The sequence below is a fragment of the Henckelia pumila genome, chromosome 1 (genome assembly GCF_033568475.1).
Source record: "Henckelia pumila isolate YLH828 chromosome 1, ASM3356847v2, whole genome shotgun sequence".
Lineage (NCBI taxonomy): Eukaryota > Viridiplantae > Streptophyta > Magnoliopsida > Lamiales > Gesneriaceae > Henckelia > Henckelia pumila.
In genome coordinates, this window is record NC_133120.1 from 173,360,702 (window position 1) to 173,432,790 (window position 72,089).

The 72,089-nt window shown below is 37.8% G+C and overlaps 2 protein-coding genes across 3 annotated transcripts; one reads left to right on the plus strand and one right to left on the minus strand.

Moving 5' to 3' along the window:
* Window positions 1-34,104: 34,104 nt before the first annotated feature.
* LOC140874486 (formin-like protein 5) lies at window positions 34,105-37,227 on the plus strand. The gene is made up of 6 exons (XM_073277777.1): window positions 34,105-34,347; window positions 34,452-34,908; window positions 35,038-35,656; window positions 35,737-35,939; window positions 36,024-36,259; window positions 36,547-37,227. The coding sequence occupies exons 1-6, from the start codon at window positions 34,189-34,191 to the stop codon at window positions 37,225-37,227; spliced, it is 2,355 nt and encodes a 784-aa protein (XP_073133878.1). The 5' UTR covers window positions 34,105-34,188.
* A 330-nt stretch (window positions 37,228-37,557) lies between these two features.
* LOC140887333 (calcium/calmodulin-regulated receptor-like kinase 1) lies at window positions 37,558-43,063 on the minus strand. 2 transcript variants are annotated; one of them, XM_073294520.1, is made up of 8 exons: window positions 42,418-43,063; window positions 41,834-42,201; window positions 41,279-41,432; window positions 40,603-40,729; window positions 39,036-39,121; window positions 38,856-38,927; window positions 38,540-38,743; window positions 37,558-38,146 (listed from the first exon to the last, which is right to left on the minus strand). In XM_073294520.1, exons 2-8 carry the CDS (start codon window positions 42,145-42,147, stop codon window positions 37,811-37,813), a joined length of 1,293 nt encoding a protein of 430 aa, XP_073150621.1. In that variant the 5' UTR covers window positions 42,148-42,201; window positions 42,418-43,063; the 3' UTR covers window positions 37,558-37,810. The 2 variants fall into 2 exon arrangements, with proteins under 2 accessions (XP_073150621.1, XP_073150629.1); XM_073294528.1 differs by lacking the exons at window positions 41,834-42,201; window positions 42,418-43,063 and adding an exon at window positions 41,571-41,795.
* Window positions 43,064-72,089: the final 29,026 nt, after the last annotated feature.

The window sequence follows — 72,089 nt, forward strand, 5'->3', positions numbered from 1 at the left end:
TATGGGCTCTATTGCTTGGAATCCCGACTTAGGATATAAGGTAAGCAAAATTGTGAGTTGTGCAGTAACATAAAGATATATGAATTTGTAGGGTGTAGAACTTATCAGTCCGGTAGGATGACGTATTTTAGTTGATAAATTTAGATCGACGGTAAATTTGAGGAGTGATAAAATCTCATTGAGGATAAGACCACTTGTGTAACGCTCCACTATATCAAGACGGGTCTTTTCAGCGTGCTTATGTCCTCACTCACACGCACCCTAGAAAACTTTCTAGGGGGTCACCCATCCTATAATTGCCCCAAGTCATGCGCGCTTAACTTCCGAAAAGAAGATGCACCTTCTTGATATGAATAGTACATATGAAATCTTTTAAGCCCTCCTCAACCATGTAGTCTCATACCTACACAGTCTCAGAATCCCTCTCATTTCGGCATGGGATCGGTTCATTCATGTCTCCCTCCGCTTAGAAGCCTACCAGGAGCCGCTTATTGTCCGTGCAACCTCTTGGCACCGGCGATCACTCCCTGCCTCTTCAGCCCCGGGCGTCACATGCCCACCAGCTTCCGCTTGGTTCGTCCCCGAACCATACCGTACTAAGAGAGGTCAGCTCTGATACCATTTGTAACGCCCCACTGTATCAAGAAGGGTCTTTTCAGCGTGCTTATGTCCTCACTCACACGCACCCTGGAAAACTTCCCAGGGGTCACCCATCCTATAATTGTCTCAAGTCAAGCACACTTAACTTTGGAGTTCTTATGTGATGAGCTTCCGAAAAGAAGATGCACCTTCTTGATATGAATAGTACATATGAAATCTTTTAAGCCCTCCTCAACCATGTAGTCTCATACCTACACAGTCTCAGAATCCCTTTCATTCCGGCACAGGATCGGTTCATTCATGTCTTCCTCCGCCTAGAAGCCTACCAGGAGCCGCTCATTGTCCGTGCAACCTCTTGGCACCGGCGATCACTCCCTGCCTCTTCAGCCCGGGCCGTCACAACTTGAGAACATGTGAGAATTGTAAATTTTATATTGAAATAAGAGTTAGTCAGATCATTGATGGTACAGATATCAATATGCATCAGAGTGCGCAGCGAAAGCTAATTTGGGCCAACTCATATAGGTGCAAAGTTAAAAAATTTAGTGTTGATCTGGTCTAAGGTATTCGAACCTAGTTAGTAACTCTTGAATTTCGAGTACGAAATTTCATTTAAGGGGGAAAGGAATTGTAGTACCTAAAACCCAATCTCCTAAATCGCATGCATTAAATTTAATAAATATTAGGGTTATTATTTTTAAGTTTAATTGATTAAATTCTTTATGTGAATTATGTGTTAATAAAATATTTTTATTATTTATTCAAATAATTTTTATTGTACTAACTATTTAATTAATGTTTTTCATTGTTTAAATTTATGTGTCTAAATGATTTTATTGTTCAATTTAAATTTTTTTAATATTTTAAAGATTTAGGCTTGCATATTTAAATGATTTTAATTTTAATTTTTTAGTTTATTCTTTTAAATGATTTTAATTATTTAGTTTATTCTCTTAAATGATTTTAATTGTCTAGTTTATTCTTTTAAATGATTTTAACTGTTTAGCTTATTTGTTTAAATATTTTCGAGTGTCCAACTTATTTATTTTAAATAGTCTAAGTTTAGAGGTTAGTTATTTTAAGTTATTTTTTTAACTATTTTAAGTGTCTAGCTTATTTGTTTAAATCCTTTTTAATTGTTCAAATCATTTTAATGTTTTTTTTATTTTCTCTTGAGTATTTATTTAAAATGCTTTTAAACGTTAGTTTAGTTTGTTTAAAATTATTTTAATCGCTCTGCTTGTTATTTAAATATTTTACTCGTTGCCGTGACATCAGAATATTTAAAGTGTTTAATTCTTGGATTTTCAAGCTTGTGTTTTATTTAGTGCAATTAAATTCATAGTCCTAAGTTGCTAAGTTTGAATAGCAGTTTTTAAAAGTGTGTTTCACTTTTCCCACTACACTCACATACTCACATATATATATGCTTGCATCTATACATACTCACCTACAGACTCAACTTTATCCTTAAACTTAAATTAAACCCTAGCCCCAAGTTACACTCTCATTCCTCACGCTCAAACACACACACACACACACACACACACACAATTCCTCTCCATTATCTCCAAGACTTCGGCATCTTCATTTTCTCTAGCTTCCCGCCGTCGTTCGCCTGCAGCAAATCCGGCCAGCCACCATCTCTGACGTAGCTCACCCCTAGCTCAAGCTGTTCGTGCTGCTCTGCAACTCTTTTGGGCTCGGTTTCAGCTTCCTCTTGAGCTCCTCTTAATTTGTTCGGTTTTTCTCTAAATAAGCAAGAATATGGTTTCATTTGGCAACAAGTAGATTATTATGTCATGTGGTTGTCATGTTTTTATGCATTTTGAATTTTTCTGAAATGTTAGGTGTATATTTCAAAAATTTCAGATTTGAATTAGTCATGTTTATGCTCATGTTGATCTATTGTGATATTTTGTTGTTGGAAATGAGTTGAGTTAGAAGTTTTGGTTGATGTCTACATTTTTCCCTATAATTCGAAAATTCAGATTTGTTGTGCTTGTGTTGGTTCGAATTTTTCTGTTTTATGGATGGTGATTAGGAGCTACCATGGTTGAGAATGTAGTTCACATGATAGTGCTTAGGATGTGTTGAAGATATCTAGCAAGTTGGAGATGAAGGGCCATCGAATTTGAGTCATGTTGGGTTCGGTTTTGAGGGCAGGGCAGGGACTGATTTTTTTTCGAGCTAAGCTAGGCTTGTAAGGGGGTCGGTTTATGGGTTTGAGTGATTCTAAGAAGTGGTCTTGGTCTTGGTTTATAGGTTGTCTACATGGGTTTCCATGGCTAAAGGTCTTGTAAAGAAGGAGAGATAGTATTAGTGTGAGCATAATTTTGGTTATGATTGGGGCTGCCCGGAAACTAATTTTTAAAACAGGGTTAAACTCGTGTTTTGGTTAAGGGCTCGGGTTTGGAAATATTTTAGGATGTTAGAAATATATCGGTTTAAGCGGAAATGAATTTGGTTAAGTGTTGGTCGAGTTCTAGGCTATTCATTGGATATGTGCAGAATTTTGGATTGAATGAGGGACTGTCCGGAAATAAATTTTCATAAAATTATTGGATAGGAATTATAACCCGAGTATGACTTCTTTATTTAGTTATAAGTGTGTGGGATTCGTGGTTTAAAGCGGAACTCTTTTTGAATAAGAACTGAGTGAGTTGTTAGCTTTACGGGTGTACCGCTCAAATTGTCCTAAGCGCAAGTTTATGGTTTAGGTCCCTATCCTTGGTTTGCTCCCTACATCACCATCCCGGTCATACATATTTGAGTCTTTTGCATGATTATCGAGTAAAATTTACAAGTGAATTACATCTATATATGCATGCTAAGTTTCTAAATCAAGGCAAGAAAGTATGAAAGAAAATATTTTACGAACGAAGTGAGATGATTGTGACTATATTTATTATGGATTTGGACGAGTTGGGAGACATTCTGACCTCCCTTAACAAACCAATGGGTTTGGACGAGTTGGGAGAAATCCTGATTTCCCTTACCATGTATGGGTTTGGACGAGTTGGGAGAAATCCTAATTTCCCTTACCAAGTATGGGTTTGGACGAGTTGAGAGAAATCCTGGCTTTCCTTACCAAGTATGGGCAAGACGAGTTGGGGGTTATCCTGACTTTCATGCGGCATAGTGCACTATAGCCATGATCATGATCGAAAGTACAGAATCAAAATTCAAGGATTTAAGTTCACAATTACAGTTCAAAATTTATATGACTATGTTTCAGTACAGTTTATTCAGTTACATTCATTATGTTGGACTTAGCCATGCATATGTTATATTTAAGTTCTACCTTTTGGGAATTCTATTTTGTTTAAAGACAGGGCAAAAAGTATTATTCAGTTCAGTTTATTCAGTTCAGTTTATTCAGTTTCAGTTATGCATGAGGTTCAAATTAAGTTTAAGAAAGTTCAAAGTTTAAAATTATGAGTTATGTGTGAGTTCATTGCATGCAGTAAGTCTCATTCTCTTTTATCATTCAACTTGTCTGTGTAAGTTTCAAAGTATTATAAGTATAGTATTTTAAGTATTTCCTCATGTATTTTAAACCCTTGTTACTTAACCATATTTTTGTTGGGCCCCCTAGGCTCACTACATCTATTTGGTGCAGGTTAAGTTATCTTTGAGATCGAGGGGCAAGACTATCGAATGGACTGTGATGCAGGCACGGCACATCCCTTCGACCTATGCTAGTCTTCCGCAAAAAGTTTACTTTAATGCTTTATAGTATTTCATTCTTTTGTTGATTGGATTAATGACGTAAGGATTTATCGATTTTATTTGGGCATGTAATTATCAAATTATATGATTTATTGACGTTTAGAATGTCGAATCTTTTTTCTAGTTCTCGATCATTTATCGGTCTAATTTATTCAGTATTGTTGGTTGTATTTTTAGTTGCTGTCTATGACAGGCGGGTTTAAATATAAATAGATAGGTCATGCCGAAAATTTTCATAAAATCCGCATTTTATTTAATTATTATTTAATGTAAAGTTAGGGTCGTTTCAATATTCTTGTTTATTACCATGATTACACGAACATGGATGACTCGCATGTTGATCAAATAGCCAAGGACCCGTTGAAAATGCCAAGAGGACCAACGTGACTACAGCGTTCCCGCGCGACGAACTTTTACACACACTCGTTGTGTTTGTGTGTGTTTGGGAATTTGAATATTTTTGTGATATATTTTTCTATTTTGAGTCTTTTAAACCTACAAGAAAACTTTTAGGAGATATCTTTGATATCTTTAGTTTTATTTTTGCGATATCTTTTATTATTTTGGAATATAATATAAATACTATACATTCATTATTTTTGATATACAATTGAGATTTTGATTATTCAAACCATAAAATTCTCTCTAGAATTTTGTTGAAGCGTTTGCTTTGCCTCAAATCAAACTTATCAAAGTGTCAAAACTTTGTGGTGTTTGTCGATCGATTTTCACATGGGTTGTCAAAGACAGGTTCCTTTGAAGGTCAAACTGAATTATTGGTTGTTTCTATCGTGATTGTTTGTTGCTAGTTTCAAGTAAATTAGAGGTAAATAATCCAAAATTAGTTACTTGTTTCAAGATCGGGCATCTTCTTTGATTTCTTTTTTTTTTATCAAATTGAGGTTGCGATTCAATATAATCGTGTTTGCCTTCCATACAATGAGAATTCATATCATTTGGTATCAAAGCCAAAGTTTTGAATCAAGTAAATATCATATCTTTTCGTTCTTTGTGTTCTTTGTGTTCTTCTCTCTTCATATTTCGTTCTTTATTTGAGTCTATTCTGTTTCAAATTTCCAAGTCGTTTCTGTGTCAATATTGTTGCCCAAGTTTTTGTGTCTTGTGGTACAAGTTATCTCGAAAAATGTCAAAAAAAAACAGACAAAATTCGGTCAAAAAGGAAAAAAAATTGAGAGGACCGAAAGCTTAAAAAAAATAGAAGAAGCAAGATAAATTGTGGTCAATTATTTTGTTCTTGTTGATCCTTGGGTGCAAGTCAAAAATTCGAGTGTCCATAAATTTCTTCTTCTTGTTTTTGTCAATCTTCGAGAGTCAATTTCAAGTGTCTACAATTTGTGAACTTGAGAGTTTGATTCACTTCTATACAAAGCAAAAAATCCTACATAAATTTGAGTGAAAAAAAAGGAGTTGTTGAGTGAACTCTTTTGGAGTGACTAGTGAGAATTTGTGTGAGGTAATTTTTATTACTAACAATTTTTTTTGCAGGTACAATGAGTTCTACAAGCCAAAATTTTTCTCAAGGTCAAATGGATGAATTGACCAAAATGATGATGGCGGCTTTGGGGCCAATACATGAGAATTTGGATAGTCTTGAGTTTAGTGGAGGTGGTAGTAAGAATAAAAATAAAATATTTGTAGAAGAGTATGATGGTGGTGAGGATGAATAGAGTTTGGGTGAAAATTGGAGTATAAATAGGATGGCACGTGAGGGTGAAAGAAATAGAAGGGGAGCGGTGAGAGGAAGATACATTGAAGGGGGGGTCGAGTGGATGGAAATATTAGTGGGATTAAGATGAAGATTCCTTCATTCCATGAGAAATCTGATCTGGAGGCTTATTTGGAGTGGGAGATGAGAGTAGAATTTGTATTTGATTGCCACAATTACAATGATTTGAAAAAAATAAAAATTGGCGGTAGTTGAGTTTGTGGATTACGCTCTTATTTGGTGGGATCAACTTGTTATTTCTAGGAGGGGGAAACGAGAGAGGACTATTGAGACATGGAATGAGATGAAACAAATTATGCGGAAGAGATTTGTGCCAAATTACTACTATCGTGACATGTTTAGGCGGCTACAAAATTTGAAGCAAGGTTCGAAGAGTGTCGAGGATTAATTCAAGGAGTTGGAGGTCACCATGATTCGAGCTAACATTGTGGAGGATCGTGAAGCAACTATGGCTCGTTTCTTATGTAGTTTGAATAGGGAGATTCAAGACCAAGTGGATCTTGGACATTGCATGGATCTTGAGGAGATGGTGCAAATTTCCATGAAAGTAGAGCAACAACTCAAAAGGAAAGGCATGGGTCGAAATCCTATGGCTAGAGGTTCTTCCAATTCTTGGCATCCAAACGTTGTAAAACGAAAGGATGTCAAGCCACTGTCCAAGCCAAAAATTGACACCAAGCAAGAGACCCCAAAGCAATGAGTGCAAGGTAAATCTGAAACTCCTAATAATAGTTCTAGAGATATCAAATGCTTTAGATGTCAAGGTGTTGGTCATATTGCTAGTCAATGTCCTAATAAAGAGATTATGATTGTGAATGCTTGTGGTGAGTTTGAGTCGGAGAGGAGGAGGAAAATTATGATGATATGCCTGCGTTGGAGGATCCCGATGAAGAGGGATATGATGCGGTTGTTGGAGAGTTGTTGGTGACTAGAAGAATTTTGAATGTGCAACAAAAGGAGGAGGAAGAAAATCAAAGAGAAAATTTATTCCATACTAGATGTTTTGTGAATAATAAAATGTGTAATGTTATTATTGATGGTGGTAGTTGCACTAATGTAGCGAGTTATGAGCTTCTGGAGAAGTTGAGTTTTCCTGCTATAAAGCATCCTCAATCTTATAAATTGCAGTGGTTCAATGATAGTTCTGAGGTGAGGGTAGCCAAGAAAGTTGTGGTACCGTTTTCTATTGGGAAGTATGTGGATGAAGTGTTGCGTGACGTGGTGCCTATGCAAGCTTTTCATACCTTGTTGGGTAGGCCATGGCAATTTGATAGGAGGGTGGTACATGATGACTTTAAAAATTGTTATTCATTTACTTTGAAAAGGGAGCCTATTGTATTGTTACCTATGACTCCAAAGCAAGTGTTGGAGAATCTTTTGAAAAAGAAAAAGAGAGGAGAGGCCAAAAATAAGAGTGAACAAAAAAATGAGATGACCTTAGAAAAAAGAATGAAATAAAAAAGAAGAATAAAAATTGAAAGAAAAGAGGCCGATAAAAAAATATGTATGGCCCAAGAGAGTGAGTTGCGAGAGATTTTGCATACACATACTCCACTTGTGTTGATTTTCTATAGGGGTTTACTCCTTAACTGTAAGGCCCAAAAATATTAAGTTCTTAATGACGGGATTTAAGAGTTAAATTCGAATAAGAGTGAAAAGATGAATTTAAGAATTTATGGAAATTAGAGATTTCAATTTCGGGTCAAAAATATTTAATTTGAGAATTTTTCGGATTTTAAGATTTTACTATCCGGAATTCTTAAATTAAAATATTAAAATATTTGAATTGATATTTATGGAATTTAAGATGTAAATTCCAAGATTATAAATATCAAGGATTTAATTTGAAGATGAAATCCGAGCAAGGGCCAATTTGCAAATAGTGAGAAATTCAAGGACTAAAATACGATAAGGTCCGAAATGATTTAATTTTAATTCGAGAATATTTAATTTGAGAATATTTAGAGTTTAGAATTAAATTTTATTATTCTTAAATTATTTAGGATTGAAATTGAATTAAATCGCTTGTTCGGGGACTGAATTGCAATTCTGCCAAAGTTCAGGGACTAAAATGCAAATAAATCTATATATATCTACTTTTACACGTGGAAATCAGATTATTTCAGCCAAAATTCAGAAAGTGGCCGAGAGAGATGAGAAAAAGGGTTCCAATGCCATTTTCGATTCTTTCAACTCCGATAAAAATCGATCCGCACGGTAGAATTTTTGATTAAGAATATATTTGCGATCACAGCTCCGAGTGCTAAGTTTTGACGTAAGTTTTAAAAAGTTCTACCATGTTTGAATTTTATGATGTTGTTAGAATTAAGATTTGATTGTATAAACATGTTCTAGCATATACGACGATAGCATATCTAAGACGGATCGGGAAATGATCGTCGTTTGCACATGTTTCCGATTTTTGAAAGATTTTTCAGAAATCTGATTTTTAGGGGCTGATGTTCACGTTTTATGCTGCTGGAATTGGTGATGATATTTGATTGATATGATTGTATTATTGATGTTAATGCCTTTGAGATTTTCTAATTCGAACCGTTACGCCGTCGGTTTTGATTTTAACCGAACAATCAAGTCTTATAGTTGTTTCAGAATTTATGAGATTGTAGTGATATTGGGAGCTGATATTGAATTGAAAATCAATGAATTTCAGATTTGAATGAAAAATATCGAATTCGAATCGACGAACTCGAGAAGTTAGCCTTTGAACCGAGAAAGACTGAAGAAGGTGTGAAGCTAGTTTGCCTTGAATGATTGTACTGATTTGAGCAGATTGTGATGGAAGTTCTTTGATGTTATTTGTCCAGAATTGGAGCTTCTCAGATTCAGAAGGAAAGGTATGAATAGACATTAATAAGATGGGCAGAATAACTCGAGATTGTTTCTGATTATCTAGTTGCCTAAAATCACATACATGCATGTTTAATATATATATTATTGTTTACGTTTGCATAAATGGGATAGATTATTCAAGATAGATATCTTCTTGAATTCCCATAATATTTATGTAAATGTTTACTTGTCTTCTTTGATTTATATTATGTTCTGTATTGAACATGTTTTACGTATTCTATGTGATGCTTACAGATATGTCGGTATCCTTGAGTGATTATATGATCATATGATTATATGATTGATGTGTTCAAGATGTTGTTTTAGCTTATGTATGATTTTATGCATCCAGATTATGTTGCATTCATCTTGAACTCCAGCCTGAAAAGCACAGAGGGTTGAAAGGCCTAGAGTGCAGATGACGTTTGGAGAACTGTAGTTGAGTGGCATGGAATGTAGATTTACTTCCAGAGTCAGATGACTCATGGCACGGAATATAGATTTATTTCCAGAGCTAGATGACTCACTATAGTTGCACCAAAGTCAGGGGAATTGAGATATTTAACACCACCTCGAGTGGGAGAGTCGGTGGTCGGTTAAAGATTTTATTTCCCCGGGATCCCAAAACTACGATTTATTGATATCAGATTTGATAGCATATTCCTTGACACATGCATTGCATTTATGCATTAACCTAGAGATTTATATGGTTTAGAATATGCGTTTATAAATGCTAGCATGTTAGTATTTGACATTCAAGATTTGAATGAGTTTATATGCTTAAATGATGTATATGCATGTTATTCATACTGAGATTTATTCTCACCAGAGTTATCCGGTTGTTGCTTTGTTTGTATGTGTGCATTGCATCAAGTTGGGGCATAAGCAAGTCAGACTTGGCTTGGATAGCACGAGATTGAAAGATTAGAAGTGGAGACTCGGGTTTTTAAGCAGATGGCATGTATTTTATGATTTGGTAATCATGTTAGAACAACAAGCACTTTTGTATATGTTGTTGTTGAGTATTGTCTACAGATATGTATATTGATGTTTAAATGCATGTCAATTATGTAGAATCATGTTGGAAAGCTTATATGATTGATTATATTATTTTTTTCAACATTGATAGCTTAAAAAGACTGAATTTTATGCGCAGGGCACGGACCCCGTGCATGCCATGGGCAAGGGTCCGGATGGACTCTGTCCCAAATATGTTTTGAGAAAAGGAGGCACGGACCCCGTGTAAGCCTCCGTGTAAGGGTCCGTGTGTCCTCTGTTCCGCAACTCCTTTTGATTTCAATTTTTGCAAAGGCACGGACCCTTGTCCAAAAGCTGCACGGACCCCGTGCAATGGTCCGTGCAAGGGTCCGAACCAAGGTCCGTGTGTGAGCAGAATTTTTTTAAAAAAAAAATTCAGTCTTTGATTTTATTCGTTCAAGTGTGATTCCTTTATGATTAAATGTTAATTTGCCCCTTAAGATAATATTAGCACCCGAGGTCCCCACAACAGGTGGTATCAGAGAATAAAGTCTTGGACTATGATAGAAGTTGAGCGGGGTAGATTGAGTCGCATGCATTTATAGTATTGCATGAGTATGTTTTACTTGCTGTACATAATTGTATGCGACTATGATCGCTTGAGTGAACACTGCTTGATTTACTGAGATGCGAATTACATCCTTATATGCTGATATGTATGCCTGATTTCTTGAATTCATTAGAATAAATGAATTCGTTGCTAGCATGTTCTATTTGAAAAGCATGAGAATTTGCAAGCATGTGTTTTATTCAGAAGCATGAGATTATATGTATGTTATACTTAAATTGTATTTTATAATCTCTGCCATATATATATTGCTTCTGTTATTGAATAAGACAGATTGTACAGATAGCATGAGAACCGCAGACAAAACAGAACAGTATTGAGGTACGTTTTTGAGCCGATCGATATGATGATTGCACTGAGGAGTATGTTAGTTGAACAACTCCAAAGCTATTAATCACCAACTCAGAAAGATACAGAATATGCTATATCTAGAAAGCGGTTGATCTGAAGAGCTGAATCAGTTGTTCAAGAGAACAATATTCAGATGAACATAGAATCAGCTTGATTGATATCAACTCCAGGACTTAGCAAGAAGTTGGTGAAGTTTCCAGAAAAAGTATTGAAATGTTTGGCAGGTAAGTAAACAGAATTGTTTCTTTCCGTATATGATAAAGAAGATAGAAAAAGCAGACTTTGCAGCATAGAAGCATAACAACTTTTATGAGTTGATTTCAATCCAGTAATAGAATAACGAAATCATGAACCGGTAGTACGAGGCAGAGTTGAATTTTTATTCACGCCTCTGTAATTGTGAAAACCTATTATCATCACCTTTACTATAACTTTCATAGCAGTATAGCTATGAAGCAAGAGATAGTGACAATAGCAGCAAAGATTGATTCAGTCTAAATGCCAGCAGATGAATAAATATAAGCATAGCTCCTGTGAGACCTCGATTCTAAACCACTAATCTCGGATTAAACAACAAGTAAGCGAACAAGAATCCAAGAGTAAAACAATTCAAAAGTTTTTTTTTTTTTTTTTTAAAACGCCCGCGCCCGCGCGAGGAACCAAGCTCGCGCGCGCGCGGGCAAATGATCCCGAGACCAACCAAAGGCTCGCGCCCGCGCGAGGTACCAAGCTCGCGCGCGCGCGGGCAAACCATTCAGAGGCCCAACGGAGGCCTCGCGCGCGCGCGAGGAACGCCTCGCCCGCGCGCGGAAGGCCTGGGCAGAAGTGCTCAGGCTGCAGAAAAAAAGAAAGGATTCCGCGCTTGGTCCGACATGCCTTCAAATACATATGCAATAACAGAGTGTAGGGAAACATGCCATAACAAGTCATGCTTTCAGAAGGCATAAAAACAACCAGAAGTCTAAATCGATACAACAACAACATACTTCGATTTCAGATTACAATCCGAATACAAACTAATTCGAATAACAAAACATATCAAGTTCGAGTTCTAACATGCTTCAATCTTAACTAGATAAACATGCTAATTCGACTTCTAAACCGAGTCTCACTCCTACTACTTGCCCTCGAAGCTAACCATGCCTCTTCTGACTTGTTCCTGCCCCACCTGTTGCCAAGTACACATACAAAACAAAGCAACAGCCGGATAACCGGTGAGAATGATAATCCCAGTAAAAGCAACATATCAAGTAATGAATATACAACATGCTATCAAACCACATATTCAAGTCGAAGTTAATGATATGCATGTCTTTAAAACCAGGATATCGATTCTGATAAACACGGGAGTATTGCTCTGCTTTTGGGATCCCGAGGATGAGATCACGTAACGACTCACCGACTCTCCCAATCGAGGTGGTGCCACGTATCCCACTCCTCTAGACTTTGAGCAACCATAATGAGTATGCTAGCACTAGGCGAAATACTACAACCTAGGCCACTCAATCATAGTTCCCAAACGTCTAACAAAAAGGGCGGTTCTGCCCGCTGAAATCAAAGTAGGCTCAAGATGAATGCATAACAGAAACATAAACATAAGCCACATAACAAAACTCAATCAATCAACAATTACAAGTTCCACGTACTAGAACAAGTATCAATGCAATATGTGATTTAAAGAGGGAAACTCGAGAACCAACAGTCCCGAGTATGCTATCCCGCTACGATGACTGCTTTTACCTTTCAATGCAGTAGTTCCAACTCCAGGAAAGCTACAACAAAAGATTGTATCAACAACTATACAATCTAAACAACAACTACGGATCAAGGTAAATCTCATTACCGATCTTCGTCCAACTCTGAAACGATCAATCAGCTGCTAACTCAGGGCTTGACAACTCCAAACGAATCTGTTCAGATAAAAGAGATCGATCAACAACAAAGACCAACTTACAAGCCAAGTTCAACAACTCAAAAACGGTTCGAAACCCTCAAAACTCAAACCGACGGCATAACGGCTATAAACTGAACAAACCGGCAACGCAGACAGCAGTTCAATACTGATATCAACTCAATTCAATGCTAAAACCACAACAACAAGACAAACCCAACAAATCTCAAAACCCACATTTTCGAATAATACTTCCAAAAATCATAACAATTCCGAACGTCGCTCTAATTCAAAACCGACAGATAATAAACGATCAGAACTCTGTAGAGAACAACATACTCGAATCTAGAACGATTCTAACAACATCCAAAAACTAGAATGTATCCGATCGTAGAAGAACTTACAATATAACAGAGCTCTCACTGCAGTGATCGATAATCTGCCTTCAGAATTAATTTCTAACGGACGGATCGACCGGAAACCGAGATTGGAAGAGCTTGGAAACGTTTTCCCCAAGCTTCAATGGAGTTCACGGTTGAGAGGAAGAGAAGGAGCTCCTTTGAGAGTCAAAATAAGTGTAGATAATATATAAAATTCCATATTTGCATTTTAGTCCCTGAAATTTCCAAAATTTGCAAAAAGGACCCTGATCAAAATCAAACCGGCTCGAGAACTCTGTAATCTCTGATTAACTCAAATAAACTCATTTAAGATAAAAACGGGGCATTACAATTCTCCCCCACTAAGAAGAGATTTCGTCCTCGAAATCAACGAGAACCACAACTCATAAGATAGAATAAAGAACTAAAGACAGTAAGAAGAACTCACGTCATCCGAACAACTCTGGAAAACGTTGTCTCATGTCAGATTCTGTCTCCCAAGTCGCTTCCTCGACTCCGTGACGGCTCCACTGCACTTTCACCAACGGAATCAACTTGGTCATGAGTTGCTTTTCTTTCCGATCAAGGATCTGAATCGGTCGCTCAAAATAGCTCAGGGTCTCGTCTAACTCGGCTTCGTCAGGCTGAAGGATATGAGAAATATCTGGTTGATACTTTCGCAGCATAGAGACGTGAAAAACGTCGTGAATACCAGATAAAGACGGAGGAAGTGCAAGTCTGTAGGCAAGATCGCCTATCTTCTCGAGAATCTCGTACGGACCGATGAATCTCGGAGATAACTTTCCTCTCTTACCGAATCTGACGGTGCCTCTGAACGGAGAAATCTTAAGGAATACACGGTCTCCCTGCTCAAAACTCAGAGGTCGACGTCTGACATTCGCATACTTCGCCTGTCTATCTTGAGCTGACTTCATTCTGGTCTGAATGATCTTAACCTGCTCTGCCATATCTCTAAGCATCTCCGGTCCTAAATCTGGTGACTCGGACAATTCATCCCAAAACAACGGAGATCGGCACTTTCTACCATACAAAGCCTCAAAAGGCGCCATACCGATACTCGCTTGGAAGCTGTTGTTGTAAGAAAACTCGACAAGAGGCAAAGAATCCTGCCAACTAGTGCCAAAGTCTAGCACTACCGCTCGCAGCATATCCTCCAACGTCTGGATAGTCCGCTCTGACTGTCCATCTGTCTGAGGATGATAAGCTGTACTCAGATGTAATCGAGTACCAAGTGCCCCCTGAAGACTGTGCCAGAAGTGAGAAGTGAATCTAGGATCTATGTCTGAAACGATCGACTTCGGCACACCATGCAATCTCACAACATTGCTAACATACAACTCAGTCATCTGATCATGACGATACGTCATCCTGTACGGAATAAAACACGCAGACTTCGTCAATCGGTCGATCACTACCCAAATAGCTTCGCATCCTCGAACGGATCGTGGTAGCTTCGTGACAAAATCCATAGAAATGTGATCCCATTTCCATTCAGGAACAGATAGGCTGTGCAAAAGACCACCAGGTCGCTTCCGCTCTGCTTTCACTTGCTGACAATTCAAACACCGAGATACAAATCTCACAACATCGTCCTTCATTCTCTTCCACCAGAACTGACTCTTCAGATCGTTGTACATCTTAAGACCTCCAGGATGAACGCTAAACCGACTGCAATGAGCCTCTCGGAGAATACGCTGTCTCAACTCCGAAATATCAGGCACAACAATACGGTTATTCACAAACAAAACGTCATCTCTAACCTGGAATTCTGACTGATGCCCAGTTCTGACTTTCTCTATCGAAACCTGAATGCTCGGCTCAGACTTCTGTGCTTCTCTGATTGCAACAAACAACTCCGGCTCGGCTTGAATAGCAAACACTCTGATAGTCTCCCTATCTGTTTCAAACTCTAAACCAGAAGTGCAACAATCATCGACCAACTGAGAAACACCGATAGTTGAAAGAGATAGAGAACAAAGCTTTCGGCTCAAGGCATCTGCAACTGCATTCGACTTCCCTGGATAATACTTGATCTCACAGTCGAAATCCTTCAACAGATCTAACCATCTTCTCTGTCTCATATTCAGCTCTGCCTGTGAAAACAAGTACTTAAGACTCTTATGATCAGAAAAGATCTCGAAAGACTCATCATAAAGATAGTGACGCCAGATCTTCAAAGCAAATACAATTGCTGCAAGTTCAAGATCATGAACAGGATAACGAGTCTCGTGCGGTTTCAGCTGCCTCGATGCATACGCTATCACATGCTTATGCTGCATAAGAACACAACCCAAACCTCGGTTAGAAGCATCACAATACACTGCGAAACCTCCAGTACCTTTCGGAATAGAAAGAATTGGAGCACTGGTCAGTCTCCTCTTCAGATCAACAAAGCTAGCCTCACAATCTGAAGTCCAGACAAAAGGCGCATTCTTCTGAGTCAGCTGGGTAATAGGCTTGGCAATAGACGAGAAACCCTCGATGAAACGACGGTAATAACCAGCTAAACCCATGAAGCTTCGGATCTCAGGTACTGATGTCGGTCTAGGCCAATTCATAACCGCTTCGATTTTGCTGGGATCGACAGAAATCCCATCTTCAGAAATAATATGACCGAGAAAGACAACTCGATCTAACCAGAATTCGCATTTCGATAGCTTGGCAAACAACTGCTCAACTCGTAAAATCTGCAAGACGATTCTCAAGTGCTCTGCATGGTCAGTACGGTTCTTCGAGTAGATAAGAATATCATCGATGAAGATAATGACGAACTCATCTAAATAACGCTGAAAGATACGGTTCATCAAACCCATAAAAACAGCTGGAGCGTTAGTCAAACCGAATGGCATGACTATAAACTCAAAGTGACCATACCTCGTTCTGAATGCGGTCTTAGGAACATCTTCCTCTCGCACTCTCAGCTGATGGTAGTCTGACCTCAGATCAATCTTAGAGTAGACAGAAGAACCCTGCAGTTGATCGAACAAGTCATCTATTCGGGGTAAAGGATACCTGTTCTTAACTGTAGCCTGATTCAATTGGCGGTAGTCGATACAGAGCCGCATAGAACCATCCTTCTTCCGAACGAATAGAACAGGAGCACCCCAAGGCGATACACTAGGTCTGATGTATCCCTTGGCAATCAAATCCTCAAGCTGCTCCTTCAACTCTCTCAATTCAACAAGTGCCATACGATAAGGAGCTTTTGAAATAGGTTGAGTACCTGGCACTAAGTCAATGCTGAATTCAACCTCTCGAATGGGTGGCAATCCAGGAACATCTTCCGGAAACACATCAGCAAAATCTCTAACCACTGGTAAGTCAACCAAAGCTGGGCTAGATTTCAGTACATCAACCGCATAAACCAAAAATCCTTCTGCACCTCTCTGTAACAAACGAGTCATAGATAACACTGAAATCAAAGGAATTCTAGATCGAGAACCCTTACCAAAGAATTTCCACTCGTCTGCCATTTCAGGTCTGAACCTGACAACTTTCAGAAAACAATCAACTGTTGCCCTGTACTTGGTCAAAGCATCTATACCGACAATACAATCAAAATCTGACAACCCAAGCACAATACAGTCGAATTCTAACCAATTCCCCTCGAAACAAAATTCACAGTTCCTGACTAGTCGGACAGAAACAATTCCTCCACCCAAAGGTGAAGTAACAGCTACTACTGTAGGCAACAATTCAGTTGGCAAAGCATGCAATAACACATATTTCTCAGAGATAAAGGAATGGGAAGCACCGGTATCTATCAAGACATGAGCAGAATGACCGAAAATCGAACAGTTACCTGCTATGACATCGTCAGGTGCTGCCTGAGCCTGATCCACTGTCAATGCAAAGACTCGTGCTTGCTGTCTCGGAGGCTGATTTGCACTAGAGCTACCTCCCTGTCTGTTCTGCTGTTGTTGGGATTGGAAAGAGTGCACTGCAGACGACTGCCTCTCCGGCTGAGCTGCAGGTCTAGACGAACTCCCACTCTGAGCTCTATCTCTATTACGTTGAGGGCACACTTTAGAGAAGTGTCCCGGTTGCTGACATGTGTTACAATTGCCGAATACTCCCACACACTGATCCGGTGAGTGTCTTCCTCCACACTTGCTGCAGTACAAGGATGATGACCCAGAACTCGGTCCTGAACCGAATTGCTTCGAACCACTGGAACTGGACGAACTGTTCCCCTGTCTCTTGAACTGTTTACCTCTTGCCTTGTACTGGTCCTTTCTGTTTCCCCCACTGTTTCCACCTTCATACCTCTGCTGTTGGTTCTGATGTTGAGGTGGCTGATTCTGGTACTGAGATGGTTGGTTCTGATACTGCCTCTGCTGCTGAGGTGCCCCCTGATTACCTCTTTGCCTCCACAAGCCTGCTTCTGCTCCCTTTGCGTAATTCATGGCATCCGCAAAGTTGCTAGGCCTGTTGGTGTTAACCAACGTGAAGACATCGGGGTTCAACCCGTTGATGAACTGATCTGCCTTAGCTTCTTCATCTCCGGCAATTAGCGGTGCAAAACGCAACAGACTATCGAACTTAGCCACGTACTCTTCAATGTTCAGATTCCCTTGCCTCAGATTTGCAAACTCTGCTCCCTTATCCTTACGATACGAGATAGGGAAAAACCGCTTATAAAACTCAGATTTAAAAAGAGTCCAAGTAACCTCTGTACCTCTACTCTCAAATGCTTTCTTTGTCATGATCCACCAGCTCTTAGCACCACCACGCAGCTGATGAATTACTAACCTGATTCGGCGGTCATCTGTGTAGTTAATGGAATCAAACAACTGATCCATATCATCCAACCAACTCTCACAGTCAACTGGATTTTCTGAACCCATCAACAATGGCGGATTGAACGACTGAAACCTCTTCAGCAAGGTTTCCATAGGAGTTGCTGAAGCATCCAACTGATCAACCTCAGTGCTAGCTTGTTCAGTCGCAGGGATAACTGGTGGTGTGTTTCTGTTTATCACTCGACGAGGACCCATCTGATAATCAAAGGTTAGCACACGAGATATCTCAATCGCTACCATCAGTGCCCTTACAACCGCTTGGAATACCGAATACCAGTCGAGAACAGAAACAGTTATATCTCAAGTAGATCATGCTTTATTAATTTAAATCACACAACCATGTAATTCAAATAATGCTCAAACAATAAAGCATGCTCGCATGGAATTAAGTACACAAGTAAATAATTCAAACACATGCGAGGAGTCATTACACACAGACTCGATCTACCCCGCTCACTCTAGTTCGACCAAGAATCTTAACGCTCTGATACCACTTAATGTGAGACCTCGATTCTAAACCACTAATCTCGGATTAAACAACAAGTAAGCGAACAAGAATCCAAGAGTAAAACAATTCAAAAGTTTTTTTTTTTTTTTTTTTAAACGCCCGCGCCCGCGCGAGGAACCAAGCTCGCGCGCGCGCGGGCAAACGATCCCGAGACCAACCAAAGGCTCGCGCCCGCGCGAGGTACCAAGCTCGCGCGCGCGCGGGCAAACCATTCAGAGGCCCAACGGAGGCCTCGCGCGCGCGCGAGGAACGCCTCGCCCGCGCGCGGAAGGCCTGGGCAGAAGTGCTCAGGCTGCAGAAAAAAAGAAAGGATTCCGCGCTTGGTCCGACATGCCTTCAAATACATATGCAATAACAGAGTGTAGGGAAACATGCCATAACAAGTCATGCTTTCAGAAGGCATAAAAACAACCAGAAGTCTAAATCGATACAACAACAACATACTTCGATTTCAGATTACAATCCGAATACAAACTAATTCGAATAACAAAACATATCAAGTTCGAGTTCTAACATGCTTCAATCTTAACTAGATAAACATGCTAATTCGACTTCTAAACCGAGTCTCACTCCTACTACTTGCCCTCGAAGCTAACCATGCCTCTTCTGACTTGTTCCTGCCCCACCTGTTGCCAAGTACACATACAAAACAAAGCAACAGCCGGATAACCGGTGAGAATGATAATCCCAGTAAAAGCAACATATCAAGTAATGAATATACAACATGCTATCAAACCACATATTCAAGTCGAAGTTAATGATATGCATGTCTTTAAAACCAGGATATCGATTCTGATAAACACGGGAGTATTGCTCTGCTTTTGGGATCCCGAGGATGAGATCACGTAACGACTCACCGACTCTCCCAATCGAGGTGGTGCCACGTATCCCACTCCTCTAGACTTTGAGCAACCATAATGAGTATGCTAGCACTAGGCGAAATACTACAACCTAGGCCACTCAATCATAGTTCCCAAACGTCTAACAAAAAGGGCGGTTCTGCCCGCTGAAATCAAAGTAGGCTCAAGATGAATGCATAACAGAAACATAAACATAAGCCACATAACAAAACTCAATCAATCAACAATTACAAGTTCCACGTACTAGAACAAGTATCAATGCAATATGTGATTTAAAGAGGGAAACTCGAGAACCAACAGTCCCGAGTATGCTATCCCGCTACGATTACTGCTTTTACCTTTCAATGCAGTAGTTCCAACTCCAGGAAAGCTACAACAAAAGATTGTATCAACAACTATACAATCTAAACAACAACTACGGATCAAGGTAAATCTCATTACCGATCTTCGTCCAACTCTGAAACGATCAATCAGCTGCTAACTCAGGGCTTGACAACTCCAAACGAATCTGTTCAGATACAAGAGATCGATCAACAACAAAGACCAACTTACAAGCCAAGTTCAACAACTCAAAAACGGTTCGAAACCCTCAAAACTCAAACCGACGGCATAACGGCTATAAACTGAACAAACCGGCAACGCAGACAGCAGTTCAATACTGATATCAACTCAATTCAATGCTAAAACCACAACAACAAGAAAAACCCAACAAATCTCAAAACCCACATTTTCGAATAATACTTCCAAAAATCATAACAATTCCGAACGTCGCTCTAATTCAAAACCGACAGATAATAAACGATCAGAACTCTGTAGAGAACAACATACTCGAATCTAGAACGATTCTAACAACATCCAAAAACTAGAATGTATCCGATCGTAGAAGAACTTACAATATAACAGAGCTCTCACTGCAGTGATCGATAATCTGCCTTCAGAATTAATTTCTAACGGACGGATCGACCGGAAACCGAGATTGGAAGAGCTTGGAAACGTTTTCCCCAAGCTTCAATGGAGTTCACGGTTGAGAGGAAGAGGAGGAGCTCCTTTGAGAGTCAAAATAAGTGTAGATAATATATAAAATTCCATATTTGCATTTTAGTCCCTGAAATTTCCAAAATTTGCAAAAAGGACCCTGATCAAAATCAAACCGGCTCGAGAACTCTGTAATCTATGATTAACTCAAATAAACTCATTTAAGATAAAAACGGGGCGTTACAGCTCCCCTAGCTGACATAGATCAAGAGAAAATTTGAATGACAGATCATGTCATAGGCAATAAGCAAGTACAGAAAAATGAGGCTCAAGTTGCACCAGATAATGAGATTGCAGGTAAGTGAGTTAATTCTAGTTAACCGCTTATATATTGATTGCATAGCATACATTTATAGATCAGTGATTTGTTATGCTACAATCTGTATCTGATGTGCCTTTATTTATCGTATTTGCTGAGATTTTGCCTTTGCGTAGATGGAACACATTTGCAAGATTAGTCATAGAAGATGAAATACAGAATTGAGAAAATAAGATTGAATGTGCTGATATCAGGCGTGAAGTATTAAGCTATCATGCATTATAGATATTAATGCAATAACTGAGTACAAGTTAACAGCTGATTGAATCCGTGCACTGATTAAGCAATAGTTAAGATGTGACGTAAGACCCCAAAAATATTAAGTTCTTAATTACGGAATTAGAGATTTAAATTCTGAATTTTTTTGAAAATATTAATTGGAGATATTATGGAAATTATAGATTTAATTTCCGAGCTGAAAATAATTAATTTGAGAATTTACGGATAGTGAGATTTAAATTCCGGGATTCTTAGATTAAAATATTTGAATTTAATATTTATGGAATTTAAGAATTAAATTCCGAGTTTCGAGAATGAAAAAGGATTGAATTTGACGGTGAAATCCGAGCATGGATCAATTTGCAAATATTGAGAAGTTCAAGGACTAAACTGCGATAAAGTCTGAAATTATTTCATTTTGATCTGAGATTATTTAATTTAAGAATATTTAGAGTTTTGAATGAAATTCTACTATTCTTAAATTATTTAGGATTGAAACTGAATTAAATCGCTTGTCCGGGGACTGATTTGCAAATAGTGGAAACTTGAGGGACCAAAGTGAAATTTTCGTGCAACTGGCCCTTTATACGTGTAAGTTGATGAGAAATCATTGGAATTATTCAGATTTATCAGACATAAACCGAGAGGTGAAGAAGAATAGGCTTCCAAGCTATTCTTGATCTTTTAACCGCCGATATCTTTTGATCCGGTTGTCCGATTTCAATTCTGAAAATAGTGCTGCGATCCTTGCGACAAGAGCTTCAATTTGATATAAGTTTTATATTCTTTCCAGCATGTTTTGAAAGCTGGAAGTTGGAGAAAATCAGATTTGATTATGAATATGTATTCTTGAGTTATATTCCTTACGATATCGAAGCCGGAATGAAGAATTGACAACATATGCAATTGTTATGATTTTCAGAATATGTTTTGAATTCTTGAACCTTCTGATATGTTGGTTTAAGTTGATATTCTGGTGGTATGTAATATATTTGAAGTAGACTTGGTGGTTAGTATTGATAGATTTCAGTTTTGGTTACCGAATTTGTACCGTTACGCCGTCAGTTTACGTTTGATAATTTCTGTAAATATATGCTGCTGATTTCGAGATTTCAGTGATGAAATAATATTGATATGAGTTATATATCAATGTTTGGATGTTGTTTGAGTTGTTAGAATTATCGGTTTCGGACTGTTTCGTCGCCGGTTTGAATTCCGATCACATTAGCAAGCCTTGAGTTGTTGAGCTTTGGAATGAGTTGAATGCAATATTGAATGACTTGATATGAATTTCAGATTGTTCAAGAATATATCGAGTTCGAGTTTGCACCGATTCGAATCAATTGAAGATTGGTCAAGGTTTGAGTTCTAGCCTTGCGATTGCTACCATTCTATCTAATGAGTTGATGCAAGCTTTGTGTGTATTGTAGCTTGAGGATTGGAGCTACTTAGCTATCACGATTGGAAGGTATGATTCGACGATGATCAAAGCAGGGAATGAGCATCGAGATGTGTTTGATCTCTCGATCCCTTAAATCACACAATAGTTTCTAGTTTATGTGTTTATGTGTTTTGCTATTCTTTATTGGAGTTATGAGCTAGTGGCTTATTTGTTAGGCTATATTATGAGGTGATTGTGTATTGTGTCATCTCGTTGTGTTTCTTGCGCCTAACATTTCTCTCCAATTTGCCTTGATATCGTTTGATGAGTATTAAGCATCGATATCGTGTATCATTGATGAGATTCAAGCGTTGATACCTAAAGCCGGGTTTATAACATCAATGAGGAGTTTTAGCATTGATGGTGAGTGATGTGTTTTAGCATCTAAACCGGTGTCGCCTTTGAGCCTTATTTCCTCTTAGCCATTTAATTTATTCTGCATTTCATAAGGTGTTATTTATGATTTGAAATGCATGCTATGGCTACTTGTGATTATTTATATGTTCCATCTTTCATACTAAGTCTTTAGACTTACCGGTTTTCCGGCTGTTGCTTTGTGTTTGTGTGTGCATTGCAACAGGTGTCTCAGGGCCAAGTTATAGGAGGCCAAGAGCATTGGGAAGAGTTTAGAAGTAGTGTTCTGGGTTGTGTTGTAGCTTGTTATTGGGAACTTACTTTTAAACCATGTTGATTTTTTATGGTATCCAACTTTTGTATTATATAGCTTTGCATAGTCTAGAGTTGTATAGATTATGTGTTGTTGGATCATGTTGGGAGTAAGTTTATCATATATGGTGTTGGTTGAATCTTTATATTTCAATGTTAGCACCATTGATATCAGATTTTTGACAATATATAGCAGCAAAGCAGTCTGAACCAGCTCAATTGGATTCTGGAATTTTGGAGCAGACATGCCCGCTCGATCGGTTGAATTGCACCGATCGAGCGAGGCCAGTTTTGCTTCAACCCGAGAGTTGGGATTTGTTGCCCGCTCGATCGGTGAAGTTTAACCGATCGAGCGAGGCCCTCTTTTTAAAAAAAATAAAAAATTTTGTTAGTTTTTGGTGCTTATTGTTTTACTTACCATGTTTTATTATGGTATTTTAGTAGTCGAGCCCCGGGTTCCCACATGTGAGTTTCAGAAATTAGATTTTTGTTATTCAGTACTGGGTATACCAAGAGGAAAACGTCGGAAGAATTTTAGTCGATGTACTGAAGTGGTATAGAACTAACCTAAAATTGACAGATATGTCAGTAGTTAGAATATACAGAAATATTCAGAATACATATTTCGACTTTTCTACGAAATAAAAGGAGTTCTATAGAAAGTGATGTCTAGTATGAAAGTTTGATGACAACTCGTATAGAAGAACATTACTTGAACTGAAGAACTCCAGAAACAGCTAGAAGATTGAGTAGAAAAAAGTTAGTTAGTACCGAAATGATGATTAATTCTATGAAAATAAGTTAAGTTGAAAAGATTATATTCGACTATTGTCAGCTGAGAATTATTAAATGAACTCATATCAATAGAGAAAAAAAAATCAGTTACAATTGAGATTTCTCTTCAATTTTGCTGAAGCTATTACATCATAGAAATCATGATTTTTGAATTTCTTGATATCGATTATGAGGTTGTGTTATTTGATCTCGATCGATTTTGATTGACTCTTATCCTTTTGCTAGAGTCTGTTTGCTTAACTCGCTGTCATTCAGAATATTTGATTTTGTCTGACATTTCCTTGAGCGAGGTTCTTTGATTGAAATTTGAGAATTATTGATTATTTGATGTATCTATTCAGTGTATCTTGAAGTATTTGGCTCGTAATTGATAGAAACTCAGATTCAAAGTATCCACAATATTTATGGGTTGATTTCATAATTTGCTAGTACTTGGGAAATAGAAAGAAGAAAAGTAGATGAATGCTTGATCGAGTGATTACAGATCTATAAGTTTTATACGTGAGTTGCTAGACAGATACTCATACAATCAGAATTGTTGCAATCCAAGCTAATATTGATTGGTTTGGAAAGATAAAAGCAACATGGATATGAGATCAAGCAATGAAAATTAGATGGTGAATGCTAGATTAAGATATGAGATAAGATAGCAGATCAGAACAGATGAATTTTGCGGTGAATAATCGTTTGAGTATGCCAAATATTCTAGATATGGAATATCAGATTCTGAAAGAGACATATGACAACTGATTGAATATCCATTCAGTTGTCTACATCTGTATGACTTACATGTAGTCATTACTTGGAAATTAGTATTGGTGAAAGAAATGAAAATAGATACGACAGAATTGACATTATCAATACTAAAATTCCAATAAACGAAGCAGAAAAGAAGAACCCAAGTGGTGTTTGTAACAGGTTAGTTACATAAGAGCTGAAAGAAGATCAACTTTGCAGAAGATTTTAGTTTGAATCTACTCAAATCGTCATGATTTTGCGATTTAGATTGTAGTAGATTTCGACAGATTCACGAATATGTTGTATTAGACATGATACAAACATACAAAGATACTTGTTACAAAGTTAGCAAGATGATTAGATTACAGGAATTATTGAAATCTATTGTCAAGATAGAGACTTTAGATTTGTTTTTTAGATTATGGCACTGATTATCAAATGTTCTGAGTGTTTGGTTATATGAGATTTCATTCTACCATCCTCCGATTAGTGGAATATCATATGTGATTATCCAGATTTCCGAGGATATGCTCAGAACTATAGTACTAGATTCGGTACTAGTTGATTGATTATGTGCAATTTTATTACCATAATTCCTGTGACAGCTATCTGATAGATATAGAGACAGTATTTTGCGTTTAGATGATAAGAAAAGCAGAATTGTCTTTATATTGAAATGATATGTCAGAAGTATCAGCTATCAGACCAGATATGAGTCAAGAAAAGATAGAGAATTTGAAGATTGATTTGAACAGAATAAGAACAGAGCAGCATAGACAGAGTTAGCAAATGAGTAATAGATATAGATTTTGAAGCCTGAACAGAATTATCAGCAAAGAAGTTCTTTCCCAAGCATCATTAGGTTCAGAAAGAGATTTCAGAAGCTATGAGTATTTGATCTAGCTTATTGATTAATACTCAATCTCGAATTGTCAGACAGATGACTTGTTATCCATATGCATTGGCTGAAGAATATCAGCTAGAATATGTATGTGCATTCAAGTCAGATAACTGATACAAAGTTAGATCATGAGAAAGAGCAACTTAGATCTAAGTTGACTCAATGATTATATGTTCAAGAGAATAAGATATGATTGCAGAAGCGATCAGAAAGAAGATTAAGATAATATAGAAGAGAAGATATCAGAATAAATATCTAAAGCTCAGAGAATTGAAGTACGTATTATTTCAGTCAGCTATACAGCTTACGAGAATCAGCAGTAAGATCGAATGCGATTTCGAGGACGAAATCATTCCTTAGAAGGGAGGAATTGTAAGGCCCGAAAATATTAAGTTCTTAATGACGGGATTTAAGAGTTAAATTCCTAATAAGAGTGAAAAGATGAATTTAAGAATTTATGGAAATTAGATATTTCAATTTCGGGTCAAAAATATTTAATTTGAGGATTTTTCGGATTTTAAGATTTTACTATCCGAAATTCTTAAATTAAAAGATTAAAAATATTTGAATTGATATTTATGAAATTTAAGATGTAAATTCCAATATTATAAATATCAAGGATTTAATTTGAGGATGAAATCCGAGCAAGGGCCAATTTGTAAATAGTGAGAAATTCAAGGACTAAAATACGATAAGGTCCGAAATAATTTAATTTTAATTCGAGAATATTTAATTTGAGAATATTTAGAGTTTAAAATTAAATTCTATTATTCTTAAATTATTTAGGATTGAAATTAAATTAAATCGCTTGTCCGGGGACTGAATTGCAATTCTGCCAAAGTTTAGGGACTAAAATGCAAATAAGTCTATATATATCTACTTTTACACGTGGAAATCAGATTATTTCAGCCAAAATTCAGAAAGTGGCCGAGAGAGATGAGAAAAATGGTTCCAAAGCCATTTTCGATTCTTTCAACTCCGATATAAATCGATCCGCCCGTTAGAATTTTCGATTGAGCATATATTTGCGATCACAGCTCCGAGTGCTACGTTTTGACGTAAGTTTTAAGAAGTTCTACCATGTTTGAATTTTATGATGTTGTTAGAATTAAGATTTGATTGTATAAACATGTTCTAGCATATACGACGATAGCATATCTAAGACGGATCGGAAAAAGATCGTCGTTTGAACATGTTTCCGATTTTTGAAAGATTTTTCAGAAATCTGATTTTTAGGGGCTGATGTTCACGTTTTATGCTGCTGGAATTGGTGATGATATTTGATTGATATGATTGTATTATTGATGTTAATGCCTTTGGGATTTTTGAATTCGAACCGTTACGCCGTCGGTTTTGATTTTGACCGAACAATCAAGTCTTGTAGTTGTTTCAGAATTTATGAGATTGTAGTGATATTGGGAGATGATATTGAATTGAAAATCAATGCATTTCAGATTTGAATGGAAAAGATCGAATTTGAATCGACGAACTCGAGAAGTTAGCCTTTGAACCGAGAAAGACTGAAGAAGGTGTGAAGCTAGTTTTCCTTGAATGATTGTACTGATTTGAGCAGATTGTGATGGAAGTTCTTTGATGTTATTTGTCCAGAATTGGAGCTTCTCAGATTCAGAAGGAAAGGTATGAATAGACATTAATAAGATGGGCAGAATAACTCGAGATTATTTCTGATTATCGAGTTGCCTAAAATCACATACATGCATGTTTAATATATATATTATTGTTTACGTTTGCATAAATGGGATAGATTATTCAAGATAGATATCTTCTTGAATTCCCATAATATTTATGTAAATGTTTACTTGTCTTCTTTGATTTATATTATGTTCTGTATTGAATATGTTTTACGTATTCTATGTGATGCTTACAGATATGTCGGTATCCTTGAGTGATTATATGATCATATGATTATATGATTGATGTGTTCAAGATGTTGTTTTAGCTTATGTATGATTTGATGCAACCAGATTATGTTGCATTCATCTTGAACTCCAGCCTGAAAAGCACAGAGGGTTGAAAGGCCTAGAGTGCAGATGACGTTTGGAGAACTGTAGTTGAGTGGCATGGAATGTAGATTTACTTCCAGAGTCAGATGACTCATGGCACGGAATATAGATTTATTTCCAGAGCTAGATGACTCACTATAGTTGCACCAAAGTTAGGGGAATTGAGATATTTAACACCACCTCGAGTGGGAGAGTCGGTGGTTGGTTAAAGATTTTATTTCCCCGGGATCCCAGAATTACGATTTATTGATATCAGATTTGATAGCCTATTCCTTGACACATGCATTGAATTTATGCATTAACCTAGAGATTTATATGGCTTAGAATATGCGTAAATGCTAGCATGTTAGTATTTGATATTCAAGATTTGAATGAGTTTATATGCTTAAATGATGTATATGCATGTTATTCATACTGAGATTTATTCTCACCGGAGTTATCCGGCTGTTGCTTTGTTTGTATGTGTGCATTTCATCAGGTTGGGGCATAAGCAAGTCAGACTTGGCTTGGATAGCACGAGATTGAAAGATTAGAAGTGGAGACTCGGGTTTTTAAGCAGATGACATGTATTTTATGATTTGGTAATCATGTTAGAACAACAAGCACTTTTGTATATGTTGTTGTTGAGTATTGTCTACAGTTATGTAGATTGATGTTTAAATGCATGTCAATTATGTAGAATCATGTTGGAAAGCTTATATGATTGATTATATTATTTTTTTCACCATTGATAGCTTAAAAAGACTGAATTTTATGTGCAGGTCACGGACCCCGTGCATGCCATGGGCAAGGGTCCGGATGGACTCTGTCCCAAATATGTTTTGAGAAAAGGAGGCACGGACCCCGTGTAAGCCTCCGTGTAAGTGTCTGTGTGCCCTCTGTTCCGCAACTCTTTTTGATTTCAATTTCTGCAAAGGAACGGACCCTTGTCCAAAAGCTGCACGGACCCCGTGCAAGGGTCCGGACCAAGGTCCGTGTGTGAGCAGAATTTTTTTTAAAAAAAAAAAATTCAGTCTTTGATTTTATTCGTTCAAGTGTGATTTCTTTATGATTAAATGTTAATTTTCCCCTTAAGATGAGATTAGCACCCGAGGTCCCCACATTAACACAAGTGATATAGCCGAAAATCTTCCGAGCAATGTTGTCTCTCTTTTGCAGGAATTTTAAGACTTATTTTCGGAGGACTTACCTCAAGGATTATCACCTTTGAGGGGAATTGAACATAAAATTGATTTTGTACCCGGAAGTGAGTTGCCAAATCGTCCAGCTTATAGGAGAAACCCGGAGGAAACAAAAGATCTACAAAGGCAGGTAAGTGAACTTTTAGATAAAAAATTTGTGCGTGAATCATTGTCTCCTTGTGATGTGTCTGTTTTGTTAGTTCTTAAGAAAGATAGTTCATGGAGGATGTGTGTGGATTGTAGAGCCATTAATAACATTATCATCAAGTATAGGCATCTCATACCTAGACTAGATGATATGTTAGATGAATTGCATGACTCTAGTATCTTTAGTAAAATTGATCTTAAAAGTGGTTATCATCAAATTAGGATGACAGAGGGTGATGAGTGGAAGACTGCGTCTAAAAGTAAGTATGGTTTGTATGAGTGGTTGGTTATGCCTTTTGGATTAACTAATGCACCTAGTACCTTTATGAGATTGATGAATCATGTTTTGTAGTTGGACAGCAACTGCGGTTCCGATGGTGTTTTTTTCTAGTAGCGATGGTTTTTTCACGGCCACTGACAAAAGTTGGTGATGACTTGTTTAAATCCCACTACAAAGATGAGTCCCTGATGGCACTCTCTGGAACTGCGAACAAACAAGGTGTAGTCGGATGATGTTCCTGTATATTGTGTGTGTTGATTCGGAGGTCATGTGATAGGACCGATCGCGCGATGAGTTGTTTAGGGTGCGGAGGATCCTAATCCCTCTTGGCGGTTTAGACCACGACAATATTTTTGAACGATTATTTGTACTAACATTTGTAAGAGGAAAAATGCATTAGGACCGCCATGCATAATATTTTTGAATTTTTTTCTAAGGCCCTTGAGATTTTTGTCTTCTAGGCAATCACTTGAGGGAATGCATTTCTGCAATCCCTTGGAGTAGTATTTTCGATGAAAACCCTTGAGTTAGTGTATTTCACGTAACCTCTTAGGTTGGTGCATTGGATTTAACCCCTTGGGGCTATGATTCTATATAGTCTTTAGGACTTGTGAATTTTTTATAGTTATCATGACGTGAGAATTTTGTGACAGTCATTATGACTTGATAATTTTTTTATAGTCGATATGACTTCTTTTGAAAAAATAATTTATAGTCGATATAACTTCTTCTGAAAACATTTTTATAGTCGCTACGACTTCTTCTGAAAAATAATTTTTTTATAGTCACTATGACTTCATGAATTTTTATAGTCATCATGACTTGATAAATTATTTATAGTCACTATGACTTCTTCTGAAAATTTTTTATAGTCTCTATGACTTCTTCTGAAAAATTATTTATAGTCGCTATTACTTCTTTTGAAAAATTATTTATAGTCGTCATGACTTGATGAATTATTTATAGTCACTATGACTTCGTTTAATTGTTTATAGTCACTATGACTTTGTGAATTATTTATAGTCACTATGACTTTTTTAAATTGTTTATAGTCGCTATGACTCTTTTGAAATGTTTATAGTCGTTATGACTTGATGAATTATTTATAGTCGCTATGACTTTTTGTTATGCTTTAGTAGAAATAACGTAGTGCTTAACATGGAGTACTTAGGATTGGATCAAGTTCCTAAGCTTTTATCTCATGGGGAAGTCCTGAACCCACTCTATTTGATAGGTGGTGAGGTATCCTGGGACTGTAATTTTGTCGTCTTGACCTCTTATAGCATCGTGGCTTAGGTAGTCCTATAGGGCTGGCCAAGCCTCTAATGGATGAGTAGCCTTAATGAATGCATGGGTCGTGACGTATGAGTTAAGCATTCGTTGACGGAGCTGTGTTCCTTCCTATATAATTAAATAGAAAAGTAAACAAATCAACATAAGTTTATTATTAAACTTAAAATAAAAGAGAATTAAATAAAAGTTTTGATCTGCAGAGCAAATAAAGTAGCGGCAATCAATTTATTTTAGCTTGCAGGTGTTTCCTCTATGAGTATAGAGTTTCTTTAGATTGACATGACTCTCTGTCCTGCGTTATATTTCATTGTATTCTTCGTTTCGTTTTATTTTTCTCGAGGAGTGCAACTCATCAGTTTCCTCGATGCGGATGTATTTTTTCGCTCTAGACAATGGCTTCTCCAAGGTGTCCAGAGATTTTCCTGCTATAGATTTCTTGAACCTTCCAGGACGCAAGTTCTGCTGCATTATTCCAGATAACATATCGTGTTTCACGTGTGGGACTTCGTGAACCGCGTGAGTAAATATCTTAACATAGTCTCACAAAATTTCTCCTTGTTTTTGAAGAATTGTGAATAAGTATGCTGTTGGTTTTGGGTATTTCTTGTTAATTGAGAATTATTGGATGAAGCGCTAGATGAGTTGCTCCAAGTTGGCGATGGATTCGGGCGGCAGCTTATTGAACCATGTGAGAGCTTTCCCTATTAACATTGTTTGAAATATCTTGCAGTAAGCCGCATCTGTGATGTCATATAAATCTGCTTTCGCGTAGAATTTATCAATATGATCTTGAGGATCACCAGATCCATCGAACTCAAGTAAGTTGGGGATTTTGACTCCCTTAGGCAATGATTCAGATAGAATGAAATTAGTGAATGGGCTCCGACGCACAATCAAGATTGTTGACGAATTATCGTCAGTTACATATGTGTGAGATCCATTTTTACGGGTTGGATCAGTGGTTTTGTTTTCGTCAGAGACGTCGTGAACTGTATGAGCACTTATTTCACCCTTTTTATGAGTAGTATTTTTCTTGTTCTCCTCAGGATCTTTGTCATTAACTTTACACTTAGTTTTCTTTGGATCTTCTTTATCAGGGGGGTCACGAGACGATGACCCTATTTTTATGAGCTCTGTTTTAGGTGCTTCGGCGTTGACGGGATGCCACGAACTGAGCGACTGCTTCAGTTGCTGCGAGTGCAGCTATTTCTTCCATTAAGGCTGTCAGTGTTTCTTGGGTAAAATTAAACAGAGGCGTTGGTTCGGAGATGGGAGGTGAGTCTCCATTGCGATTATTTCCTTGAGATGTTTTTAATGGAGTATGCATTCTCAATGATGCAGTGAACAAGTTCCCACAGACGGCGCCTAGCTGATGTAGCAAAAAATTGATATTACCCGATTGGAGGAAATCTAGGTAACTGGTGGAGATCTGGATAATCGGATTAATACTCGAGTTGTTCCAAAGACCGAACTTCGTGGGTTGTTACCTGCATCACAAAGCAAAGTGAGTGGTGTTGGGGGTTTCTCGACGAAGACACTCCGACGCTCAACTAGAGCATGTGACTATAGAGAGCGTACCTTAATAATGAGAGGATTTGAGCTATTTATAGAAAATCGGAGAGTTTCATGGGCTTGAGCCTCTTATGGTGTGACGCCCGGGGCTGAGGAGGCGAGGAGTGATCGCTGGTGCCAAAAGGTTGCACGGACAATGAGCGGCTCCTGGTATGCTTCTAGGCGGAGGGAGACATGAATGAACCGATCCTGCCGGAATGAGAGGAATTCTGAGACAGTGTAGGTAAAAAGATCTGTCTTGATACAGTGGGCCATTACAAATGGTATCAGAGCCGACCTCTCTTAGTACGGTATGGTTCGGGGACGAACCAAAGCGGAAGCTGGTGGGCATGTGACGCCCGGGGCTGAGGAGGCGAGGAGTGATCGCCGGTGCCAAAAGGTTGCACGGACAATGAGCGGCTCCTGGTAGACTTCTAGGCAGAGGGAGACATGAATGGACCGATCCTGCCGGAATGAGAGGGACTCTGAGACAGTGTAGGTATGGGAGTGCATAGTTGAGGGGAGTTTAAAAGATTTCATATGTACTACTCATATCAAGAAGGTGCATCTTCTTTTCGGGAGCTCATCATATCAGAACTTCAAAGTTAAGCGTGCTTGACTTGGGGAAATTATAGGATGGGTGACCCCCTGGGAAGTTTCTCAGGGTGCGTGTGAGTGAGAACATAAGCACGCTGAAAAGACCCGTCTTGATACAGTGGGTCCTTACAAATGATATCAGAGCCGACCTCTCTTAGTACGGTATGGTTCGGGGAAGAACCAAAGCGGAAGCTGGTGGGCATGTGACGCCCGGGGCTGAGGAGGCGAGGAGTGATCGTCGGTGCCAAAAGGTTGCACGGACAATGAGCGGCTCCTGATAGGCTTTTAGGCGGAGGGAGACATGAATGAACTGATCGGTATGGTTCGGGGAAGAACCAAAACGGAAGCTGGTGGGCATGTGACGCCCGGGGCTGAGGAGGCGAGGAGTGATCGCCGGTGCCAAAAGGTTGCACGGACAATGAGCGGTTCCTGGTAGGCTTCTAGGCGGAAGGAGACATGAATGAACCGATCCTGCCGGAATGAGAGAGATTCTGAGACTGTGTAGGTATGAGACTGCATAGTTGAGGAGAGTTTAAAAGATTTCATATGTACTACTCATATCAACCCCTGGGAAGTTTCTCAGGGTGCGTGTGAGTGAGGACATAAGCACGCTGAAAAGACCCGTCTTGACACAGTGGGTCGTTACATAATGAGACCCAAATTGATTGAGCCATTGGGCTTGGACAGAGAAAAAATCAAATTGGATCATAACCCATCAGTGACAAAATGGTATTCATATAATTAAAACAAACTAATTAATTTAATTATAAGTTTGCATTAAAAAGTGTAACACAATGCTAATTAATGATTATCAAAATTTGAAAAATAAAATTAAAAAATATCACATACAAATACAGCTAGCAAAAATCTAAAAAAACAAAACAAAACAAAATTCCTCCACTGATATGTTTTTGCAAAATTATTATGTTGATTTTGTCAAAATGAATTATAATGGTCAACTCACGTTCACATTGGAAATTACAATTGCAATCTGCTCGGTCTACTCCCATCATAATAAATATTTATTTCGGATTTTTTAATTATGTATTTTGTTTTCTATATTTATATTTTTTACGATATAAAATCATTTAATCAATGTGTGAGTTTGGCATGAAAATCTTTATATTGGTGGAATAGTGTTTAATGGTTCAGTCTTTATTATGATAATCAAGATTAAGACGATGCGTCAATGGCTGTTCCAATTTCCAATGACTCCACTATTTCGGGATTTTATGAGGTTATGCAGTTATTTTGTTATTATGTCATACTTTTTTTATTTGTGTATTTTAGCTATTTATAATTATGTGAAATAAAAGTGAGATAAATCGAGCGAACTTGAACCGAGGCTGATGCATGTGAACGAATATAAACCGAGTTTTTATCCCTTTTCTTGGCTTTTCACACATCTTATTTACTTATAGTTGTGCGGTTGTTTGTCCTCCTTTTGAAACTTAATTTGAAACCAAATTTGTGGAGGGCCCTCAAGATTTTAAGTTAAAAGTCAGTGGTAGGGACATTTGAAATGAGCTGTTCTTGAGAAATATTGTATAGCATTGGCGGAAATTTTCGCCAAAGACTAGACCTTTGAGCGTGTATCTTTCTTGGTTTCGTTGCTGGTCTGATGCTGTGTAAGCATTTTTCACAGCTAGATCAATGAAGATTCAAGAAAGGAAACCAAAAGGAACGACTTTGTTAATGGCTTTCAGTGTTCTGGTTCTCGGGTTGGTAGCACCTGGTGTGGAGAGCAAGAGGGATGAGCAGGAATCATCACTCCACTATCGAGTCGAATCCCGGAAGGTGAATCAGCAGATGGTATGAAATTGATACTGGTTTTTATAAGTTTGATTCATTATATACGTCAGAGGGACGGATCCTTGAAGTTGATTAGTCTCGCTCTATTTTGTTGACTCTAACAGCTTGCATTTTTAAAGGCCGATTGTAGGCTTGAGTTGCTGCATGCCAAGAAAAGTTTTCGAGATCTTGACTTGCCTGTAAAAGAGGGGAATGAGGATCTTTCTACTTCTTGGACGTCAAGAACAGAAACGCTTGTTAATGTCGATCCTTCGAGGGTTGAACAAATCATTCGAAGTTGTTTGAGCGAAAGATTTGTGCTTTCTAATACCAGAGATTTGTTAGCAAGGCGCTATTCTTATGTAGGACGTAAGTTAACTCAGAAGTCGGCAGAAGTGTCTGATGTGCAGTCGAATGAGCAGAAGAAGACGGACAAGAGAACCGTGGTTATTGCCATTGCAGTCACTGCTTGTGTCACTCTCGTCGCGTCTGCCCTGATGTTTTTCTACTGGCGGAGATTCGGGAGGAGAAGAAACGATAAGAGGAGGCTTCACAGCTCAAGCTTAAACGAGTGTTCTTTTGGTACATGTTTCTTTTTTCAGATTTTGGATCTTGAAGTGTGTTTTCTGTTACATCTTTTTCATCATGGTTCCTTTTCTCGTTTTTCGAATGTTATTTGTATTGCCTCTTCACACAAACCATTTGGTTTAGGAAGTCAAGTAAATGAAGTAGACAGCAAGCTGAAACAGAGTAAGATAAGCACCACGCTTTATGTGGCATCACATCCAGTGAAAGATTCAAAAGTTGAGATTTCAGTTGGAACTTTCTCTGCATCTGCATCCTATTCTGATGGACAAATTGGGAAGTTGCAACCCGAAAAGGATGCATGCTTCCCTCTCCTGACTCCACCACCACAGTCTCCGGCACCACCATGTGCCCCTACCCCTCCTCCCTCTTGGCCACCACCCAAGACTAGTCCCCATGCTCTGCCGCCGCGTTCCCCTGTCACTCTGCCTCGGCCACCACCCAAGACTAATCCCCATGCTCCACCGTCATGTGCTTCTATCCCTCCGCCTCGACCACCACCATGTGCCCCTATCCCTCCATCTAGGTCACCACCCAAGACTGGTTCCCATGCTCTGCCACCATGTGCCCCTACCCCTCCATCTCGGCCGCCACCTGTCAGTTTTAAATCTGCTCCAGTAGCACCTTCTCACCCCTTAACTTTGGGTCCACCTAAAGCTAAGTTGAAGCCTTTCTTCTGGGACAAGATCTTGGCTAACCCTGACCATTCAATGGTTTGGCATCAGGTTAAATCCGGGTCGTTCAAGTAAGTCTACTGGATGTTGCTCTTGATTAGATTCGATATTCTTCACCTTTCTAATTGGCAAAAGATGACTTTATCAACAGGTTCAATGAAGAAATGATAGAGAAGCTATTTGGCCACACCCCTGCCAGCAAAAACCAGAATGATGCACGCAAGAAGTCTTCATCCCAAGAGCTTTCAATGCCTCATACTCGAATAATCGATCCTAAAAAGTCTCAGAACCTATCAATTCTTCTCAAAGCATTAAATCTAACAACTGAAAAACTCTGTGATGCACTTACAGAAGGTAATTTTCTTGTTCTTGAACGTGTTAGTTCTAGAAGAAGATTCTATTCCGTCCCAAAATCAATTAATGTTTTTGATAAACCAGGTACTGAGCTTCTTCCAGAACTGATTCAGACATTATTAAAGATGGCACCTACAGCTGAAGAAGAAACAAAATTGATACAATATACCGGAAAAGTTTCTCGACTAAGTTCGGCAGAGCGATTCTTGAAAGATTTGGTTGATATACCATTTGCCTTCAAGAGGCTTGAATCATTGCTATTTATGTGCACTCTTAATGAAGAACTGTCAATGTTAAAGGAGTCTTTTGTTGTCTTGGAGGTGAGACATAGTACTGTCATTTCGTCGGGATGGCCGGAGTTTATGCATCGTTAGGATGTTCTTAATCGGATAGCTGAATTCAGCTCCATGTCTAAGTTAGTTTGTTAGCCAAGTATCCACAGCACATGTTCGAGCCTTTTTTGACTGAAATAGGATGTCCCAAAGGGATTAACTTCTTACCTAAACTCAAGTCACATAACTTAATTGATAGGTCCATTGAGACATTGCTTCATAAAGTTTTCCCAAAGTAGAGCCAACTAAAAGCTTGTTTTCTTTATATGTTGCAGGAAGCTTGCACAGAACTAAGGAAAAGCAGGCTCTTTCTTAAACTTCTAGAGGCCGTCCTGAAAACCGGGAATCGGTTGAACGATGGGACGTTCCGTGGAGGTGCCGAAGCATTCAAGCTCGACACCCTACTGAAATTATCGGACGTTAAAGGAACTGATGGAGAAACAACGTTACTACACTTCATTGTTCGAGAGATAGTCCAGTCTGAAGGCATACGATTTAAACAGGCGACCAAACTGAGCCGAGCAGACAACGATACCCAAGATTCAGGCCAAAATGACGTCCAGCGCATCGGTTTACGAATAGTTTCAGGTCTGGGCAGGGAGCTTGAACATGTCAAGAAAGCTGCTGCCTTCGATATTGACGGCTTATCAGAAACTGTGGCTAAACTTGGGACCGCCCTCGTAAAAGTAAAAGATTTCTGGAATTCAGACATGAAGAATGTAGCAGAAGAAAACGGGTTTCATCGGAGATTGAAGAGTTTCGTGGAAAATGCAGAAGTTAATGTTATTTGGTTGGTTGAGGAAGAGAAGCGTATAATGGGTCTGGTGAAGAATGCTTCAGATTATTTCCATAGAAATGCGGGGAAGGAAGGTTTGAGATTATTCGTTATAGTTCGGGACTTTGTAATAATTGTTGATCAAATATGCAAAAAATTAGAGAGTCTCACAAAAGAATGAAATTAATATAATCATAAATTGCTTTCACATGCAATTATTCTTGATTCTACATTGGCTTATGTTAGTTACTTGTCAATAGGCATTCCTGCAGGAATAGATTTATTGATTACACTGTTTGATATCTGACCATCGAGCACGAAAATTGTTGTCACTAATCAAGTCAAGATCAAGTATAGGGACCAGCCAATCCATCAAGCTCAAATATATTATAATCAAGTCGAGCTCGAATCAACTCAAGCTCACAATCGACCAGGCTTGCATGGACTTCTAAATGTTTCCATCAAGCTCGATTGGCTCAGTTGTCATGCAATAAAACTTTTGTTTGTACTATAAACACAGGCAAACTTGCTTTCATTTCACTTCAGTGTTCAAATACAAAACTGGAGAACTAGAAAGAAAAGGGAACCACAAAAAGTCAATATTCTAACAAGTAACAAATATCATATCACTCTGGCTTGACAATCTAGATCATTTAAAGAAAAACACATGAATGTGCTGTTTCTAAATCCTATAAAAACTAAAGATATGTTACAGATCAAAACAAGGGAAAAAAAACACATGAACAAATCAGAAATATCATCATTTAAGCATCTATCGAGTCAGTCGTGCTGTCAATAGATTCTACTCGTTTGTGTTCAGGGTGTGTACTCTGGCGGCCCAGTTCATCCATATTAATTGCTACCTCGTCCGTTCTAGGAGTCGAGGGTTCGTGGTGTTGTTTACCACTATGTCTGGATTTGATAATCTTGGAGAATACCTGAACGATGTCCCTCATGGATGGTCGTCTTCTGGGAATGCGATTCACGCATTTGTGGGCGAGAGCAGCAACCTCATTTAGTTCTTGGACATCAAAATTTCCATCAAGACGGGGGTCAACTATTTCTTCCCACCCAACTTTCCCTTCTGTATCCATAGCCGCCTGAAAGGACACCAAATTACTTACGGAAGGCGGAAGTGTCGGTCACATGAGCGGAAGTAAAAACGTGGTTTAGACTAAAATCATCACAATGCAGTTTCTATAAAACTAAATTCAAATGACTTGTGGAAAGATGAATCCATGACAGAGTTGGCATTAATAATAATCACTAATGGTTCTTCCACAACTCTTGTTAATGAAGCATATCTAAAACAAGATGGCAATAATGAAATTTATACACACACAAGCTAGCAGCTTTACAAGGCAAAGTTTTGAGTACACAACTGTGTTGGGAATAATATGACGAATCTTCAATTATTTAACAGTGAAAGCAATCATTAGACCTCGCAAGATGGGTTAATTGACATACATAGACCAATAATAAATTTAACATACCAGCTCAACATACTCCATAAGACCCTGAAGAGGATTTCTTCCAGCAACAAGTTCGAATAGCAACACACCGTAGCTGTAAACATCGCTCTTCTTTGTGAATGACCGTGTTGATATGTATTCAGGATCAAGATACCCAAAAGTCCCTCGAATGTTGGATGCCTGTTTGTTAACCATTTCTTCCCTCGAAAGTCCAAAATCAGCTACCTGCATCACACTTTATCTTGAACAAGTATGCCTTTGGATGTTCGTTTTAAAGTAGCTGTGATTTAGTTAATCACTTCAGCATATCCTTTTAATAGGGAAAAATGAACTGTACCCTGGCTCTCATGGACTGGTCCAACAAAATATTGGATGATTTGATGTCACGGTGTATTACAGGAGGAACAGCCTGATGGTCATTATAAAATCGAGAAAATTAAATAAATAATTGCGAGGAAGCCACAATAAGTGCGATAAAAGAACAACAGTAGCTATGAAATAAATTTCTTAAACTTGCCCCATCATGGAGATACTCCAGACCCCTAGCCACATCAAGAGCTACTTGAACCCGCAGTTCCCAATACAATGGCTTCAATTTCTCATCTGCAGATCAAAAAGGAAAATGACACGATGACAAAACTGACAGGAAACAACACGAAGAAAACTGAGATAAAAGAAATTCTATAACAAAGCAACCAATACATGATTTGAATCACTGACACAATTTTTGAGTAAAACATGTTAAAAAGTATATTAACGAAAAATACACAGATGACATCAATTACAATGACAAATACACACATGACATCAATCATAGGGTGTCAAATTTACAAAGATCAGTTATTCTTATTGAGAAATACACATATGGCATTGATTGCAATAATGATCAACCAGGAATAGAGCAAATTGATAGAGCATCGATAAAAAAAACCGTGAGATAATAATCACAAATTGATAGAGCTTCGATAAAAAACTGAGAGTTGTGCTTATTATGGAGTTAAATTTTACCTTGCTCAAATTCCTTAAAAATCGATTAGTTAGTCTAGATATAAATTTAATTGAGATATAATGCTTTTTTGCTGCCATTTTGAGTGGCTTGTCTAAAACTTTTTTCTAAAAAATAAAAAATAAAAAAAAATCAATCCATATATTACTGCATATTTCAAGACAGCTATGCAGTACATAATCCTTATGCAATCATATTTTATTCTTCACATTGTTAACCAATTATTATGCTCTTTCGCCCTCTCTGCATCGTCATTAAACAACATCACCTCATTAGAGTTCAAACCAACTTTTAAATATATTTCCAGAAACATTTCAAACCCTTTCCAAAATCATAAAAAGCCTTGCTAACAATTTTGAATCAAAAGTGTACACAAATCCAAGGGCAGAAAGCGAATGAAAAATAATTGAATGTGCACGCACTCATAATTACCCCCACCGAAGTTTTTGGGCATGTCACTAACTTTCCAGAAACAATCTGGCAATGGTATACCAAAAAAAAAAAGTAATTTCAAATAACTTGTTTGTAGCAATAAAAAGAAACACGTTTCACTTCACTAAACCAAAATTCATTATAGTCCCCCATTTTTCAACCAAATATCAAATTCATCAGCGTGTTCTTTGATTAATTCAATCCTTATACAATGATTCAATTTCATTCTTTTAGCACAAATCTGACCCATCACCCACCAATTCAATTGTTTCTGTACTCCTGTTAAAATGTTTTATCAACTTCAAATCACACTCATTCTCTAGATTTGCAAACAATGAATGAGTACAAAAATGAAATGTTTCCATTCCTGTAATAGTCATATTTAACTTCATAGTGTACAAATTCTATCAAAATTCACAAAATCAACCTTTGGAATTGACAAACTAAATATTCATTGCTTACATAACTAGGTGATTAATATACTGCAATGGATAAAACAATTCTTGGCCATTTTTCGTGTCAACTGGGTGAAATTCTAACAACTACAAAAACATGGAAAGAAATTGAAGCAAATTTCAAATACACATGAATAAACATCATTCTCTGATTAAAATGAATTAACGCAGATAGGCTTATGTTAACTTACCGTACAAATGAGAAGCCAAACTTCCTCGGCTCATGTGAACATATATAAGCATATGCTGGTTCTTCTCCGCACAATATCCAACCAAATTCACAAGGTTTCTATGATGTAACCTTCCTAACAACATTACCTGAGAAGGAAATAAACTGGGAGTTAAAATATGACAGAAGATTGGCAACCGATCGCATCTCTTTGGAACATGCAATTTACCATATTAATTTTCGAGAAACATGACATATCTTCTCAAGCACCAAGAGGAAATAGCGGTTTCTGAATATCTCAAACAAGAATTTCAGACCGATACCTTTGGCATAAAATCTAGCAAATTTTATCCAGAAGACTTACTTGCTACATTTGAATTCAGAAACATTCTTTGAATTTTATTTTATAGGCCAAACAAAATAAATGGAACAATTGTGGTTTCTCAAATTAATCTATGAGCAAAACTGATTCAATTTACAGTTGCCATCCTTTGCCAATAGTAACAAAATTCATCGCCTTAACTAATATTAATGTCCCTCTTTTCTGCACTACCTCAACTTCATGGAACTATTTTATCCTTAACACATTGAAATTGTAATAAATAATCCACGTATCTTTCAAGATTGGCCATATTTCCATGCTGGACCAAACAATCAAGGAAGCACGACGAAATAAGATAATCAGCGACCAGAAGTACCTCTGTTTGAAACTCTTTCTCCCCTTGCTTAGAATCATTGGCAAGTACTTTAACAGCAACAGTCTCACCAGCCGGCATCTGAGCTTTATAAACAGGACCATATGCTCCTTGACCAATCAATGTAGTGAAATTATATGTTGCTTTCTGCAGATCCCTGCTCGTGCAAAAATCAAAACTTGACTGAGATGGCAAATGAAGTAACACTTTATGATTATACAAATCTTGCAGAAACTGAATAAATATATCTCTACGAAAATTAACATGAATGTTCAGACCCAACAACCATGCACACCTTGCAAGTCCTAGAATAATAACTTTAATCATTTCACAGAATTTTATATTTTCTTCTATGATAGCCTGTTGCACCTGCATTATTTATCAATTGGCTTTCCATGTGCGTCCAAGTCAAACAAATAAAATGGTTCATCCATAGATCCATCTTAAAAACAGAGAGCATATTATATAAGTTTCTTCCTCTCACAAGTCACATGCCAAATGGATCCATGTTAAGGCGAATGCCATTGAAAGCAAAGCATTGGCACGAAGAATGCATACTTATAAGAATACTCCAATATCCCAGATGCAGAAATCACATTGGATTTCGTAAGTCCCCTGAGCCAAAACGGGACCCCACTCTGTATGGTGGATCTAGGTGACTCAGTTCCAAATGACGAATCTGACAATACGTTGCAAGAATCAGCCCCATTAGTACGAATTGGGATGGTTGCAGTCCTCCTAGAGCTGTTGTTTCCTACTTGTGAACGATTCCTATGGTACTTATAGCAAAAAAATGCAATTATAGCCAAAGAGACTCCAATAACCACTCCAATCGATAAACCAATTATTAAGCCAGATGACTCCCCTTTCATCTTTCAAACCCCGTTCCACCGTATATTATCAGTCAATGTCGTCCATCAATAAACCTTCAAAGGCAGCAAAAAAAACAATTAGCTGGTGAACTTGAACTCATAGTCTTAGACCAAGAAAAGCATCAAAACCCGGAATATTTTTTCATAAAAGGAATCAGATGATAACATTTAACAGTTGTGTGTAGCAATTTCAATTCAATAAGATGATATGCATCACGTTCTAACTAAATCGAAAAGAAACTAAGGAGGATGCCCGTTAATGAAATTTACCTCAGACATAATTAAAAGCATTATAACGAGGGTCTAAATGCGCCAATGCTCGGAAATTTGGATGATCGACTCATAACGAAGATTAAAGTCAGCAAACAACAGCCAACTACAAAGATTGCACTATCAACTGCCTCGTTCAAACTTCAGACGAAATAGCTAAAGCGACAAAGTCAAGATCTTCCCAAAATTTTGTCCACAACCAAACACAAAAAACGCATAAAAAAAGAAGTCAAAGAAACCCAGCTACCCACGTGAGATCGACAGTAAAGAAAAAGGGAAAGAGAATGAGAAAAACCCAGATCAATCTTCACTCGAAACACAGAAAAACAAAAGACCCAAGAAGAAACGCTTTCCCAAAACACCAAAAATCATTTCAAATAGAAACGTAGACAAAAAGTAAAGTAGCAGAATCCCATCCAAAACAACTCAGAGCATCGAAACCAGCGATTGCCGCCTTTTTCTCCAAGTGTCACCAAAGTGAACGCAGCAGTTGACGATTTCTTCCAAGGAAAAAAGACCCGGAAAATGCTGCAGAAAATCAAAAAGCTGATGAAATCTATTCTCCGTTGAGAAAAAGGAAACTGCGGCAAAGCAATTGGCGAAGGAAGAATTGATTGCTCTTCAGCCGAAATTTTAGTTTTAGTTTTAGTTTTATTCGCCGGTTTTACGTTGGAAAAGGAAATCAATTGAATTTCAGATGGGTTTCCCAGAATGCCCTTTTGAATAATTAAGCCAAAATATAAACCAACTAATACTTTTAATTCTAATTAATTAATTAAGCTTAAATTTGAAGACCATTTCTACCTCGAATTAAAAATTTGGAAAAACTTTGAATTCGGGCCAGAAGGGTTCAAATTTAATTCTCCCTATGTAACTTTGAGATTAAATAATAAAAACTTATATATCAGTTTAAAATATGGTGCATCGATTTAATATTTGACATCATTAAATTTCCACAATAGTTCAAAAAAAAGTTTACTTGGGATCAAACATGAATCTCGTATATGTGAACTAATTATGAGAATCATTGCATCTGCGGCGATATAATTGAATATGAATCTTGAACTTTGATTGCATATAAAGAAAATTGTGCAATGGCTTCTAATTTTGCAAAGTGTGGGAGTTCCAATTTTAAGATGTAATTTATCAATATTATAGATCGAGTTCTTAAATTGATTACACGAAATTATTAAATATTTGTACACATGTCGATTATTTTTTTTTTACCTAATATGAGATCATGCATTGGGGATGTATCAAAAGATGTCAATGAATAATTAAATTACTATTTATTTTGCTGCAGCCATTGGATGTATAATATTGATGTATATTAATTGATATTCAATGAATTAAAAATTTTCTCCTAATTAAGATACATTCACAAATTAACTCTAATAAATGGGATTTAGTTGAACTCTTGTGTTGACTTAGCTAGAAAGATCAGAGATGGGCATAGATACAAGGTTTCGATCATAATCAAATCAGAAATATTAAAAGGTTGACTAATTCTTTTCCTTTAATCGTGTGTAGGGTTAAAATGGCGTTGATCTCTCTTGTCCATAGTAACGTGCCAAAATGAATTATTTCGTCCTCATATATTAATTATTTATTAAAGTTTAGATTTCTTATTAGACGATCTCATTGATATAGATCAATAAAAAAGTTCGACCCGATCTATATTTCTAGTGAAACTAATTGATGTAGCAAAAAATTGATATTGCCCGATTAGAGAAAATTTGGGTAACTTGTGGAGATCTGGATAGCCGGATTAATACTCGAACTGTTCCAAAGACCGAACTTCGTGGGTTGTCACCTGCATCACAAAGCAAAGTAAGTGACGCCGGGGATTGCCCGGCGAAAACACTCCGACGCTCAAGTCAGTATTTGCCCAATAAAAGTTCTAGAGAGCTAGAGCATGTGACTATAGAGTGTGTACCTTAATAATGAGAGAACTTGAGCTATTTATAGATAGTCAGAGAGTTCTATGGGCTTGAGCCTCTTATGGGCTTTTAGGTATTTACGGGCCTCGATAAAGTGTCCAAATAAATATCGGAGTAATATGATACTCATATGGATTGAGTCATTGGGTTTGGGCCCGGGAGAAAGTCAAATTGGGTAATAACACATCATAAGCCCCCCACTCTCGGGCATGTCGTTTTAGCGAGATGACCGAGAGTAGAAAATTTGGTGATACCGTTACAGAGTAATTGTAGTAGGAATGTGTTGCAATTGAATTGCAGATAGTAGGAAACAAAATCCTAGTTGAATTGAAAATTGTTGGATTCACAGTCTTATCGGAATAATGATCATAGAATTGCAGTAGGGATGTGGTGTAATAGGATAGGAATCAAAATACTTCCAGAATAATAATTGTAGAAACTCAGTAGAACTTTGTGTGGATTACCATTATAAATTCAACGTCGTAGTGTATTCATCACAACTTACTAACGTAATATTGTGTCTGGATTTTTTTTATTGCAGTATCCGTGTGTTGGAAAATTAATAGAGCAAAGATAGTAGGAGTAATCCACATGGCAGGTAAATTTTTTTTTTTCCTTCACACTTAGCTTTAATTTTGATAGTAGGTGAATAATATTCACTCTCCTCTCTCTTGGCACATGTCCCAATGTTTTGTGTACTATGTGTATCTATGTGTGTAAATCTCAATCTACCATCTCTCTACCAACACCAAGGATCATCGACGGACGGCTAAATCGGCGGCGGCGACGTTGAAGGGCTATGGATGTGATAGGAGAAAGGAGATGTGGCAACTCTCGGAGATCGACTTTTAGCCATGGAGCATCAACTGTCGGTGGATGCGTCCAAATCTGGCTCGATCGATGCTGATTGAGGAGGGTGGTTGGCGGTGCGATGAAAAGGTGGCGATGGGCTCCCGTCGATTTCCAGCCATGGAGTAGCTTCCAAGCTTTCTGATCTGGCTCGACAGATGCGACATCGTTCGTGGCGTTTTTGTGCGGGGAGCATAGCGCGCGAGGAGGTGGAGAAAAAATAGTGCCCGGAGTCGACTTCCAGCATGGAACGTCCACCGCAGGTGGATGCTCCATTTCCTGGCTCGATCTGGGTGCGGTGGTTTCGGTGCGACGACGGTCGTGGTACGGCGGCGATGATAGTGCGACGACAACGGCGCGGCGACGAAGCAACGATGAATTTCTTGGGTCGTGAGAGGGATGGACAGAAGCATGTATATACATGCATATGCATATACACACATGTTATTTTTTGTTGATAATAATTATTTTATTTGTTTTTAAATGCATGGTCTGCTGCACCAAAAAATCGTGAGAATTTTGATTGTCTCACTTTCACAAATTTTGTTTAATATTTTAAAAATATTATGAAGTGAAAAAGGTGTAATAGATATATATTTTTAAAATATATATATATTTGGCAGGTTGTCTGTTCCATGATAAGATATTATTCTTTTTGGGGGGAAGCGAAATAACAACATGTTTGTTGATCTAGCGAAACCTTCTATGTATTAGTTCGTCTCTACATCAGGACCTAGATTTCAGGCTTTCGTCGTAGTTAGCCTGTTTATATCAAAACCATGTGTTCGAAATTATATCCAAAACTTCGAAACAAGTCCTAACAACTAAACCAAGCAACCCAACACTGACCAACAGCAACAGGCGGCATGACGGCGGCTGCTGCCGGCACGGCTGGAAAATGGGTTTTTGGAAATCACAATAAAATTTCGCAAAATCGGTATCAATAGATAGCTCTCGTCGAGGCGATTCCAACGGTATATTTGGTTTTGCGTTTCAACGGCCGAAGTCGGCCAACCGACGGTAAAAAACGTAAAGGCTGTTGGAGTTGGGTTCGTCGAAATCGCGAGATAATAAGAAAAATGGGTGTCCGTGGATAGCCCTCGTCGCGAGGAGTCCAAAGGTATATTTAGTTTCGAGTTTTGATAACTGATGGCGGAATTACGGCGGTTTGAAATTTCGGGGAGGAGAGAGAAAAGGTTAGGATAAATTGAAACGATGATGATGATGAATAGTGATGTGACAAGATATTAACGTGAATATCTCAATGAATTGTGTACACGTGTTTATATGTGTACTCTTTTATTTTTTCGAGATTAAATCTTGACTCGATTTGAATTATTTCAATTTTAGTGTGCTATAAAAATTACATATGTATTTTAATATCGTTTATCATCCGATATTTACTAATACATATTTTTAACACATAATTTAATTATTTTTAATCTTATTTAATCTCTTGATCGCGTACTTAGTAACCCTTGATCACATTTAATATTTATTTAATTTAAAATTGTGTACGGGTTACTACAATCACTTTTGCCCACATATGGGCGTTGGACCGCAACTGTTGTTTCGGTGGATGCGTTAGGGCCGCCGCCTATAATATTTTCGACGAAAATTTTTCCGAACGCCTGAGAGATTTTTGTCTTCTAAGCAATCTCTTGAGGGAATGCGTTTTCTGCAATCCCTTGGAGTAGTATTTTCGATAGAAACCTTTGAGTTAGTGTACTTCACGTAACCTCTTAGGTTGATGCATTAGATGCAACTCCTTGGAGCTATGATTCTGTATAGTCTTTAGGACTTGGTGAATTTTTTATGGTTATCATGATGTGATAAATTTTGTGACAGTCATTATGACTTGATGAATTTTTTATAGTCGATATGACTTCTTCTGAAATTTTTTTTATAGTCATTATGACTTGATGAATTATTTATAGTCACTATGACTTTTTGAATTATTTATAGTCGCTATGATTTTTTCTGAAAATTTTTTATAGTCGCTATGACTTGATGAATTATTTATAGTCACTATGACTTGTTCTGAAAATTTTGTATAGTCGCTATGACTTGATGAATTATTTATAGACACTATGAATTTTTGAATTATTTATAGTCTCTATGACTTTTTCTGAAAATTTTTTATAGTCGTTATGACTTCTTGGATTATTTATAGTCGTTATGACTTTTTTGAATTGTTTATAGTCGCTATGACTTCTTGGATTATTTATAGTCGCTATGACTTTTTCTGAAAATTTTTTTATAGTCGTTATGACTTCTTGGATTATTTATAGTCTCTATGAATTTTTTGAATTGTTTATAATCGCTATGACTTTTTGTTGTGCTCTAGGAGAAATAACGTAGTGTTTAATATGGAGTACTTAGGAGTGGATCAAGTTCCTAAGATTTTGTCTCATGGGGAAGTCCTTAACCAACTCTATTTGCTAGGTGGTGAGGTATCCCGGGACTGTATTTTTGTCGACTTGACCTCTTACAACATCGTGGCTTAGGTATTCCTACAGGGCTGGCCAAGCCTCTGATGGATGAGTAGCCTTATTGATTGCATGGGTCGTGGCGTATGAGTTAAGCATTCGTTGACGGAGCTGGGTTCCTTCCTATATAATTAAATAGAAAAGTAAACAAATCAATATAAGTTTATTATTAAACATAAAATAAATGAAAAAAAATTTATCTATAAGGCAAATAAAATGGCAGCAAGCAATTTATTTTAGCTTGCAGTTATTTTCCCTATGAGTGTAGAGTTTTTGTAGATTGGCATGACTCTCCGTCTTGCGTTATATTTCGTCGTATTTTTCTTCTCGTTCTCCTTTTCGTGAGGTGTGAAACTCATCAGTTTCCTCGATGCGTATGTATGTTTTGGCTCTAGACAATAGCTCCTCCAAGGTGTTCGGGGATTTTCCCGCTATAGATTCTTTGAACCTTCCAGGGAGCAAGTTTTGCTGCATTATTCCAGCCAGCAAATCGTGGTTCACGTGTAGGACTTTGTGAACTGCGTGAGTAAATCGTCGAACATATTCTCTTAAGCTTTCTCCTTCTTTCTGAACGATTGTGAACAGATACGCTGCTGTTTTTTGGTATTTCTTGTTAATTGAGAATTGTTGGATGAAGCACTCGGTAAGTTGCTCCAAGTTGGCAATAGATCCGGACGGCAGCTTATTGAACCATGTGAGAGCTCGCCCTGATAACGTTGTTCGGAATATCTTGCAATAAGCAGCATCTATGATGTCATACAAATATGCTTTTGCATATAATTTGTTAATATGATCTTAAGGATCACTAGTTCCATCGAACTTAGGTAGGTTGGGGATTTTAACTCCCTTAGGCAATGATTCAGATAGAATGACGTTAGTGAACGGGCTCCGAAGTGCAGGCAAGATTGCTGACGAATTCTCTCCAGTTACATATGTGTGAGATCCCTCCCCACGGGTTGTATTAGTGGTTTTGTTTTCGTCAGAGACGTCATGAGCTATGTGAGAACTTGTTTCACCCTCTTTATGAGTAGTATTTTTCTTGTTCTCCTCGGGATATTTGTCATTAACTTTAGACTTAGTTTTCTTTGGGTATTTTTTATCAGGGTCACAATATGATGACCCTATTTTAAGAGCTCTCTTTTCGGTGCTCTGACGTTGACGAGATGCCACGAACTGAGCGATTGCTTCATGTAACGCCGTGTTTTTATCTTAAATGAGTTTATTTGAGTTAATCATAGATTACAGAGTTCTCGAGCCGGTTTGATTTTGATCAGGGTCCTTTTTGCAAATTTTGGAAATTTCAGGGACTAAAACGCAAATATTGATTTTTATATATTATCTACACATTTGTTTGACTTGGAAATCATTTCATCCTCTTTCCTAAATCGAGCTCCTCCATTGAAGACGCCTTCAAGATTTTCCAAGCTTCCAGATTTCCTCTCGAGCTCGATCCGGCCGTTAGAAATTATTTCTGAAGGCAAATTAGTGATCACTGCAGTGAGAGCTCCGTTATACCGTAAGTATTTCTCCGATCAGATATGTTTTGTTTTTCAGAGGTTGTTAGAATCGATCTAGATTCTAGTATGTTGTTCTTGGCGGAGTTCTGATCGTTTATTATCTGTCGGTTTTGAATAAGAGCGACGTTCGGAATTGTTATGATTTTTGGAAGCTATTTTCAAAAATCATGATTTTGAGATTTGTTGGGTTTGTCTTGTTGTTGTTGTATTAGCATTGAATTGAGTTGATATCGCTATTGAACTGCTGTCTGCATTGTCGGTTTGTTCAGTTTATAGCCGTTATGCCGTCGGTTTGAGTTTTGGGGATTTCGAACCGTTATTGAGTTGTGATCTTGGCTTGTAAGTTGATCGTGGTTATTGATCATTTGTTGGTATCTGAACAGATTCATTTGGAGTTTGTCAAGCCCAGGGTTAACAGAATTTGTTCGTTTCAGAGATTTGGACGAAGAACGGTATAGATAATTACCTTGAGCCTTGTTGTTGTTTAGATTGGTTAGAATTTGATACAATCTTTTGTTGTAACTTCCCAGAAGTTGGAACTACTGCCTTGAAAGGTAAAAGCAGTCATCAATAGCGGGATATCATACTCGGGACAGTTGGTTCTCGAGTTTCCCTTAAAAGCACATACTTGCATCTACACTTGTTCTAGCTTGAGGAACTTGTGTCTTGTTGAATTGCTTGAGCTTTTATTATATGGCTATGTTTTATATTCTGTTATGCATTCATCTTGAGCAAACTTTGATTTCAGCGGGCAGAATAGCCCTTTTTGTTTAGACGTTTGGAAACTATAATTGAGTGGCCTAGGTTGTAGTCATTTCGCCTAGTGCTAGCATACTCATTATAGTTGCTCAAAGTCTAGAGGAGTGAGATACGTGGCACCACCTCTATTGGGAGAGTCGGTGAGTGGTTACGTGATCTCATCCTCGGGATCCCAAAAGCACAGCAGAAATCCCTCGTTTATCAGATTTGATATCCCGGTTTAAAGACATGCATTTCATTACGTTGTTATTGATTTTGTTGTTGTTGTGAAAGCATGTTTATTGTTGTATCACTTGTATGTTGCTTTTACTGGGATTATTATTCTCACCGGTTTTCCGGCTATTGCTTTGTTTTGTATGTGTACTTGGCAACAGGTGGGGCAGGATCAAGTCAGAAGAGGCATGGTTAGCTTTGAGGGAATGATGTAGAAGTGAGACTCGGTTTAGAAGTCTTGTTAGCATGACAATCTAGTTTATGTTTTGAAGCATGTTAAGAACTGGAACTTGGATTGGAAATGGTCTTGCTTGTGGTTAGAACTCTTGTATTCTGTATTCGGCTTGTAATAGCTAGCATCGATGCGTGTTCTTCACTTTTATGTATTTAAATGTTATGTCGTTGGATATATATTAATTGGATCATGTTAGAGTTCTTTTGGTTATGTTATTGCACTTTTGGAGGCTTGTTTTGAGCCAATTCAGCAGGCCATGCACGCCCGCGCCTCGGGTGGCGCGCCCGCGCATCCCGCACTTTGTTTCGGAAGTTTTGGGTAGAGCTTCAGGCGCACCCGCGCGAGGGCTTGGGCAGGACGCCATACGTGCCCGCGCCTGAAGCGGCGCGCCCGCGCGTACCCTTTTAAAAAAAAAATGCTCTTGGCTTTTAATTGCTTACTTATTGAATTACTCCTTAAATTATTTTTTAGAACCGAGGTCTCACATTAAGTGGTATCAGAGACCGTTAAGATTCTTGGTCGGACTAGAGTGAGCGGGTAGATCGAGTCTGCGTGTATTGGCTCCTCGCATGTGTTTGAATTATTTTAACTGTGTACTTAATTCCATGCGAGCATGCTTTATTATTGAGAATTATTGAATTACATGGTTATGTGATTTAATTTATAAAGCATGATCTACTTGAGATATAACTGTTTCTATTATCGACTGGTATCCGGTTTTCCAAGCGGTTATAAGGGCACTGATTGTAGCGATTGAGATATCTCGTGTCCTAACCTTTGATTATCAGATGGGTCCTCGTTGAGTGATAAACAGAAACACACCGCCAGTTATCCCTGCAACTGAGCAAGCTAGCACTGAATTTGATCAGTTGGATGCTTCAGCAACGCCTATGGAAACCTTGTTGAAGAGGTTTCAGTCGTTCAATCCGCCATTTTTGATGGGTTCAGAAAATCCAGTTGACTGCGAGAGTTGGTTGGATGATATTGATCAGCTATTCGATTCCATTGATTACACAGATGACCGCAGAATCAGGTTAGTCATTCATCAGCTACGTTGGGTTGCTAAGAGCTGGTGGATCATGACAAAGAAAGCAATAGAGAATAGAGGTACGAAAGTTACTTGGACTCTTTTTAAATCTGAATTCTATAAACGGTTTTTCCCTATCTCGTACCGTAAGGACAAGGGAGCAGAATTTGCCAATTTGAGACAAGGGAATCTGAACATCAAAAAGTACGTTGCCAAGTTTGATAATCTGTTGCGTTTTGCACCACTAATTGCCGAAGATGAAGAATCTAAGGCAGATCACATCATAAATGGCTTGAATCCTGACATCTTCACTTTGGTAAACACTGCTAGGCCAGATAACTTTGCGGATGCCATGAATCACGCAAAGGGAGCAGAAGCAGGCTTGTGGAGGCAAAGAGGTAATCAGGTAGCACCTCAGCAGCAGAGGCAGTATCAGAACCAACCCTCTCAGTATCAGAATCAGCCACCTCAGCATCAGAACCAGCAGCAGAGGTATGAAGGTGGTAACAGTGGGGGAAACAGAAAGGATCAGTACAAGGCAAGAGGTAAACAGTTCAAGAGGCAGGGGAACAGTTCGTCCAGTTCCAGTGGTTCGAAGCAATTCAGTTCAGGACCGAGTTCTGGGTCATTATCCTTGTACTGCAGCAAGTGTGGAGGAAGGCACTTACCGGATTAGTGTGTGGGAGTCTTCGGCAATTGTAACACATGTCAGCAACCGGGACACTTCTCTAAGGTGTGCCCTCAGCGTAATAGAGATAGAGCTCAGAGTGGGAGTTCGTCTAGACCTGCAGCTCAGCCTGAGAGGCAGTTTTCTGCAGTGCACTCTTTCCTGCCTCAGCAGCAAAACAGACAGGGAGGTAGTACCAGTGCAAATCAGCCTCCGAGACAGCAAGCACGAGTCTTTACCCTGACAGAGGATCAGGCTCAAGCAGCACCTGACGATGTTATAGCAGGTAACTGTTCGATTTTTGGTTATTCTGCTCATGTCTTGATAGATACACGTGCTTCCCATTCTTTTATCTCTGAGAAATTCGTATTATTGCATGCTTTGCCAACTGAATTGTTGCCTACAGTAGTAGCTATTACTTCACCTTTGGGTGGAGGAATTGTTTCTGTCAGATTAGTCAGGAACTGTGAACTGTGTTTCGAAGGAAATTTGTTAGAATTCGACTGTATTGTACTTGACTGTCAGATTTTGATTGTATTGTTGGGATAGATGCTTTAACCAAGTACAGGGCGACAGTCGATTGTTTCCAGAAAGTTGTCAGGTTCAGACCGGAAATGGCAGACGAGTTGAAATTCTTTGGTAAGGGTTCTCGATCTAGAATTCCTTTGATTTTAGTGTTATCTATGACTCGTTTGCTAAAGAAAGGTGCAGAAGGATTTTTGGTGTATGTAGTTGATGTACTGAAATCTAGCCCAACTTTGGTAGATTTACCGGTGGTTAGAGAATTTGCGGATGTGTTCCCGGAAGATGTTCCCGGATTGCCGCCTATTCGAGAAATCGAATTCAGCATTGACTTAGTGCCAGGTACTCAACCTATTTCAAAAGCTCCTTATCGTATGACACTTGTTGAATTTAGAGAGTTGAAGGAGAAGATTGAGGATTTGATTGCCAAGGGATACATCAGACCTAGTGTATCGCCTTGGGGTGCTCCTGTTCTATTCGTTCGGAAGAAGGATGGTTCTATGCGGCTCTGTATCGACTACCGTCAATTGAATCAGGCTACAGTTAAGAACAGGTATCCTTTACCCCGAATAGATGACTTGTTTGATCAGCTGCAGGGTTCTTCTGTCTACTCTAAGATTGATCTGAGGTCAGGTTATCACCAGTTGAGAGTGCGAGAGGAAGACGTTCCTAAGACCGTATTCAGGACGAGGTATGGTCACTTTGAGTTTATAGTCATGCCGTTCGGTTTGACTAACGCCCCAGCGGTTTTTATGAGTTTGATGAACCGTATCTTTCAGCGTTATTTAGATGAGTTCGTCATTATCTTTATCGATGATATTCTTATCTACTCGAAGAACCGTATTGACCATGCAGAGCACTTGAGGACCGTACTGCAGATTTTGCGAGTTGAGCAGTTGTTTGCCAAGCTGTCTAAGTGTGAATTCTGGTTAGATCGAGTTGTCTTTCTCGGTCATATTATTTCTGAAGATGGGATTTCTGTCGATCCCAGCAAGATTGAAGCGGTTATGAATTGGCCTAGACCTACTTTAGTGCCGGAGATCCGAAGCTTCATGGATTTAGCTGGTTATTACTGTCGTTTCATCGAGGGTTTCTCGTCTATTGCCAAGCCTATTACCCAGCTGACTCAGAAGAATGCGTCTTTTGTTTGGACTCCAGATTGTGAGGCTAGCTTTGTTGATCTGAAGAGGAGACTGACCAGTGCTCCAATTCTTTCTATTTCGAAGGGTACTGGAGGTTTCACAGTCTATTGTGATGCTTCTAACCTAGGCTTGGGTTGTGTTCTTATGCAGCATAAGCATGTGATAGCGTATGCATCGAGGCAGCTGAAACTGCACGAGACTCGTTATCCGGTCCATGATCTTGAACTAGCTGCGATCGTCTTTGCTCTGAAGATCTGACGTCATTATCTTTATGGTGAGTCTTTCGAGATCTTTTCTGACCATAAGAGCCTTAAGTACTTGTTTTCACAGGCAGAGCTAAATATGAAACAGAGAAGATGGTTAGATCAGTTGAAGGATTTTGACTGTGAAATCAAGAACTATCCGGGGAAGTCTAATGCAGTTGCAGATGCCTTGAGCCGAAAGCTTTGTTCTTTATCTCTTTCTACTATCGGTGTTTCTCAGTTGATCGATGATTGTTGCACTTCTGGTTTAGAGTTTGAAACAGATAGGGAGACTATCAGAGTATTTGCTATTCAAGCCGAGCCAGAGTTGTTTGTTGCAATCAGAGAAGCACAGAAGTCTGAGCCAAACATCCAGATTTTAGTAGAGAAAGTCAGATCGGGTCATCAGTCTGAATTCCAGGTTAGAGATGATGTTTTATTCGTGAATAACCGTATTGTTGCCTGATATTTCGGAGTTGAGACAGCGTATTCTCCGAGAGGCTCATTGCAGTCGGTTTAGTATTCATCCTGGAGGTCGTAAGATGTACAACGATCTGAAGAACCAGTTCTGGTGGAAGAGAATGAAGAGCGACGTAGCAAGGTTTGTATCTCGGTGTTTGAATTGTCAACAGGTGAAAGCAGAACGGAAGCAACCAGGAGGTCTGTTGCACAGTCTATCTGTTCCTGAATGGAAGTGGGATCACATTTCCATGGATTTCGTCACGAAGCTACCACGATCCGTTCGAGGATGCGATGCTATTTGGGTAGTGATCGACCGATTGACGAAGTCTGCTTGTTTTATTCCGTACAGGATGACGTATCGTCATGATCAGATGGCTAAGTTGTATGTTAGCAATGTTATGAGATTGCATGGTGTGCCAAAGTCGATCGTTTCAGACAGAGATCCTAGATTCACTTCTCACTTCTGGCACAGTCTTCAGGGGGCACTTGGTACTCGATTGCATCTGAGTACAGCTTATCATCCTCAGACCGATGGACAGTCAGAGCGGACTATCCAGACGTTAGAGGATATGCTGCGAGCGGTAGTGCTAGACTTTGGCACTAGTTGGCAGGATTCTTTGCCTCTTGTCGAGTTTTCTTACAACAACAGCTTCCAAGCGAGTATCGGTATGACGCCTTTTGAGGCATTGTACGGTAAGAAATGCCGATCTCCGTTGTTTTGGGATGACTTGTCCGAGTCACCAGATTTGAGACCGGATATGCTTAGAGATATGGCAGAGCAGGTTAAGATCATTCAGACCAGAATGAAGTCAGCTCAAGATAGACAGGCGAAGTATGCGAACGTCAGACGTAGACCTCTGAGTTTTGAGCAGGGAGACCGCGTTTTCCTTAAGATTTCTCCGTTCAGAGGCACTGTCAGATTCGGTAAGAGAGGGAAGTTATCTCCGAGATTCATCGGTCCGTACGAGATTCTCGAGAAGATAGGCGATCTTGCCTACAGACTTGCACTTCCTCCGTCTTTATCTGGTATTCACGACGTTTTTCACGTCTCTATGCTGCAAAAGTATCATCCAGATCCTTCACATATCCTTCAGCCTGACGAAGCCGAGTTAGACGAGACTCTGAGCTACTTTGAGCGACCGATTCAGATCCTTGATCGGAAGGAGAAACAACTCAGGACCAAGTCGATTCCGTTGGTGAAAGTGCAGTGGAGCCGTCACGGCGTCGAGGAAGCGACTTGGGAGACAGAGTCTGACATGAAACAGCGATTTTCGGAGTTATTCGGATGACGTGAGTTCTTCTTACTGTCTTTAGTTCTTTATTCTATCTTATGAGTTGTGGTTCTCATTGATTTCGAGGACGAAATCTCTTCTTAGTGGGGGAGAATTGTAACGCCCTATTTTTATCTTAAATGAGTTTATTTGAGTTAATCAGAGATTACAGAGTTCTCGAGCCGGTTTGATTTTGATCAGGGTCTTTTTTGCAAATTTTTAAAATTTCAGGGACTAAAACGCAAATATTGATTTTTATATATTATCTATACATTTGTTTGACTTGGAAATCATTTCATCCTCTTTCCTAAATCGAGCTCCTCCATTGAAGACGCCTTCAAGCTTTTCCAAGCTTCCAGATTTCCTCCCGAGCTCGATCCGGCCGTTAGAAATTATTTCTGAAGGCAGATTAGTGATCACTGCAGTGAGAGATCCGTTATACCGTAAGTATTTCTTCGATCAGATATGTTTTGTTTTAGGGAGGTTGTTAGAATCGATCTAGATTCTAGTATGTTGTTCTTGGCGGAGTTCTGATCGTTTATTATCTGTCGGTTTTAAATTAGAGCGACGTTCGGAATTGTTATGATTTTTGGAAGCTATTTTCGAAAATCATGATTTTGAGATTTGTTGGGTTTGTCTTGTTGTTGTTGTATTAGCATTGAATTGAGTTGATATCGCTATTGAACTGCTGTCTGCGTTATCGGTTTGTTCAGTTTATAGCCGTTATGCCGTCGGTTTGAGTTTTGAGGATTTCGAACCGTTATTGAGTTGTGATCTTGGCTTGTAAGTTGATCGTGGTTATTGATCATTTGTTGGTATCTGAACAGATTCGTTTGGAGTTTGTCAAGCCCAGGGTTAACAGCATTTGTTCATTTCAGAGATTTGGACGAAGAACGGTATAGATAATTACCTTGAGCCTTGTTGTTGTTTAAATTGGTTAGAATTTTATACAATCTTTTGTTGTAGCTTCCCAGAAGTTGGAACTACTGCCTTGAAAGGTAAAAGCAGTCATCAATAGCGGGATAGCATACTCGAGACAGTTGGTTCTCGAGTTTTCCTTAAAAGCACATACTTGCATCTACACTTGTTCTAGCTTGAGGAACTTGTGTCTTGTTGAATTGCTTGAGCTTTTATTATATGGCTATGTTTTATATTCTGTTATGCATTCATCTTGAGCCAACTTTGATTTCAGCGGGCAGAATAGCCCTTTTTGTTTAGATGTTTGGGAACTATAATTGAGTGGCCTAGGTCGTAGTCATTTCACCTAGTGCTAGCATACTCATTATAGTTGCTCAAAGTCTAGAGGAGTGGGATACGTGGCACCACCTCGATTGGGAGAGTCGGTGAGTGGTTATGTGATCTCATCCTCGGGATCCCAGAAGCACAGCAGAATTCCCTCGTTTATCAGATTTGATATCCCGGTTTAAAGACATGCATTTCATTACGTTGTTATTGATTTTGTTGTTGTTGTGAAAGCATGTTTGTTGTTGTATCACTTGTATGTTTCTTTTACTGGAATTATTATTCTCACCGATTTTCCGGCTGTTGCTTTGTTTTGTATGTGTACTTGGCAACAGGTGGGGCAGGATCAAGTCAGAAGAGGCATGGTTAGCTTTGAGGGAATGATGTAGAAGTGAGACTCGGTTTAGAAGTCTTGTTAGCATGACAATCTAGTTTATGTTTTGAAGCATGTTAAGAACTGGAATTTGGATTGGAAGTGGTCTTGCTTATGGTTAGAACTCTTGTATTCTGTATTCGGCTTGTAATAGCTAGCATCGATGCGTGTTCTTCACTTTTATGTATTTAAATGCTATGTCGTTGGATATATATTAATTGGATCATGTTAGAGTTCTTTTGGTTATGTTATTGCACTTTTGGAGGCTTGTTTTGAGCCAATTCAGCAGGCCAGGCGCGCCAGCGCATCCCGCAATTTGTTTCGGAAGTTTTGGGCAGAGCTTCAGGTGCGCTCGCGCCTCGGGTGGCGCGCCCGCGCGAGGGCTTGGGCAGGACGCCATATGCGCCCGCGCCTGAAGCGGCGCTCCCGCGCGTCCCCTTTTTTTTTTAAAAAAAAAATGCTCTTGGCTTTTAATTGCTTACTTATTGAATTACTCCTTAAATTATTTTTTAGAACCGAGGTCTCACACTTCAGTTGCTGCGCGTGCAGCTGTTCCTTCCATTAAGACTGTCAACATTTCTTGAGTGAAACTAAATCTAGGCGGTGGTTTGGAGATTGAAGGTGAGTCTCCATTGCGATTATTTTCTTGATTTGTTTGTGATGGAGTATGCATTCTCAATGATGCAGTGAACAAGTTCCCACAGATGGCGCCAAGCTGATGTAGCAAAAAATTGATATTGGCCGATTAGAGAAAATCTGGGTAACTTGTGGAGATCTGGATAGCCGGATTAATACTCGAACTGTTCCAAAGACCAAACTTCGTGGGTTGTCACCTGCATCACAAAGCAAAGTGAGTGGCACCGGGGATTGCCCGGCAAAAACACTCTGACGCTCAAGTCAGTATTTGCCCAATAAAAGTTCTAGAGAACTAGAGCATGTGACTATAGAGTGCGTACCTTAATAATGAGAGAACTTTAGCTATTTATAGATAGTCATAGAGTTTCATGGGCTTGAGCCTCTTATGGGCTTTTAGGTATTTACGGGCCTTGATAAAGTGTCCAAGTAAATATCGAAGTAATATGAGACCCATATGGATTGAGTCATTGGGCTTGGGCCCGGGAGAAAATTAAATTGGGTAATAACACATCACTAATACTTTGCAAATGCCGACTTGAATAAAAGATACGTCTCATAAAATTAATACGTAAAATGGTTTTATGCCTGAGATCTAAACTGAAGTTGTGGAAGTGCAAAAAAGAGGGACATAGATGAAAGAATTTCTTTTTATTCCTCGCAAATATTTGATTTCGCGCCAGTGATCAAATTAAAGAAGCTAAAACTTATAAATTAAAAGACATTTTCGGTACACCACAAAGAAGTGGGCCAAATTAGTCTCGGGCTCAAACAATGGGGGCAAAATCAGTAATTATCTCAAGAAAAAAAATCAAAATAAATATGTTAGTTCAAATGTTTGGATATCCATTTATAAATAAGAGCAAAAGCTTAAAGATGAAGAAATCATTTTTGTAAATATGTGTACCATTGAGCTTTTTCGTTTTACCTAAACCAACTACTAGTAATAATTGTGCAAATTAAATTTTTTAAATAACGAAAGAACTTATCTAATTAACGTCAAATTTCAATTAATCGTCCAAGCAGAAACAATTATTACTTTCCATAACAATACATATTGTTTTATAGTTGTGCCAAATGTCACGGTCATTTCAAAATAAACAACTAATTAATATTTTAAATGTCAAGATTGTTTCACAATATTATTTTTTAGGATGAGAAAATGGGTTCATCGATTTTCCTCCCAACATGATATCGATTTTCCTCCCAACATGATATCAAATGAGGAGATCGATGTTCCACCAGGGTGTGCCACACATGGTTATTTAATCTTAGATCCACCGATAGATGTGTTAGATTCATGATTCTCGTTTTCTTTTCCCACAAGACTATTATATTTAAACATGTTCATGGGTCTGATTGAAGATTATCTGCGTTTTGTAAATATAAATTTTGCAAAATAAGGTCGAGATGGAGGGTTATTTAGGTATAATTTATATGGTTGTATCTTTTCTCCTGTCTGTCTTTCTAATTTATTTTTTTAACACTCACATACGACAGAATCATGAAAGTCTAGATGTCGAGGTCCTTGAGGAGGAAGAAAGTCGAGGTATTTTTTGAATCACTCTCATAAATCATGTTTTTTTAGGTAACAAAGAAATAATTTAATCATATATTAGCGTTGGAAGAATAGAGGGTTTAGACTTGTGTCGATATCTATACTATTAATAAAGAAAAAGTGATGAATACACTACAAGAAAAAAGGCTAACAACAACGGTGAAAAACCGTTGTCGTAGATAGTTTAAAACTGTTGTTAAATGACGTGTTGTTAAAGGGGACGCTTAAAGACAACAGTTAAAAACCGTTGTCTTTTCTGGCAAAGACAACGGTTTTACAACGGTGAAAAACCGTTGTCTTTTCTCTCAAAGACAACGGTTAAAAACCGTTGTCTTTTTTATCGTACTTTTAACTACAGGGCATTTAACATCAGTTTAAAAACCCCTTTAACAACGGGTTTTCACCCTTGTCTTTTTTCAGGTATAAAATTAAAAACAAATACAATTTTGAATATTATAAATTGCTCAAAATTTGAAATTTGAAAATAAAATATAATATACAATTTTTCAATATTGTAAATTACTCAATATTCAAAATTTAAATCCTAATCATGCACATTTGAAAATAGAGCTATGCTAATATCTTGATAAACTTGAAACAACATCGATCTTTTTTCCTAAATAGAGATTCTTCATGAAAGCCGCATCCATCTTTTTCTTCTGATTTGTCTGTCCAATCAACTAAGCATCCCCACACTCAACAATATAAAAAAGAAAGAATATTTAGAAACCAAAATACAAAAAGTTTAAAAAACCAGAACACAATTTAGCAACATTTAAAAATATAAAGAACCGAAGATTAGCACCTTTCAAAACCTACAACAACCAAGGATTGATTAATTCACGGTATCATAGTTGTTTCTTTCATTCCTATTGAACTTTTCATCTCCATCATTATAGACTCTAGGATGGGGGGTGCTGGAGAATTGCTTGCAGAAAATGATGCAGGACTTGATTTATGACACTCAATATATCAACCACATTAGATGTGACTTCCTGTTTATCCAATCAAATCCGACTCTATACCAATAACTAGAATCTTATCATAAAACCAACACATGCAAGTATGTTTCGTTGGACGTAGTTGCATAAAAGAAGTAACAAGTTTTAATGTATAACATGAGAAGTGGTTTGGCATAGATCAAGATTTTTCTCCATCAACTGAGGGCCGCAAGCAAATGATTATATATATATATATATATATATATATATATATTTGGAAAGCCTACCTTACGTTGGTGATGGATTCAAGTTAGAGATTCCCTCGAAGTGGAACCCAAGAAAAGAGAGGGAGTTTCCAGGTCAGATGCTGAGATATGAAGACAACTTTGATGCCACCAGCAACGTTTCTGTTATCATCACCCCCACTGACAAAAAATCCATCACAGACTACGGTCCCCCCGAAGCCTTCCTCGTCGGAGTACGTATTTTAATTTCTTAGGAAGACAGATTCATGATATTGTGAATAACACAACTCCTCCTGAGAGGGGAATTTTCTTTTAACAGATAAATATATAGTGGTGAAGAAATACAAGGAAAGCCACCATGTACCTGATCCAAACTCGATTATATGCATTAGTTCAGATGCAAAACCTACAAAACATGAGAGAGGTGGCAGGAAAGAAGCAAACAAAAATAATAATGCCCAGATACCATGGAAAATTAATTATTAATCATAACATTTATATTTAGCTTGCTTGATCTAGTCCTGTTGTCCATCAAGAGTAACTTAAAGAAAGGAAGCTGGAGAACGTACGGATTAGTCCAGTTAAAACATAAAAAATAATAATAAAAAAATAAGCTGAGGATTAGAGATGCATTATTATCCAGGTAATACTATACCTTCCGAGCTTGCTTCTCCGATTTCTCTTGCTCCTTTTTCTGTTATTTGCAAAAAGTCATGAGAAAAGTAGATTCATAATCTTGAAATTCAGTAAACCAACATGCATTCTTTCCAATAACCAAGTAGCTGTAATATGCATCTATATATCACAAGAGAGAGAAAGGAGGTCAACATTTGATAAGACATTTAGCATTAATAATTGACTCGAGTTTTAGTTATACATCATTAGCTGTCCATATCTTTTAACTAATTAACCCAACATTAATATTACATACTTTCCCACCAACCAAACGGTATATATCCCGGCCCAGTACTTGTTTCCAAGTATCTCAAGTTTCTTGTAAATGCTAAAAGATGTGTAGGCATCAATAAAAACTCCTAGTGTGTCGATAAATATCAATGTTCACAGGCAATTCAATATCCTTGTGAATTCCCTTCAAGGAAGAGAAAAATAAGTTGCAGTGATTGCCAAGATACCAAAACCAGGCTAATATATATATACAGTTTGAGAAAATTACCTTGATATAGATGCTTTCAACAGCCCTGGCCTCCTCACTCAGGATTTTGCCACTGCTTCTTACGAGATACGACATATCTAAGAGAAATTTGAGCAGCCATATCACATCAGATTTCCTGCTAACAATAGATCCGTGAGTCAAAACAAAATATGCTTGTTTGTAAATTCATAATTTACTTTGGTTGTCAGACGATCAAAATAGAATACGAAAGTACATTGGTAATTGATCATAATTACTTTGACTATATATTAAACTAGGATAGATTTCTAACACAGGTTCATCATACATTTGGTTAATTCATTTATTGTTCTATTTTACGTCTTATCCAATGAAATCAATAGCCCCACAGACTGAGACAAAAAAATTGAAAAGTTATTCAATAAGAAACAGAAACGAAGAAAAATAAGGTTGAGTTGAACACAAAAACACTGCTGTAATATGACGTACACGAGAGAAAAATAAATAAATAACTCGAGATTAATCGAATTCCTTGCCAGAAGAACAAACAACAAAGGTATGTACGTATGTATATATTGGTACAGACTAAAGCGTGTACCTGGAAATTGTGTTTTCATTACTTTGTTTTTAGATATTACAGTAACTTCCTAACAATTAAATAACGTGTAAGTGTGATCAAGACTCACCAAGATAGACTGCAGTTCCAATAAAATTGCCACCAAATTAGTATCACACCATGCATAGAGAACAAGAAACATTATCAGCACTAAGAAACTGAACCAAAATTGTTAACATAGAATCCATAAATTTGCATTTAATTCAATTTATATTTATATGTCAAGAAACATTTAAAATACTAACCTTGTCTGCCTTTCTTGTTTTGTGCCTCATGGATAATATTACATGATTCACTGCTCTGTACTGGTAAGAAAGTCCTAAGCACCCAAAAGGCAAAATGAATCCAATGCTCCCAGTAAAAAAAAATAAAGAAAAAAACGGATACATATAAACAAAACAAATAAAATGAATCCAATGCTCTCGGCATCCTCAGCATCGATGGCTCTATCAAGAACTCCCCCAGGCATGGCGCTGTGACCTATCATCGGATGTCCAACACTACCACCTTACTGCTGTCCATGATGATTGTAGCCATGTACCTCGGATCCTGCTTGTTCCACCCAAGCCTTACTAATGGAGTGTCGGGCTCTGAACTTTCGTATATAATCGTAGAATGCTCCTTATCACGAAGGTCAAACACCCTAACCGATCCATCGGAGAAAACGGAGGCGAAAACCCCAACTCCGCCCCATGAGATATCATAAACCTCCTTATCGTGCGCAATCAACTGCGTATCGACGACTTCCTTCTCGATGTCCCAGATGGTGAAAGTCATATCAATACTGGAAGTCCCGATTCTCCTGGGTTCGGCTTCGTTCCAGTCAAACGAGGTCAAAGGGCCGGAGTATTCGCTGTTGCAGTTGTTGTTCAACAAGCTCTTGAGCTCGACGCGGCGGCCATTGTCGAAATCGGAGATTTTCCATATGCGGAGGAAATCGGAGGACGAGGCGAGAAAATCGGGGCGGTGGCAGTCTTTGTCGGGTATGAAAATGAGTTTGGTGGGAGGATAGGGCAGGGTCGGGTCGGATCTCGCCGATGGAGTAGTCGAGCTGAACGATTTCGACACGGTTGGGATAGTGCTCGAGGAGGCTTGGCCGTGCAAGTACCGAGCTGAAGCCTTGCGATTCCAACCATAATCGAGATCTCCAAGCACTAAGCAACCTACTCCGGTGGACGTCGCACCTTCTCCGATGACGTACGGCAGTGGCGAAGAAAATTGAAGGGAGAAGAGGCAATTTTGGGGATAGGTTTTCTTTATTTTCTTTTTTGACGGTAGGTTTTGTTTTTTATATAATAATAATTATTATTATATCAATAAAATAATAAAATAATTTAAAAAGTGTTATAAAATACAACGGTTTTACGAAACTGTTGTCTTTTAACCTAAAAAAATGCTCATAGACAACAGTTGATAAAAACCGTTGTCGTATGTCCAAAATAAACGCTTATAGACAACAGTTTTAAAGAACTGTTGTCTTTTACCCCCAAAAGACAACGGTTTTAAAAAAACTGTTGTCTTTTTTATTGAGAAAACGCCCAAAGACAACAGTTTTAATTAAAACCGTTGTTATAAGGTATAAGACAACGGTTTTTAAATAAAACCGTTGTCGTTTAAGTGTTGTTAATTAACATTTTTCTTGTAGTGATAGTAATGAATAGTAACTGTTTTTTTGGTAAAGTTTTTTTTTTTTAATTCCAAACCTATCTTATCATACCTAAACATATTTAATTTTATAGAGATGCTTCATATTTTATATAAAGAATTATCTTATTAAATTTTATATCATATTTATTTTTGTACAATATGGTCATTAAATTGAAATTTTCAAAAAAAAAAGTGTAAGCATATTATGTTTCACACACAACATGTGTATTCGGTTGTTAGTATAAATAAACCACTAAATTGTGTTCACTCGTTTTTATTACATAAGATATCTAAGAAAAAATCGTAAAAAAAAACGATAAGAAAATGTGATTAATAATCCAGCACGTTATTCGTTGTTTCGTTCTAAAAAAAACATATGATTTTGTTAGTTACAGTCATCTTCCTTTCGTTTTCTCGGAGTGTTAGGTTTAACTATCGGGATTGACAATTCCAATAAGTCCCATCAGACCTTAATATTATAGTCTTTTTCAAGTTTTGCGGGTAAAAATTAGTGTAGAAATATGGCCATTGCTTCTGTCAAAAAAAAAAAAAAAGAAAAAGAAAAAGAAAAAAGAAATATGGCCATTGAAGTAAACAACTGCTTACCTAATCCAACCATTTATTTACGAACATTAAAGAATTTCAATGGATAATGATTAAACAATAATATATAATATAATATCAAACATTTTAATATGATCAGCCTTTGTCTACGTAGGTTAACCAATAAAATATTCTGCCTCAACTCATAAGTTGACTTATATACATATGTGACTATTTGTATACATAAAACGAGTGAACCATAATTATTATCTTTGGTGTGTACTAAGTAATCTCAAAACTAATGTAATATCTTGCAAATCATGATAGTCAAGCAAACTATATTGGACAAATTAACTCTGTACGACATAATCGTTCAAGAAAATGTTGGCAGACCGCAAGAGTAATCGAATTTCCAACTATTGATCAAATTCTCAACTACTTTATCAACTTTTTGTTGGAGTGCCATTTTTCTCGTGTTCAAGACGCAACGGAAGTTTAAAATTTTTTATTTTGACATTCAAAACATGTTTGGACACTCGTATGGTTTAATTGGCATTCATAGGGTGTTTTAGATAATATATTTAGAGAATATTTCACTTGGCATCAATTATTCCGGGATTAGAGGAGATAGCTCTTGTTGTAATTCCCTACGAACGATCAACTTGAATATGCCTTTCTTCAATCTCTGAATCAGGTTCATAATCGGATTACTCGTTCCTCTTCGAACTCGCACTAGATAGATAGGAAGAAGTTTTCGTTGAGATTGTAAAATCACAAGAAACACCACACAAAATCTATCAATTAGATATAATGGCCGAATTTTTGCACATAATCCTTAAGATTGATTTTTCGAAAATCATACATATATAATTATATATTTTCTTAGTGAGCAAATTTTTGTTTTAAAGTAATAATATATCAACTTTTGTATATTATTACCATATATACATATATCACATACATATATATATTTTGTTTCCCACGCTAAACATATATATATATTAATATATTACCATATATTTATATACATATATATATGTATATGTACGTTAAATATATACATACAAAGTTTTGATCACATGGGCAATCACCATGGGTAACTACGTGAGCAACAACTGACGTGGCACCTTGTACATCCAATAAATGATTGTCACGTCAGTTGTTGCTTACATAGTTGTCCATGGTGGTTGCTCATGTGATCAAAACTCTATATATATATATATATATATATATATAATGTACTTACGTGTAAGTACATAGATATATATATTGATATATATATATATAATATATATATTGATATATATATATTGATATATATATATATAATATATATATATCAATATATATATTATATATATATATATCAATATATATATCTATGTACTTACACGTAAGTACATTATATATATATATATATTTATATGCCCATATATGTATATATATATCATATATATCTACATATATATAAATACATGTATATATATTTATATTTATGTTTCACGGGCCCTTTTAATCTAAGTTCAACTAGGAAAAAATTAATTAAATCTATTTAAAATTTTAATTATTTTCCATGATGAACTTATACTCTTACAAGTTCATAAATCATGCGCCCAATAAGTGATATCATCATAATCTCGATCAATGATCCAACATCATAGATGTGACAACTTTAACTCGCTTGTCATTATGATGCACATTTTGATTTTCGAAATCACTAAAGAACGACTGCTAATTTTGGAACATTTTCACTTAAATTAAGCAAGTGCAATGAAATTTCTATAAACTCTTATAAACTCATTTATAAGCTTATTTTTTGATCTTATCAAACTTATTCAAGTGCACTAAAATTTCTATAAACTCTTATAAACTCATTTATAAGCTTATCTTTTGATCTTATCAAACTTATTTATTATAAATTAAACTCTTTGAACTTATTATCTCAACGAAAATAGGAAAACCAATGCTTGTGTGACCCTCAATGGTTCAGGGATACAACTAGCCGTGGGTTTACAACTATTTGTGATTCAGGACATTGTTCTTTATACGAGCTTACCCTAACTCGCCTCATTCTATGCATTAACACCTTGATCATAAGAAAGTTAGAATTCATTTCTAAATAGACCCATCGAATCATGGTAAGAGCGTCTAGTATCATCGCCTCTTGATTCCCTAGATATCACTGATAGTTCCTGCAAGAACCAATCGATTATGGTTATCGTACATTAAGGTTTCTTCATCTCATATATCCCAATCGAATCTACAACCATTGGTTCATCGAGGGTTGCATGTGAAGTTCGATAACGATGTGATGCATCTTAGAGAATACATAGTGGCATCGCATGTGCAACTAGGGAACCACTTTACCCTAATGCAAATTTCATATTCTGGCCAGAGATTCCATGCACTATTATCTCATAAGATCACATAGGATATCCACACCCATAGGTGAGCGACGAATTCCTAACTACAATGCACTGGCTCTTACATGTGTTGCAACTGTATCCAATCTCGCCACCTGATGACCCTCTTGGAGTCGGTAAACGAGTCAAAGCACAATCCTAGCATGTAGAGCCTCAGTGTTGTTTCGGGTCGTAAGAACTAATGGTGTACAACCATAACCACGGACTTATCCTGTAACAACCCACTGTATCAAGACAAGTCTTTACAACGTGCTTATGTCCTCACTCACGCATACCCTAGAAAACTTCTTAGGGGCCACCCATCTTAAAATTGTCACAAGTCAAGCACGCTTAACTTCGAAGTTCTTATATAATGATCTCCCGAAAAGAAGATGCACCATATTGATATGAGTAGTACATATGAAATCTTTTAAGCCCTCCTTAACTATGTAGTCTCATACCTACAAAGTCTCAGAATCCCTCTCATTTTGGCAAGAGATCGGTTCATTCATGTCTCCCTCTGCCTAGAAGCCTATCAGGAGCCGCTCATTGTCCATGCAACCTCTTGGCACCGGCAATCACTCCCCGCCTCCTCAGTTCCAGGCGTCACATGCCCACCAGATTCCGCTTGGTTCATCCCCAAACCATACCGTACTAAGAGAGGTCGGCTCTGATACCATTTGCAACGACCCACTGTATCAAGACGAGTCTTTCCAGCGTGCTTATGTCCTCACTCACACGTACCCTAGTAAACTTCCCAGGGGGTCACCCATATTAAAATTGTCTCAAGTCAAGCACGCTTAACTTCGGAGTTCTTATATGATGAGCTCCAAAAAAGAAGATGCACCTTCTTGATATGAGTACGTAGTACATATGAAATCTATTAAGCGCTCCTCAATTATGTAGTCCCATACCTACACAGTCTCAGAATCCTTATCATTTAGGCATGAGATGGGTTCATTCATGTCTCCCTCTGCCTAGAAGCCTACGAGGAGCCGCTCATTGTCCGTGAAACCTCTTGGCACCGGCGATCACTCCCCGCCTCCTCAGCCCCGGGCGTCACATATCCACTCGATGAATGATAACCACTTGGAAAGTTCGAAGGAAGGTAGTGCAGTGAACTCATCGTATGATCACCAATCTGTATGATTGAACATCTCTATGTCCATACCAATGAAAAGTGGTACACAACATAACAGATTTTAGTCTCGAGCTCGAGCGATCCTTATCCTTATTTGGACGGCTCAATCGAATATGAAATTGATTTAGAATATAAAATAATTTAAAATATGTGTTTCATGATTGTCATCACATTTACAACCTCATATTTATTTACTATAATATATTCAAGGTCATTATCTATGCAACTTGCATGTGTATGAAGATAAAGTAAATGCCAAAATTGAAGAGTAATAATATTAAAATAATGATTGTTTATTACACTTGAGTCAATAAAATCCCTAGCCAACAATTGGCTTGCAGGACATCTACTCTAATAATCTCCCACTTGCTCTAAAGCCAATTATTCAGGAGTTTTAATCTCATTGTTTCGCAATGCTTCTCAAACAATGGTCTTGAAAAGGGCTTTGTAAGTGGATCAACAATGTTATCTGCAGACGCATTTCTCTCGACCGAAACATCTCCTCTTCCCACAATCTCCCGGATGATGTGGAATTTCCTCAGTATGTGTTTGGATCGCTGATGAGACCTTTGTTCCTTTACTTGCGAAATGACACCAGTGATGTCACAGTACACCGGGACTGGATCAACTCCGTTAGGAATAACTCTCAAGTCTTGGACAAAATTCCTCATCCAAACTCTCGCTTTGGCTTCATCAAACGCTGCAATGTATTTGGCTTCAGTGGTGGAATCCGCAACTGTGTCTTGATTGGAACACTTCCAAGAGACAACAACACCATTGAGCATGAATACAAAACCAGAGGTAGATTTCGAATCATCCACATCACACTGGAAGCTAGAATCTGAATAGCCTTCCAATCTCAATTCTCCACCCCCATAAACCAGAACAAATTCTTAGTCTTTCTCAAGTACTTAAGAATATCTTTAACGACTTCCATTGCAATGGACCAGGGTTCGGCTGATGATAGCGCTTAGTCGTGTCACTCCCAAAATTAACCCAACTTAGATTAACTTAATAAACATGTAGTAGCGAGAGTAGAGATCATTTTTACGAAAAAATTGAAATTTATTGTGTTCTTAAAAATAATGAAATAAATAAAAAGGGGTTTTTTTTTTTAATGAAAATCAAAATATCACGATAAAATAGAACTTCAAAGATTCGTATTCCTCAACTAAGAATTAAAACTTAGCCACTAAAATTCATGAAAAATCTCGAAAAATTGAAGAAAGAAATTAAATCTAAGAAGAAGAAAGGAAACCTAGTAGCCAAAGAGTTATTCTATGTGTTATCTCTTCCAAAAGATGACAAAAAAATCCTAACATTCGAGTGCTAGGAGTTATTTATAGTCTAGAGTCCTTCCCAAGCAAGTTTCCTCTTTAAAATTATTTTTTTCCTAATTTTCATCGCGCTCCCGTTCGAGTGCGAAATTCTCTGCCAAAGAAATAAATTTTCGCACAGACAGCGTGGGTGCGCCATTCTCGAGTGCAGGGGGCACTCTTAAACTTTTCTCCAGGGCGCGGGTGCGCCATCCTCATAGAGTAGAGGCGCTGTACGTGCTTCCTTCACGGCACGAGTGCACCGATGGCCCAATGCAGAGGAACCCTGCGCATCTTTTTTTTTTCTCTTCTTTGTGCGCGCTCTAGCGCGATTTTTGCATGCTCGAACTAGATGACTTCTGTCCAACTTCATAATTTCTTCATTTTCGGCGCTCGAGCGGGTAGAATTGCATGCTCGAGCACACATACTTTTGATTTTCACCTTTTTCTACTCATTTCTTCCATCTTTTGCTCCATTCTCCTCCATTTTCTTTATTAACCTAAAAACAATGATTAGGAACTATAAAATAAATTTAATCAATGTAAATATCTTAATCATACAAATTAACTCAAATAAATACAGAAAGATATCACCACATCAAACTCCCCCATACTTAAACTTTTGCTCGTCCTCGAGTAATACAAAACAAAAAATATAGAAAAATGAATTCTGAGCTCATACTCCTTAACAAAAAATTACTATGATCTCAAAAATACATCAAACCCAGATATTTCAACTAGAGTTATAGCCCCGAACATGTGTGTGTGTATGGTCATTAACAAGTGTCATGCATACTCCACATATTCATTCAATGCAAAACTCCACAACAGCTCAAGTTGCACACCAATACACGCATAAGCTCACTTGCACACACTTCTCCACTATTTAACCACTTGAAAACAAAAATCAAGTAGAATTTTATTAGCTTGTAATGGGGCCTAGGTATTGGCTAATGAAAGAGAGGTAAAGATAAACAAATAAAAGAGTATGGAATTATTTCTTTCTTGCTCCATTGGGAGACTCTTTTTTTTTTTTTTTTTTTTGCACTGCCAGATTTTTTTGCACCCGGTTACCCTCAACTCCATACATTCTTCTCTATATTTAAATCTTGGAATTGGTTGTATTAGCATTTAAATCCTCATTCCAATGCCTCACTCACCTTACTAACTCCTTTCTTTTCTTTTTCTCTTTTTTTTTTCAATTAAGCTCAAGAGGGACACAATTGATAAATTTATTTACATGGTAGGCTTGAAAGGCTCAAACACATCAAAGATCGCCTATATCATTTTCATATTTGCTAGCAGTCTAGATATACACCTCAAAGAATATGTAGTTAAGTTCTGACATGCACTAGCTACTTCCTAAGACTGCCACAAGGCTCACACAACCTTCACTATGTCATATACATTTAACAAGCCATGACTCATGCGTGATAAAAAATATTCAATAATCATATCAAAGTATAATTTGCATTGGAGATCAAAGTGTTCCAAGGTTAGCAAATCATCTATTTTCAAAAACATGCATGCCATAAATTAGATATCATCATGGGCTAGTGAATTTCAATAGTCATATTCATCACTAAATGTGAGCTCTAAATTTTTTTTTCTTCCAAAAACCGGCTAAATCTAAATGACTGGCTAAGTCCTCTCCCCATACTTAAATATTAAATTGTCCCTAATGTAAGTAAAAATGAACTAAAGAAAAACAAAGAAAATCAGAAAACTCCCCTGGGTTGCCTCCCAAGCTGCGCCTATTTTTATTGTCATTGGCCCGACTGTATGCTTCGTTTTTGCTCATGGTGGTTCATATTTGGTTACTTTGTCCACCTTCACCCACTTGAGCATTTTCACAGTTACTTTCAGTCTATGCTTGCTCTGCTTTGATTTCTTTGAGATCCCCATCTCTTGATGACATCTTCCTTTCTCTATGGGTATTCCTTTTGATCGATACGAAGGAAGTTTTGACTCAGTTTTAGATGCCTGCAAATCAAAAAGAAAAATTCTATCATTAGAATTCTCAGCAGGTCTTGTAATAAACTCCTTCAACTTATCCTCATTCACAAATTTTTTGTTTTCTTGTGACAAGTGATCATTGATATCAAGAGTGTAGTGACCCTGCATGGAATCACCTACTAACTGGCAACTAATAGCATGCATTAAACTTAATACAACAAAATACTTTACAGAGTAAAAACGTGCGGAAACATAATCTATAATTTACATATCAGCTTAGTAATATAATTCAGGCTTAAATCTGTAGTGATACAACCAAATCGAAATCTTAAACAGTAAACATTATACAGCTATATCGAATCCTGCTGTATAATAAAATCCTCAAGGCTCCTGCTCCCTAGTCCTGCCTTGAACTACCAGCTTCGTCCATCCTGCGACCTGCCCCATGGAATAGGGTGTCCAAGATAATAACTAGGACGTGAGCGCTACGCCCAGTACATAGACATGAGTAAACATATGTATATAATGCATGCTGCATGATGACTGGTAAAAGATCATCTGAAAAATCATGCTCAGAACCGGCGCCATATGA

Bases quoted from the DNA above. Each gene is read 5' to 3' on its own strand.
- LOC140874486 (XM_073277777.1), top strand. From the start codon at position 34,189: ATGAAGATTCAAGAAAGGAAACCAAAAGGAACGACTTTGTTAATGGCT. The intron at 34,348-34,451 runs GTATGAAATTGA...TGACTCTAACAG, and splicing joins GGAAGGTGAATCAGCAGATG to CTTGCATTTTTAAAGGCCGA. The intron at 34,909-35,037 runs GTACATGTTTCT...CATTTGGTTTAG, and splicing joins CTTAAACGAGTGTTCTTTTG to GAAGTCAAGTAAATGAAGTA.
- LOC140887333 (XM_073294520.1), bottom strand. From the start codon at position 42,147: ATGAAAGGGGAGTCATCTGGCTTAATAATTGGTTTATCGATTGGAGTG. The intron at 40,730-41,278 runs GTACTTCTGGTC...TTTCCTTCTCAG, and splicing joins AGAAAGAGTTTCAAACAGAG to GTAATGTTGTTAGGAAGGTT. The intron at 38,744-38,855 runs GTACAGTTCATT...AGTGTGATGCAG, and splicing joins ACCAGTCCATGAGAGCCAGG to GTAGCTGATTTTGGACTTTC.